Here is a 72,089-nt window from a genome sequence, read left to right as displayed (position 1 = left end):
TGAATATTTAATAATTAATAACGGGAGGAATCAATAAAGAATTGCTAACTTGGTGAGCCTTAAGTGTTGATCTTCCAATAGACAATGGCTCTTCCTCCAATGAGCGCTCCAAGTAAACAGATCTGAACCTCCAATGGTGCTACCAAGGTTCTTCAAGCCAATCTCAGGTGTTCTCAAATTCGTCAACACAGATCTAGGGTTTCTCAAACCCTAACTCTCAATTGCAGTAGAGAGAAACTAGAAGAAGAAGAAGGAGAGAGATCACAAGAGGGAGAGAGAGAAACCAAAACGCAGGAGAGAGGGGGCCAGGAAGAAAGCGTGGAGCACTGCCCCCCTCTGCGTTTTGGTCCCCTTATATAGAGCTAGGGTTTAATTAAAAATCCTGATAGGATTAGATTAATCCTTGTGATAGTCTGACTCTCTCGCTCTCTCTTTGTTTGGCAATTCTATTCAAACTCAAAGTGCTTATAAAAGGTGAAGAAGCAGAATCTAATAGGGAAAGTATTAATTAGTTACTTTATTTAATATTTATGGATAATTATAATTAGCACCATATCCATTAATTAAATAAAGAATCAATTAAATTAGCAAATTCTAAATAACTCCCTATATGATAACAAATTATCATATACAACCCCCCACTAATCAACACCATCATTATAGAGTCTAGGGCATGAACACATGTACTGCCAAACCCCAATCCATAGTACATGTCCATATAAGAGCGTTTGAGCATCAGATCGGGTCCCGTAAAACTCGATAAAACACTTTGTCCAAATAATCATATATAATCTATTATTTTATGTAAAATAGATTTTTGCAAAACCATTTTCAAAATGGTATTGGATCCAGATTCTGTTCCGACCATACATAGACAGTCTCAATCTTGGTGTTCCCCAATCGGGCAGTGGTGACCATGTTGAGTAACTCTTTCACTCACAAAGTGTTCACGCATTCCCAAAACATCGGCTTTGACTCGCTTGAGTCTCAGTCAATAATGAACCAAAGAATACGATCACACTTTGCAGCAACAGGGTTCCCTCAGGCAAAGGGTGTTGGTGACACATGTCTATCCCTTCCTACATCTGGCAGTAATACTTGAAGGAATCGACAACGTAGATTCTTTGCCAACACACACATCAAACATGTGGGCCCTCGCATTCGTACCCTGACATCACATGTCTAGTCATACCCAATGCGACGACCATATGATAAGGGTATGCAACCCAAACCCTAGTCGTGACTACCATTTTAAGTAAAACTTACAGACACATAATGCTCAAAAAGTTTATATCGCATGTGATAGTATTAAACTAAAATGTATAAAAGTTCAGTACAAAGAAGAACTGCATTGAATCAGACCGAACTGGGTTTGATGGACACACACAAGTCCAATAGTAAGGAGCAAGGGAGATGTGAGATATACCTTTCTTTCCTTATCATATGAATGTAAGGGTTTTCTTGTCAGTATAAAATAACACTTTCCTGTCTATCATACATCCCCCACATATCTTTATTATTACTGTGTGTTGTTAAGGCTTTTATTATGCGATACCTATTATCGATTAAATCAAGGTGAATCAGATCTGTCAGTGAACCTAGCAGAGCAAAAATTGTTCTAATACCATGTTGTCATAACCCGCTCCCTATGACAATCGCATAAACATCATAAAACCACATCTCATATTCATGTCTCAACGCAAATCCAATATCTATATTCACGATAATAGTTCAAGTATAATTGTAAATCCCTAGGCATCTAGCATTCAATATAATATACATCTTAAATCATCTACTCCTACCCTAGCATTCAAATGAAGTTACATACCCAATCCCATCATTCATAACGATCAATCATAATAGGCACGAACTATCACGCTTCTATCCCAATAAGGAATATAATAATAATAAAAGGGGGTAATTGGGACAACACACGTCATCCCACTAAGCTACTAGGTTCACAGATACAGTGTCTCAATCCACAGTCCTAAACTAACATCAATGTCACATTAATATCAGAGTGCAGAAAGAAAATAAATATTACATTTCCAAATGTCAAATGTAAGAGGAGGCATTTAAGAGAATAGTTACATTATGTTCAATAACTAGGTGATACAATAAGTCTAACACAGTGTGTTGTACTAACCATAACATAATTACACAAAAAGTAATATGATATAAAAAATGTTTTGTACAAGGCTCATAAGCCCAAAAAGAATCAAAAGGGAACAAGTCCCTAGTAATCAGTGTGCTTCGTAAGCATAATCATCACAAGGGCATCCATCGCCGTGCTCCTCAGTCATGGTGTAAGTACCGTGGTCCTCGCCCTGACGGGTCTTCGTAGCCTTATTGGCGACAGGTGGATTAACATGGGTAATATTGTCAATGTATAAGAATGATATTAGGGGATTGGGATCATGCACCAAAATTTACTAAAATAATGTGAAGTCGCCACCTAGGGTTAGGGCCTAGGACCCATTAGGTGTAGCCCTATCTGTTGTGAACAACATCGGGCTCTGACTAGAAGTTCGGGTAAGGGGTCAGGTTACGAGTGTGGGAAGGTGTTAGGCACCCACCTCGCCCGGCTGAAACCGGTCTCTCTGTGATAGATGCTACGGAATGATGAATATTTTCTCTCTTTTGTTATAGGGATGGGGGTACTATGTATACTACATTATGATATGATGAACTACATTGAATCTATGAAATATAGAATAAAACGATGAAACACGAAAGGACTACATAGAATTGATAAAAATGTAGTAATTATACCTGTACGAATGTATTCCCTTGGCTCAGGGGAGATGGACGAATGGACCGACGCCGATTCCTTTTGGGCAGAATAGCTGCTCTTTCAGGTAAATTGGCAGTGAGCAAATAGACAGAATGACGTCTGTAATAAGGGGTTTCAATTGTTATCCATACATTGACGGGATAACAATACCTAAGAGCAGAATCGCTCTATGCTCGGACGGGTAATCGAAGGATCAACCCATGCCAAAGAACCTTCGCTCACTCACACACTTACCAGAGAAAGATAGGAGGAAGGGGGTGAAAAGGGAGAACAGAGGGCTGGGATCACATATGGAGGGCCCCCAGCCCAAAAAACCATTGAAAATAAGGGAGGGGGACCCTCTCCCCTGGCCAGATAAGACTTCCACGGCACCGTGGGTGACATCAGCAGGCTGATGTCACACCCCTCCTTGGCATCATGAAAAATGTACATTGGTGCCGTGGTGGGCCCCCATGATGCCGTGGAAATGTCCACGGCGCCGTGGGAGTGCAATGCCACTTTTTTCCTTGGTTTTGGGCCTGAAATGGGCTCTTGCGGGTTCAGAATGGTTCTTGGGCTTATGGGCCAGGTGTTTTTGGGGTTTAGAAAGAGGGAGGTGCGTCGCCCATCGTTCGTGTCCCATTGTCATCATCGCCAGAGGGGGTGAAAAAATCAAGTGTCTACAGTTTGCCCCTCTTTGGCCGAGGCCTGTGCCAACAGTCGAAGGGTAGAGACAAAAGACCAACTGATTTTATTACCAAGAGCATGTACTGCTGACACTTTGCTCAAAGGTGTCAGAGTTGCTAAAATAGATGGCTAGTCACAATGAAATCTTTCGATAAGCCTCAAAAGAAAAACTCAAAAAAAACCAAATCTTTATTATGTGAGCACCACTCGATCGAGAATCAAGTTTTGAGGGTGATAAGGCACCACTCGACCGACAATCAAATTTTGAGGGTGATAAGGCACCACTCGATCAACAATCAAATTTTGAGGGTGATCAGGCACTACTCGACCAAAAATCAAGTTTTGAGGGTGATAAGGCACCACTCGACCAAAAATCAAGTTTTGAGGGTGATAAGACACCGCTCGATCGAGAATCAAGTTTTGAGGGTGATAAGGCACTACTCGACTGAGAATTAAGTTTTGAGGTTGATAGGGTACTGCTCAACCGAGAATCAAGTTTTGAGGGTGATAAGGCACCGCTCGATCGAGAATCAGTTTTGAGGGTGATAAGGCACCATTCGATCAAAAATCAAGTTTGATATGGTTTCGTCCGATTTGGAGACTACTGAGGCGCCACTCTTTGGTCGGTGATAGGGCGCGGAAGGTTACTTTTCAGTCAACAATGGTACGTGGGAAGACACCCTAAGACATGGACCTGGTGTACCTAGGGTCGACATACTTTAGTCAATCCAAGGGTAACGGTCGGGCAAAGCAATCCTATGCTTGTGCAGTCATGATGAAAATGGAAAAGCAATCCAACATGTCTATTATTAGACCTTGGAGGAGGTATTGGTACAATGCCCACGCCATAGGCCAAGCACCTGTGCAAGCCCAAGGCCAAAACAACAATGTTGCATTCTCTGGACGATGCACTAGGCGATTGGCCCAAAGGCCCAGAGAATCGCCCAGAGTGGCTGAAACTATTCATTTGGACTCTAGACATGTGGGGACCATCCATACAGACCATGAACACCCTCTAGGGGTAGATGGGAATTTTAGGAACCATTACCCATCCCTAGAACCTTGTGGACCCCAACACTGCAGTCAAAATGGCCTAGAATGCACTTAAAAATGCATTCTTGGGAAATGGACCCTAAGGCCAAACAGGCCTTAGTCAGCCCAGCTCTATAAATAGAAGGGACAACTTCCTATTTCGTCCATTACTGCTGTAGCTGAAATAGAAAGAGAGAAAGAGAAGGAGAAGGAAGAAGAAGAGAAGGAAAGAGAAGGGGAGAAGAAGGAGAGACCTATGCTGCATACTAAGCACTGATCCAGCTGCATACAACCTCCAGGTAATAATCACAATCTCTGTATGCTGCTATTCCTTATGATTGTTCTCTGATCTCTGCTCTGATGGTAGTAACTATGACCTGTAATGCCCAGAACACCATGGGAATGTCTTGGGAAGCATCAGATCTAACATGCAAAACCTTTGCTTGTAAGATCTGATCATGAAACATCAAGTTATGCTGCTACTTTTGTAGCTGAGACTGAAGTCAGTCTCTGCGCTTGCTTGATTGCACTACGCAGTTGCACCCTAAATAGGCAGTCTAGGCATGGATCCTTGCATGCAAGATGATCCTTGCATATCTTAGCATTGGAGTAGTGTCATGCCATGTAAATACATGTAAAAGAAGCCTTGCATGCAACCCAAACTAGATCCATGAGCCTGAGCTCAGCCTGGACAGCTATTCTCTGGGCTGTCCGAGCACCTTCTGGTTTCCAAATGAGAAAACCAAACCCAAAACCAATTGGACCAATGGATTTTACTTCAATTATGGTTCATGACCATCCCCTTTGCTTCCTAGATCGAAATCATGGCAGCCCCTATTGCAGAATCCAAGAAAAAGAGCCTAATCTCGTGTCAAACAGGCTCTGGGCGATGCATTGGGCGATTAGCCCAAACGCCCAGAGATATAAACTAAGCTCCGATTGTGATCTATCTTCTTGGACCCTCACCACTGGACCATGGGCAATATGATGGGGTGGTAAATGACCAAAATACCCTCTCCACTTGTCTTTGCTGTCACCCATACCTTGGGTACTCAAGTGGCCCCCACAGGGCCAGGTAACCATGCCCATTCAGTTGGGCTGCTGACCTTGGCATTGGTCTGGATTGTTGTTTGGGCCATGTATTGGTTGACTATGCTGTTAAGGCACCAAGTTAGATAAATTCTACATCTCTGGATGATGCACTGGGAGATAAACCCGAAAGCTAGTGCAAGACCCAAAGAAATCCCAAGTAACATCAGTGTGAATACAAAGTCAGTCCAGTAAGCCTAGACCAACCCTAGGACATTGATTTAATTTTAAATATTAATTAACATACTTTTATGATTCGATAAATTAGGTTTTGATCCCGTACTCGAGGTGCACAGTCAGACACTAACTAAAATTGAACCGACAGCTAAACCAGTAGGACCAGAACAAGGTGAGTGAAATTACACCATGTGTGTAAATGCAACATGGGTAATACGTCAAAACAAGATATAATAATACTGCTAAGAAAGGAATACTTGACTAGTGAATACTGTTAAGAAAGGAATACTTGACTAGTGAATACTGTGAATGGATAATCAATGCTGTATGTGAATTGCTAGACTAGATGCCGTAGCTGGCTTGGAAATGAGGCTTATGATAGCCCGTAGAATGGGATACAGTTGACACCACCCGACTCATACTATGCCATATAGATGCATGAGGCTAGAGTATCATCACCTGTGCTACGCACCCTTGCCAATAGGGGTTAAGGTGTTGGATGCCTGTAAGAGTGACCATATGAAAGAGAAAAAGAAAAGAAAAGAAAATAAATGAAAAGAGAAAAGAAAAGAGAAATGTTATGCACCGAAAAGATGGTTATGGGGATATAAGCCAGAGAAGGAAAATGTGATATGTGAAAAGAGGATGGATGTCTCATATGTTAATCCCAGAGGGCCGGTCAAGCTGACCTTGGGAAGGGATGCTGGAGCCGACTGGTCGTCTTCGACAACTCAATGGGTGTATCGCAGGAAGGGGTTAAAAGCCCGCACCAGGGATACATGTATTGGGGATTGTAGTAGCACTAACCCGCCTTAGTTGTGATGTTAGGTGGCTAATAAGTAAAACGAACTGCACCTCATATAGGACTCATATGATTGTGATTGCATGTACATGCATGGTGATATTTCATTCATAGGCTCGGTAGAGTTCACACTCTGTTATATATGTTTCTGTTAGATGATCTTGTAGGTGGATATTACAGTGGCGGGAAGGCTTATCTCTCGGAGGCGAGTTATGGTTGTTATGACAATATTGGTATGGACCTAGACGGAGGTCATACCTCTGGTACGAGTATTTTTGATGCTAGCTGATGAAGACCTGTGGGGGGTGCTGCTGACTCTGCTTGGCTGTGGGGCTCCTTTTGTTTTTGTTGGAGTTTCCCTCTTTTGTATAGTTTTGTTTTTGGGGCTTGGGTTGCCTTGCCCTATTTATATTCTGTTGTGTAAAGTTGTGTCAGATAGAGTTAGGAGCTATTCATGTTCTAGGAGTGAGAGTGAATGAACTAAAAACACTGTTGTTGTATATATTTTCCTTCCTTTATTTTTCTTTTTAAGTTTATTGTAAATACAGCTTTCCGCAACACTTTGTGTTTTACATTTTGTATTGTTGTGGATGTATGTGTCTGTAAATGGATTAACAGCTTCTAGATCCTTGGGGTTTGGTAGATTGCTGCAGTGCAATTTGGGTCACCTACCTAATCCTCCCAGGGGTGGTTTGGGGTGTGACATCTACATTTTGCAGTACCAAGGTCACCGACTTCACATAACCAATCAAATTAGAGTGTGTGTGCGAAAGCTATATAACATTTATAAATAGATACATTTTTCATGAAGAAACCTTTGACCAAATCAGAAGGGAAGGCCCTTGAAATTGGGTTAGAAGCTGGCTGTTATGTAATGATAGCAAACTAGAATCTAATTGATTCTGGTGATCTCACCTACTTTAAGGATGTTTAGGTAGGGGTTGAGAGGGGTTTTAATGGGGGTTGTCTACAATTATTAACATCTTCAAAACATACCAAATTAGGCAAACACAATCACTCGAATTTTGGGCACGGGCGTAACATTCTCCCCACCGTATAAGAATTTCATCCTTGAAATTTAGCTTACCCGATGGGATGAAGAATTGTGGGAACGTCGCCCATAATTTAACCTCAAACTCCCAAGATGCTTCCTTGTCGGAAAGACTATTCCAATGCACCTTCATCTAAGTAAGGGATGGTTGGAAAGGTGGAGTTTCTTTGGTCCAAGATCTTAGCTGGTTGCTTCTCATGAGTTAAGTTGGCAGCAAGTTAGGACTGCTCCTGAGTCAAGTCACGAGTTTGGTCCGGGAGATACTTCCACAACATCGATACGTGGAAGACATCGCAGACTCCTGCCAATGATGGGACAGTTGTCAAACTATGCCTAACTACTCGTTGCGCGTCAAAATCTCATATGACCTAAAGAATCTTGGGCTCAACTTTCCTTTCTTTCTAAACCTCATCACCCATTTGGTGGGTAATACTCAAAGAAAAGAAAACATGGTCACCAAGTACAGACTCTAGGTTCTTCCGTCTTCCATTGACGTAGCTCTTCTTCCGCGACTAAGCCGCCTTGACGTTGTCCCTCATCAAATCTACCTTCTCACAGGTAGCCTGATCATCTCAGGTCCCAATATACATCGCTTTCCAGCCTTATACCAATTTATTTCTTTAGGAGGATGGGTGACAGACTAACCCGTCCAAGGCACACCTGAGGAAGGTCCTCAAGTATTGACTCCAACTGACCCGGTCAGGTTTGATTTAGACTGAAGTTTAGTGTGATAAGGGCCCCTGAATATCAAACTCAAAATTTGTACCACCCAAAATTTCAAAAGATCCAAACCCTTCCATATACTTTATCTAAAACTTTTACTCCTTTAGCCTTGGGCCGCACCCGCCACAAGTATATACTGCATTTCGCTTACAAACCTCATCAATAGTAAGCTTCTCATCAACTTTAATCTCAAGATGTGCTATTCCTCTCAATCTACTTGGTATAATTCATACTTCCTCTTATCCGACCTGTATTGCCTTTTTAACTAACCAACGGTTGCGGGTACATAGCTGTAACGGGATTCAACTATGCCTAATAGCCTTTCACCAACCCCCAGAATTCTTGTACAAAATTGAGACTTTCTACATGATGCGGTCCATCGACTGGGTCCATTTACCAAGTCAATTCTAACATTTCTAGTAGGGTTACCCTCAAGCTTCAAGAATAGCTATCCCATGAGACATGTGGGGCCGTAGGCTCTCCCAAGGGTACTCAAGACTACTCTTAGCGCTTCTGGAATGGTTACTGTGAGTCCCAAGAATGGAACTCTTCAGAGACACGTGGGGCCATAGGCTCACCCAAGGATACTCGAGACCACTCCCAGTACTACAAGCAAGGTTACGAGAAAAATATGAAGGAATTCTTACTCAAAATAAAACTATGCGACGAAACCTTCGGAGAGTTTCTCTTCGACGATAAGATAATGAAGAACAAAGTTCATACTAATGGCAATGGGCAAGAAAATTGAGTGAAAGCTTAAGGGGTGAAAATGTATGCGTGGGTGTTAGGTGTATACACAAGATGTTAGATACACAAGGAATTAAATTGATGCCATGCTAGCTATGTAGGGAAGCGAGGCATGCATAAGCATTAGCGAGGTGTGTAAGGTACCTGTCACTATGCTCAAAGATGGAGAAAATGCCCCTAAGAGGTTCAATGTCCGACTGTGGCTGATGAGCACATTTATGTGTGAAATCTTAGGGCATAAAACATACATTTTACCACATTGGACAGAGTTACTCGGTGCTTTCTTGTGCTTTTCAGGTTTTAGGTGAATTCTTGTGAAAATGGAGGAGATGATGCTAAGAAAATATTTTAAAGTTATTTAGATGTGTTAATGGCTTGGATGCGTAGCCCATTGAGTCAGCTTCGCAACGGTTCAAATGGCACATGATTTCGAATTGAAACGAAGAAGTTACGGCCGTTTCCATAACGAAGCACGAAAATGGTCTGTAGGAGTTTATTTGTAATTATTGACAGTCAGCTGGAGACAAAGTGAAGCGAAAGTTCGGATTCCAGGGGTCTTAACGCAATAACCAGAAGTTATATTTCTTGTACCCAAAAGATTCCATCTGGACAGTCCAACTTCAACTTGAGATATCTTGGGCTGCCGAACTCCAAATTGGACGAAATTTGGGTCTATTTTGGGTGATTTTTCACAAGGAACACAATGGTGAGGCCTATATAAACACCCCATGCTCTACGTTTTCTGAAAGACAGAATGGGTATTTTATATATTCTTGAAGGAATCCTAGTCATCACCCTTACTCTCTCTCTCCTCCAACTTCTCAAGGGAACTTCTGAAATTCTACTTGGGATAGATTTATTTTGAAAGATATTCTCTCACCTATGAAAAGTTGAAAAATCAAAGATGCTTTGATTTTATTGCTTGGAGAAGATATCTGCAAAGAAAAGGAAGCACTTGTTAGAATTGGAAGTTTACTTTTTTAGAAATAGAAGATCTATGTAAACAATCTTCTCTTCTTCTTCTTTCTATTTTTTTCTTTTGTTTTTTTCTTAGGATTCAAGGCATTGTAAAAGAGGAAGGAGAAGAGCATATTCTCTTTTCTTAGGGAATATTTCTCCTACACTTCCCTCTTCTCTCTTCTCCTTTCTTCCCCCTATAAATACCCCTTGCCCTTTGGGTTGTAAGAAGTTAGTTCTAGTTCAGTTTTTAATTTAGTTTTAGTTTAGTTTTAATTCAGTTTTTAATTCATTCAATTAGTGAAATTTTCTCTTCTTTTCCTATTTTTGGCTTTAGTTCTTAGTTTGATTTAATAAGATTAACTCTTTCAAGTTCTTAATTTTGCTTTCATAAGAGTAGTTAATGGTTGTAGTAGGATTAGTTTATGCTTTAATGTCTTCAATATGGTTGTAATAGTTTTAGTTTAAAACTTCCTAGTCTAAGCTCCTATGTTGATGACAAGACTTGGAGATTTAGAAGAGGAGGCCTTGGTAAGTTTATGCAAGTATTCATTCAAGCTTCTTCAATTAATCCGGTTCAAGCACACCTAGGTTTACATTCTCTAAACTCTCAATCTCGTTCTCTTCTTCTCCTTCTTCTTCTTCTCCCTCTATTTCTTTTATTTTTCTTATGGGTTACTTTGTTTATGTGGTTATTTTGTTTATGTAGATGTGGATGTGTGGTTGCATTTTTATTACTTCCAACTTGATAGTATAGGATTTTATTTTTAATTACTCCCAATTTGCATTAGTTTGATAGGTTAGATGTTCATGTGTTAAGACACCAACTTAATCCCGTAGATGCGTAATTTGTTAGATGCTTGTGAGTTAGGATCCGTTAGTTTAATTATCATTAATTTAGTAATTTGAGTAATTTGGTTCACTTTGCATTACTTTTAAGATTAGTTAAATAGAGTGGCATATATCTCCTCGTGTTCAACCCATAGCTATGATTGACTCCACTTGCGATTTTATTTTAACTCAAACAAGTTTTTGGTGCCATTGCCGGGGTGATTATTGTCCACTTTATCTTCTCCTCTTTTTCTAAAAAATAATAAAATAAAAAAATAATTTTTGAAAACCTCTTCTTGTTTCTCTTCTGTTTCAAATAGTATGCGCCCAATCTAAAGTCCTTCATATGCCCAAACCCAGCCAATCTTGGTGCCCCTTAATTCGTTGGGTGGTTTGGATTGGCATGTGACTTATCTTTGGAGGTGACTACTCTTGATAACAAGAAAGCGACATAGTGAGAGCATTGGAAACATAAACGTATAGTAGTCCTCCACCCTACATCAGAATCCATTTGGAGTTGCCCGTAGGTGGCTCGTGAAGACTATACGGGTTCCCTTGCTGTCAACCTATATGACAACCTTACAGCTTTGGAACCATTGTTTTGATTTCTGAGGGATAGATGCACTATCTACCTTGGGCTCCCTCTTGTTTTTAGTATTTTTTTCTAGTCTTTTATTTTCTTTAACTTTTTTTTATGGGAGACCTCAATTTGGGATAGGTGGTTAATTTAGAATAATGGGAGATACACTTCCATATAAGACTTTGGGGAAAAGATGGACCTATGCTAAGGCAACCATGATTTTGGAGAAAATATTTAAACAGGTTAGGGAAGCCAAAAGTAGCGAGATAGAGAACAATTTTGCACCACCCTAGTACAATTTTGCTCCCCAACCCAACTACGGGCTTTCGGGAAATTTTGATTGGTCACATCCCCAGACTATCCATGTTATGGAAGGATGCCCTAATCTTTATGGGGGTAGCACTGGTGATGAGAAGGTGAGTCCTCAGTTTCAATACAATTCTTTTGGCACTTACAATCACGGGTGGAGTGATCATCCCTATTTCTCGTGGGATCAATGGAATAACCAAGCTGGACCACCCAATTTCCAATATCATGGTCAGTTTGGTCCTCCAATGCCCAACCCTCCATTGAATCTCAATGGGTCACCTCTCCTTGAACCATACCACCAACCCCCTGAATTTCAGAACATGGGTGAGGAGGCCAGACTGAGTGAGCTTGAGAGGAACATAGCCCTTCTCACAACAAACCACAATACCATGGAGAAGCAACTCTCTCAACTGATCACCATGTTACAGGAGGAGGAAATGGGTACATTACCTAGTCAGCCTGAACCTAGTCTATGTTACCAGATTCCTATTCAGAATGAATCACCCCATCCCCAATTTAATGATATTGAAAGTCCACCACCCCAGTTTGAGGTTAATGAGAGTCATTCCCAACAAGCTGTTTTTCATGATGATTTATTTATTGAGATTGACTCTCCTCAGGATATTAGTGAAGTGAGATTTGATGAGCTACCTGGGGAAGTCCAACTTTTTCCTGAAATTTTTGATTTTAGTGAGCCTAGTATTTTTATTGATTTAGAATCAGATTTTCATGATAACATAGAAACCCAGAAAATTCAATCTCCCCCTCTCTCTTTGGAAAACTTAGATAATTGTCAATTTGAGGATTCCATTGTCTCACATTTTGATTTGTCCAAACCTCTTAGGTTTGACGATTTTATTGAGGAGGACAATGCTAGTCATGATGCTTTTCAAGCAAATTTCTATGATCCATATTTAACAAACCAAGTTATGCAAAGAGCGGATAGTTGTATTGTTAGGATTGATTTGAGTAAACCTCCAATTTTTTATGATTATTTAGATGAGATTATTCATAATCCTTTTTATGCTTATTGTGATCCATTTTTGGTTGGTTTTTCAAAGAATAATAGGTGTTCTACATTGCAAATGGGAGAGAAGGGAAGGATTTATGGTCTGAGTTTTATTGCCTTCATTTTTCACTATCCCATAAGGATAGATTTTTCTATTCAATATTTCTCAGTTGTACTTAAATTCCGTATTATTTCTCGCTTTACTAAAATTCATGGTCGAGTGTTTTCTGGTTCTGAAGCTATTTCTCCATTTACTGGCCATGGATTGAGATTTCTATTGCTGCCCCTAGCACTTTTTGTAAAGCTCATGACTCTTCATGATCCTCTTTGTTGATTATATCTGGTAAGCCCATTCATCTCCTCCCTTGTCCTTATATTTTTTTCTTTTATGCATGCATTGAGGACACTGCATGAATTAAGTGTGGGGGGGATGTTGGGCTTAATTGGTGAATTTTGATTGTGGCAATAGTTTGATTTTGTGCATATGTCTCTTTGATTGCAAAATGAGAGAGAGAGGGAATTAGGTGTCCTAGCATGCGAAATAATAAAAAATCCCTTTTCAAGGACGGTGGTTGGTTTGTATCCGGTGAGAGTGATTGAATTGGAAAATATGGGCATTATTTCATTTGATGGTTAGATTTCTCAATGTATTTTATGGACCCTTTGATCTTTTGGCTAGTAGTTGAGACCAATTTGATGGTTAGATTTCTTTATGTATTTTATGGACCCTTTGATCTTTTGGCTAGTAGTTGAGACTAATTTGTTTGTGGCAAGACAAGGCATAAAAGTGAATGAAAGAAAAAAAAAAAAAAAAAAAAAAAAAAAAAAAGAAAAGAAAGGAATGTGGAATTCCTTGGGACTAGACAGGGCACTGTGCCTCATGAAGCAGGGTGACTTGATCAAAATTCCTTGGAAGGAAACTCAAAAAACTCTTGCATCAATGTCTCAATGTCTTATGGATATATGCAAAAAGTGAAGCTACCAAGTATTTGGGTGTCTGGTGTATGCTCCACCATGTCATTCAGAGAACAGTAGTGGAGTAGAAATAAAGTTTGTGGTTGAGAACGAAAGAAAACTTTTGCCTTAATGCCTGAAAAAAAAAAGTATGGTCAATAATACTCAAAGCCTAAGTCTTTGGTTCCATCAATGCTATGAGTGGTTTACTTGAAGGTGAGTAGTGTTCAAAAAATATGAGGAGATCCCTTGACCTTGATGCATGTTTGTTTCTTGAATTGATGTGGGGTGATAAAATTCAAGTGTGGGGGAACCTTTGGCTCCTTGATCTTTAGTTGAACACTTTTTGGGATTATGTGCACTGTCCTACTTATGCCATGATTAAAATTTACAGCATTTATTTACAATTGAATTTTGGGTATACATTCACTGCAAACACCCATAAGACAAAACTCGTTCACTAGGGGTAACCTAGGGGTTTAAAGGCTTGTTGCACATGCTAAGTGCAACCGTGATTCTTACGAAAGTGAGTTAGGATTTTTTGCATTCTAGGTTAGTTTTTCTTTTGTTTACTTGAGGACAAGTAATGTTCAACTGTGGGGGAATCTGATGAGCACATTTATGTATGAAATCTTAGGGCATAAAACATACATTTTACCACATTGGATAGAGTTACTCGGTGCTTTCTTGTGCTTTTCAGGTTTTAGGTGAATTCTTATGAAAATGGAGGAGATGATGCTAAGGAAATGTTTTTAAGCTGTTTAGAGGTGTTAATGGCTTGGACGCGTAGCCCATCGAATCAGCTTCGCAATGGTTCAAAAGGCACATGATTCCGAGTTGAAACGAAGAAGTTACGGCCGTTTTCGTAACAAAGCACGAAAATGGTTTGTAGGGGTTTATTTGAAATTATTGACAGTCGCTGGAGACAAAGTGAAGTAAAAGTTCGGATTCCAGGGGCTTTAATATAATAACTAGAAGTTATATTTCTTGTACCCAAAAGATTCCATCTGGACAATCCAACTTCAACTTGAGATATCTTGGGCTCCCGAACTCCAAATTGGACGAAATTTGGGTCTATTTTGGGTGATTTTTCACAAGGAACACAATGGCGAGGCCTATATAAACACCCCATGCTCCACGTTTTTTGAAAGACAGAATGGGTATTTTATATATTCTTGAAGGAATCCTAGTCATCACCCTTACTCTCTCTCTCCTCCAACTTCTCAAGGGAACTTCTGAAATTCTACTTGGGATAGATTTATTTTGAAAGATATTCTCTCACCTATGAAAAGTTGAAAAATCAAAAATGCTTTGATTTTATTGCTTGGAGAAGATATCTGCAAAGAAAAGGAAGCACTTGTTAGAATTGGAAGTTTACTTTTTTAGAAATAGAAGATCTATGTAAACAATCTTCTCTTCTTCTTCTTTCTATTTTTTTCTTTTGTTTTTTTCTTAGGATTTAAGGCATTGTAAAAGAAGGAGGAGAAGAGAATATTCTCTTTTCTTAGAGAATATTTCTCCTACACTTCCCTCTTCTCTCTTCTCCTCTCTTCCCCCTATAAATGCCCCTTGCCCTTAGGGTTGTAAGTAGTTAGTTCTAGTTCAGTTTTTAAGTTAGTTTTAGTTTAGTTTTAATTCAGTTTTTAATTCATTCAATTAGTGAAATTTTCTCTTCTGTTCCTATTTTTGGCTTTAGTTCTTAGTTTGATTTAATAAGATTAGCTCTTTCAAGTTCTTAATTTTTCTTTCATAAGATTAGTTAATGGTTGTAATAGGATTAGTTTATGCTTTAATGTCTTCAATATGGTTGTAATAGTTTTAGTTTAAAGCTTCCTAGTCTAAGCTCCTATGTTGATGATAAGACTTGGAGATTTTGAAGAGCAGGCCATGGTAAGTTCATGCAAGTATTCATTCAAGCTTCTTCAATTACTCCGGTTCAAGCACACCTAGGTTTGCATTCTCTAAACTCTCAATCTCATTCTCTTCTTCTCCTTCGTCTTCTTCTCCCTCTATTTCTTTTATTTTTCTTATGGGTTTCTTTGTTTATGTGGTTATTTTGTTTATGTAGATGTGGATGAGTGGCTGCATTTTTATTACTTTCAACTTGGTAGTATAGGATTTTATTTTTAATTACTCCTAATTTGTGTTAGTTTGATAGGTTAGATGTTCATGTGTTAGGATGCCAACTTAATGCCGTAGATGCGTAATTTGTTAGATGCTTGTGAGTTAGGATCCGTTAGTTTAATTACCATTAAGTTAGTAATTTGAGTAATTTGGTTCACTTTGCATTACTTTTAAGATTAGTTAAATAGAGTGGCGTATATCTCCTCGTGTTCGACCCGTAGCTACGATTGACCCGTATTGCGGTTTAATTTTAACTCAAACAAGTGGCTGCATGGGAACGATGGCCTATAGATACAGTATGTACATGGGCCCACACCTACGATACGTGCAATCTATGGACTTATGCCTCCTTTTGTTACAATTATAGCATCAAATTTCATAGTTTGGGGTGTCGATCGCAGGTGATGCAGCAGACATTGAAGGATTCATCGGCACGACTTGTGCCCGATTTGTAAATTGGAACCGAGCATTCACATCAGCCATGAACTGCAACTGTTATTGCTGTATTGAAGTGATTGCATTGTCCAGGAATAGATTTTGTTGTTCTTGGAAGCCTCACATCATGCTCACCATGATAGCAGTAATGTCCTATGTTGTAAGTGCGGGTAGCGTGATAGGAATAGCGGAATCAGATGTCCCAATTACTTCCTGACTTGGGGAGGTTGGGTTCCCAGTGGCTTGCTTGCGAGCTCGAACCATGCTTGATTCTTAGGAGGAGGAACCAAATCAAACTCACTTAAACTCCATCATGCAATTTTTTCATTAAGGCACTAAAAAGTCTACATGAATGGGGTAGGATCATTTTTAGGTGAGTCACAATAATTAAATACATGCACGCATATCAAAATGCAAAGGATTCCACCTTTATACTAAAAATACACACTGCATACGATCATTGTGGATCATGCCTACATCGTTCGCATGCATAAAAACCTATTTTTAGAACAATGCACAGCTATGTTTGGGCATTTCCTTCTTGCCCTAGCCGCGATACGAGAGCTTCTACACCCAAGACAACTCAATTGTAAGCTTCTTCATCCATTACTCACCATCAATGCCTCATCAAGGGTAAGTTTCTTCAAAGTTCTACAACTCAGCTTCATGCTTGTGATTTTTTTCTTGAAATGCTTGCATTCTTCTGCTTGATGCGTTGATTATTTCATGAATGCATGATTTAGATAAGCTTTTAGAACAAGTGTGATACTCCATCGATGTTCTATCACCATTTTCATAATTTCAAACTTAGGAAATTAAGGATTTTCACCCAAATTCGAATGTATGATGTGCTTAGGGCAAAAAGATTTGAGGTAATGATTGTTTGTGTGCTTTAGCACCAAATTCATGTTGGTACCTCGACAATCCATGCAAAACTAGAAACCCCTAACTTCATTGCTTGAATTTTGGGTTTTCTCCAATTGATAATTAGGTCTTTCATTTGTTTTGCCCCAAATTGATCATTCTTCGCAATGTAGTTGGATTGTAGCGTCTAAACGGGTTGTGGTAGGTTGTTCCACCACAAATCCACAAGTTCACTTCGAATTTGGGACTTTACATTTGACCAAAAGTTGAATTTCCTTCAAATCTCCTAGTTTGCTGTATTTTTTTCCTTGAATGCTTGATATCCATGCAAAACACTCCACACACGACACAATGGTGGTTGCTTCGTGTATGGTTTCTTAACCCATGCCTTGCTTGATCTTTTACATTTGTGTGGGTCAACAATGGTCCCAAGGAAAGGTGCAAGAGATCGACCTCCCACTCGGGTCTATGATGTCTACTAGTTTTGATCCGCGGGACACGAGGATTTGTGGGATAACTTAAAGGATGCCAAGGTCATATCGGAAAGGCGGGTAATTACAGATGACTTCAATTCCTTCCAAGTGGCACAAGGATCAGGTAGACTGCTAACCTTCAAGTTTCAATGTATTGATTCTTTACTTTGATTAGTACTTAAATACATAATTCCTAATGTTCGATTATTTTATAGGTGTTGAACATTCAATGTTACTATTCCTACTATCTTTACACCCGGTGCATCTTATGTCTCCCAATATTATAATCCAGACTATGGTGTTTCGGGTGGATCACCCTGAGGAGGGAAATCTACCCTATGCCAAACTTAGCACAAAGTTGCTGCTCACTTCCAAGTGACCTTAGTAGATGAATGGAGAGGACCACGCGATACCCTCTTCGATATGACAATACTAAGAGAATAAAAATGACCAGGCGAGAGGGTAGTCTAGAGCCGCCATCTAACGGAATACAAGTAGCGAGAGGGGCTGAGTAAGAGGCGAGGGAACAACCTGAAGATGGTGGTGGCCATGATGGTGATTGTGGAGGGGATGAAGGTTCGGATGAAGGTGATGACCATGAGAATGGGGAAGATGGTATAATTTTTGTCCCACCAACAATTACTACTACTACTACTATTGCTACTACTGCCACACCTGCTCCACCACCTCGAGAGGATCTTCAATCGGGTCCACCCGGATGAGGTTATATGATGCAATGCTCCTCTACCATAGAAAAGAGAATGCGAAAGAACAAGAAAAGGAGAAACAAAAGAAACAAGAGTAGGTCTAGGAAAGCTAGTTTAGTTTCCTATCTTTTATTTTCTTTGTAATCATTATGTTTGTTTCTAGTTGTAGGGTAGCAAGTGTAGGTTAAACTACGGTCCAGGGACAAAAACATGGTTCCCTAGGAAAACCAATTATAAACCAATTAGGGTATTGCACGCCCTGGGTTAGCCTAGTGTCCTATGGGTGCCCCATTTTTTTTTTAGGGTTTCCCATGGTTGCCCATGGGTATCCTAGTGCATCCCTATTAGGGTTTTTCCTTCCCTCATGTGTCCCATGCAACTATGGAACGTAAAAGGGATGGAGAAAATCATCTCTAATCCATCACATGGCAAGACAGATCCATCTCGTATCCGAATGCGCAGCAAAAATAAATCGATTCGAGTCTATTTCGAATCCCATGAATATTTAATAATTAAAAATGGGAGGAATCAATAAAGAATTGCTAACCTAGTGAGCCTCAAGTGTTGCTCCTCCAATAGACAATGGTTCTTCCTCCAATGAGTGCTCCAAGTAAACAGATTTGAACCTCCAATGGTGCTACCAAGGTTCTTCAAGCCAATCCCATATGCTCTCAAATTCTTCAACACAGATCTAGGGTTTCTCAAACCCTAACTCTCAATTGCAGTAGAGAGAAACTAGAAGAAGGAGAGAGATCACAAGAGGGAGAGAGAGAGACCAAAACGCAGGAGAGAGGGGGCCAAGAAGAAAACGTGGAGCACTGGCCCCCCTCTGCATTTTGGTCCCTTTATATAGAGCTTGGGTTTAATTAAAAACCCTGATAGGATTAGATTAATCCCTGTGAGAGTCTGACTCTCTCTCTCTCTGTTTGATAGTTCTGTTTAAACTCAAAGTGCTTCTAAAAGGTGAAGAAGCAGAATCTAATAGGGAAACTATTAATTTGTTACTTTATTTAATATTTATGGATAATTACAATTAGCACCATATCCAATAATTAAATAAAGAACCAATTAAATTAGAAAATTCTAAATAACTCCCTATATGATAACAAATTATCATATACAACTCCCCCACTAATCAACACCATCATTATAGAATCTAGGGCATGTACACATGTACTGCCAAACCCCAATCCATAGTACATGTCCATATAAGAGTGTTTGTGCATCTGATCGGGTCCCACAAAACTCGATAAAACACTTTGTTCAAATAATCATGTATAATCTATTATTTTATGTAAAATAGATTTTTGCAAAACCATTTCCAAAATGGTACTGGATCCAGATTCCGATCCGACCATACGCAGATTCTCAATCTTGGTGTTCCCCAATTGGGCAGTGGTGACCATGTTGAGTAACTCTTTCACTCACAAAGTGTTCATGCATTGAACCAAAGAATGCGATCACACTTTGCAGCGACAGGGTTCCCTCAGGCAAAGGGTGTCGGTGACACATGTCTATCCCTTCCTACATCTAGCAGTAATACATGAGGGAATCGACAAAGTAGATTCTTCGCCAATACACACATCAAACATGTGAGCACTCGCTTTTGTACCCCGACATCACATGTCTAGGCATACCCAATGCGACGACCATATGATAAGGGTGCCCAGCCCAAACCCTAGTCGTGACTATCATTATAAGTAAAACTTACAGACACGTAATGCTCAAAAAGTTTATATTGCATGTGATAGTATTAAACTAAAATGAAGAAAAGTTCAATACAAAGAAGAACCGGGTTGAATCGGATCGAACCGGGTTTGATGGACACACACAAGTCCAACAATCTCCCACTTGTACATCAAAGTCAATTCCCCATACATTTTAAACCCATGCCCTCCATGTGTTTCTCAAACACTCCTAGAGACAAACCCTTTGTCGTGGCATCAGACACATTTTTTATTGTGTCCACTTTAAAGATACTCACGTCGCCCTGCTGGATAATCTCTCTGATAAGGTGATACTTCCACTGCACGTGCTTGTTCCTCTGATGAACCCTAAGCTCCTTAGCTTGTACAATGGCCCCTCGATTGTCACATCAGGGGAATGGGGCCCTTGACAAGGTCAAGGACAACCTCCAAATCTGATAGGAATTTCCTCAGCCAAACACCTTCTTTTCCTGCATCGCAAGCTGTAAGGTATTCTGCTTCGGTAGTGGAATCGGCTGTAGACTTCTGTTTCACACTCCACCACACAATGGCACCTCCACCCATTAGATATACCATCCTAAATGTGGACTTTCTGTCATCCTTGTCAGTTTGGAAATCCGAGTCTGTGTATCCCAAAACTGACAACTGATCAAATCCAAAAACCAAGAAATATTCCTCAGTCCTTCTCAAGTACTTAAGGATATTCTTGACAGCATAGCAAATGTCTGACCTCGTACACAACATAGTGTACATAAGACTCCCTACTGCTGAAGCATAGGGAATCCTCTTCATCTCTTTAATGTCCATCTGAGATAGAGGACATTGAGATCTGGAAAGGCTGACTCCATGTCGAAAGGGAACACTTCCCTGTTTGGAGTTCTCCATGCTAAATCTGGCCAAGACTTTGTCTATATAGGTAGCCTGTGACAAGCCTAGCATCCTTTTCTGGCGTTCTCTCACGAGTTTGATCCCAAGGATATAGCTAGCTTCACCAAGGTCTTTCATAAAAAATGTTGTGGATAACCACTGTTTTACTGATGAAAGAAATCCTACATCGTTACCAATCAGTAATATGTCATCTACGTATAAAACAAGAAAATATATTGCCCTCCCACTGATCTTCTTATAAACACATGTTTCATCCATGTTTTGATCAAAATCAAACGATTTGATTGATTGATCAAGCCTGATGTTCCAGCTCCTAGAAGCCTGCTTCAGTCCATAAATGGACCTCTGCAATTTGCACACTTTTTTTTCTTCCTCCAAGGAAGAGAACCCCTCTGACTGTTCCATGTAGATTTCCTCTTGAAGGAACCCATTCAGAAATGCAGTCTGCACATCCATCTGCCAGATCTCATAATCAAAGTGTGCAGCGATAGCCAATAAAATCCTGATTGATAGTGAAAAGGTTTCCTCATAGTCTATACCCTCTTTTTGGGTATAGCCCTTTGCCACCAGTCTCACTTTGAATCTTTCAACCTTTCCATCTGCGCCCTTCTTCCTCTTGAAGATCCATTTGCATCCAATTGGCTTAACTCTAAGTGGTGGATCGACTAGAGTCCAGACCTTGTTGGAATGCATTGAATCAATTTCAGAGCGCATTGCTTCCAGCCACCTAGTGGCATCAACATCCTTAAGAGCCTCAGAGTATGTAATCGGATCATCATCCGATTCAACCGATACCATGTGGAACTCTTCCACTATTTCCTCTTCAGTTAGAAGAGTAAGCCTGGTGGGTGGTCTAATAGTCCTCCTACTGCGTAGAGGTTCTTCAGGTGTTGGTATTTCAGCGGGTATGTCAACTGGTCTCACTTCTGAAAGTGAAGTTTCTGAGCCATACGATAGCTCTTTAATGACTACTGGTTCGGACCTCTGGGTCATCATTTCTTCCTCCAGAAATGTGACGTGTTTACTTACAATGACCTTTTGGTCAACCGGGTTATAGAAATAATAGCCTATCATGCCTTTGGGGTAGCCTAAGAAATAGCATCTTGAAGTCTTGGATTCCAGCTTGTCTGTCTGTTGCTTTCGCACATATGCTATGCATCCCCATACCCTAAGATGTTGAAGACTGGGCTTGCGCCCTTTCCACAACTCAAAGGGTGTCTTGGCTACAGACTTGGATGGAACCCTATTCAAGATATAAATCATTGTTTCTAAAGCGTACCCCCAGAAAGAGAGAGGCAGCTCACTATAAGTGAGCATCGTCCTGACCATATCCAATAGGGTCCGATTGCGTCGTTCGGATACACCATTTTGTTGTGGTGTGCCTAGATTAGTTAGTTGACTAACTATCCCTTGTGATATGAGATATTCTTTAAATTCATCTGATAGATACTCCCCTCCATGATCTGATCGTAAGGACTTGACGCATTTATCGAGCTTTTTTTCGACCTCGGCTTGAAATTCTGTGAATTTATTAAAGGCTTCCGATTTCCTATGCATCAAGTATATGTAGCCATATCTAGAGTAATCATCGGTGGATGTTATAAAGTACTCATACCCATACCTTGCTTGTATGTTTATGGGTCCACACACGTCAGTGCGTATCAACTCCAATAGATCTATAGCTCTAGCACCTTTATTGCTAAAAGGGTTTCTTGGTCATTTTGCCCTGAAGTCATGACTCATAGGTGGGGAATGGTTCCATCCTCAGACTCTCTAAGGGCCCATCCCTCACCAATCTGCTGATTTGGTCCAAATTAATGTGACCTAATCTTAGATGCCACAGGTATGTTGAGTTCACTGGAGCTACTTTCCGTTTCAAATCAACATTTGAAACAACATTCATTCTAATAGGGCAATCTAGAAAGTACAAACCACTTTGCATATATCTGGATGCCACAAAGGAATTATTAAAACGAATTATCAATTTAGTATTAAAGGAGAAACTATACCCGTCCAAAACAAGTTTTGAAACTGAAATAATCTTCCTCTTAAAAGAGGGTACATAATAGCAATCCTTTATAACTAAACAAGCAGAATTAAAATTCAAAGTAAAAATTCCTACAGCCATCACCATGGTCTCAACTCCAGTGCCCATCCGAAGATGCACATCATTTCTTTCTAGGTTCCTTGTCTCCTTGAACCCCTGCAAATCATTGCAAATGTGAACAGTGGAACTACTATCCACCAACCAAGAATTGGTCTGTTTAAAAGACAAATTGCACTCATAAAGAACATGAACATCACATGTACCTTCTTTAGCAGCCTCTGTTTCATCGGGCTTCTTGTCTTTCAAAGTCGCCAGGTAAGCATGACAGTTCCTTTTCCAGTGACCCTCCTTCTTGCAATAGAAGCACTTGCCTTTGCCTTTATTGCCAGACTTCCCACCCTTGGGTTTCAGGGTCTTACGGTTCCCTTTTTCTTCTTCTTCCCATTTGAAGAAACCTTCACATCAGTTGCATTGACCTCAGCCTTGTCCTTTTTCAAGGAAGCTTCCACCTCTACCAATGCATTAGCAAGCTCGGTGAGCTCTATCTCTTTATCTGACATCTTGTAGGACATCATAAAGGGTGCATAGGAAGAAGTGAGTGATGCTAAGATCACATTGGTCTTGTATCGCAGGTTGAAACCAGTCCCCATGGATTCCAATTTTTCAAACAGATTGATCATCTTAATTACATGATCCATCACTGGAGTCCCTTGGGACATCTTGGAGTTGTGGATTTGACTCACCACATCAGAATGGGCATGTGTCAACTGCCTGTTAACCAAATTCAGCAAGCTTATCCATTTTATCGCCAATTATGCGTATATCCTTGATCGAGTCCAGAATTGACTTTTCCAATGATCTTAGGATATAAAGCAATGCCTTGGAATCCCTCATGAGGAAATCCTGCATCTCTTCATTTGCCTCAAAATCATTTGGGTCGGATTGAGGAGGAACTTATTCATCTAGAACCGTGTACAGTCCTTTAGCAGTCAGGAGCAACTTAATGCTCCGGTACCAATCGACATAGTTTGTACCATTAAGTTTGTATTCGCTAATGATAGGTTGGAATTAATGGCACCCATTGTAAAGTAGTTTATACATGTACAAGTAAAAAACACATGCATATTAACAACCATTGAAATAAAAATTGAACATACACACATCAATGGTCTTTCATGATTTGGGTCTCCCTTATGATCCAAAAGATGAATTGGATACCTACAACCCTTGCATGCATAACTTACCTTGTCGGGAGTCATTATACACACCGTGGTAGTGTGGACTAAGTTGTCCGCCTCATGGGCTTCCAATATTTTCGATCACCTGGGTGTCATGTCCAGATCCTGTTGGCTGACATACACCCAAGTCATGTACTTACCTATTGTATTAGTTAGAATCATGGAATTATGAAAGATGGCCCACTGTCGCAGTGCCCTCTCACTATCCATACCCTAACGTATCTAGCTAGAGGTAAATACAAATAACCATGTGACAGAGGTCCTGGCTATGTCCTATCGGCTTATGCGGCGTCATGTCACATAATTTCTATATTTATCTTCAATAGGAGGCCATGGATATGTCTACTGATTTAGACTAATCCATATCATACATGTCTTATGATCAAAGAGGGATTAATCAACTCTCACATATCATGGATAGATTTAAATAGCATAATTAATCAACATTAATTAAAAGTCATTATGAGATGGCGGCATTTTTATTAGAAGCAATTAAAGAACCCTCCCAATAAAAATAAAACTAATAACTTGGGTGGATCAATCATGCCATGGATGCCACGCCTCGATCATCTCCTCCGCCCGATCATGTCTTCAAAGTAGGTGACTTGCATCTCCATAAGCTTTGAGTACCACATGTGGATCACCATCAACATGCTCTGGGAGTCCTAGCTCCTCCAAAATTATAATGGAAACCTAGAAAAAATTCTATACACTTTCCTTTCCATAATAAAGAAACCCTGCATGGAGAAACCAACCCACCATTTGGGCTGCCCATAGGGTGGAGTACATTTGTTTATAAAAAAAATAGGGGGAGAGAGATAAAGAGAGAGAAGCATCACATCCACCCATAACTCCATGTTTCACATACATCAATAATCCATCCATTTTATTAGAATGCCATTCCCATAATCACATTATAACATAATCTCATGCATAAGCATCATTAAAGCAAGTAAACCAAAAAGAACATGGATTTCTTCAATTATTGAACCACCACATCACATGTGATAACATGTATCCAAGCCCATAAAATTAAAATCATATTTTAATCGCAAGTGGGTGGAGGGAGGGATCCCTACACCCATCAACTTCCTCCAATAACAAAATAAATATTCAAAATTCTGTTTTGAAAAATAACCCATTTTTTTTTAATTACAAAACTGGAGGGGAATCAAGGGGAGTGTATGCAACCCACATGTGCAGGCCACAAGCACTCCCTACGCAGCCCACAGGCCCAAGCCCACGGATAGCAACCTACAGGCAGCAGCCCGTAAGCTTGCTGCCCACAGGCAGCATCCCACATTGGGGTTGAGAACAAAAGGCAGGGAAAGGGGGAGTGCGTGCGTAGAGGCTTGGCAACGTGCGCTCCCCTCCACATATAACCATGATTAAAAATTTTTTTAAAAAAATATTTATCATTCCCTACTTGGATACCATGCTTCAATAATTGGCATAAATCAATTAAAACCAAATCCATCATCACATGGGCAAGTTGTTACACTATCAACCTTGTAACTACCCATGTGCACATGAGAAGATTGTTACAAAAACCATAATATAACCACCCATGTGCAAACTTGCATCCCACTCATGATAATTATATTAACCATTAGTTTTTTTATTTTTTTTTATCTGGGACCCGGGCTGGCCCCTAGAATTTTATTAGAAAATCAAATCAGAAGTACATGGTGGGGGGACATAGCCCGCCTTACCCCAAACCCAAAAGGACATTACCTCTCACTAGACCACTCCTGCACAAAAAGAAAAACAAAACCATTTACCCTTACAGCTGAAACCAAGAGAGCTGAAGCTCCCTAAAACCGAAACACTGGAAGACCTACCTTGTCCTCTCTAACAATGCTGGAAAGCCCAGGCAGAAGCTCCCCCTGCGACATGAAAACACTATTAACTTGGGTGCCACAGGCCCAATTAGCCAAGAAATCCGTCCCACGATTGCTCTCCCTAAAAGAGAAATTCACATTAGCCTCTAACACCTCTACCAAATGTATGACCTCCTCAAACCAGTACCAACATTTCCAAATCTCACACCTTTTCGCAGAAATGTACTGCACAATAGTCTTCGAATCCGAGTTCACATGGCAGCCCCCAAGACCTAGTCTTTCTCAATGGCGCAAGCCATCTAACAACGCCCTCAATTCAGCTTCAGTGTTAGAGCAATGGCCATAGAAACTAGAAAACACCATGATCAAGTTACCCTCTGGGTTACGTATAATCCCACCCCCTCCGCTAAGGCCTGGGTGCCTTTACTAGCACCATCCACATTCATTTTTATGCCATTGAAGGGGGGTCACCAGTACACTGGGCGTGGCAGTCTAGGCCTCAGGGCAGGGGGATTAATCTTCAACACTTGGATCGCCAACTCCTCCCTCAAGCTCGTGACCGCTAATGGAAATGTAGGTAGAGGAACCTCCTGCATCCACTTGATTATCCTTGCAATAATCATGTTCGCAGACCGCCCCTCATTTCCATGTCTCCTATTATTTCTTTCCTTCCACAATTCCCAAATAATAAAAGAAGGGATCACACCAATCACATACCCGAAAGCATTACGAAAAGAGCCGTTAGACTACCAAAAGCACACTCTAGCCCTTACATCTTGAGCGTGAATGATATGTACATCGAGCAGCTTAGCAAAATACAGCCACACCTTGGCTGCCACCGTCCCACACACAAGCACATGGGACGCCGTTTCCTACTTGGGGCACTGGCAACATACGCATTTCAACGCCAACGGAATTCCTACCCGCATCACTAAGTCATCCATTGAGATACTACCACAGAGAACCTGCCATGAGAAAAACCCGATCTTGGTAGGGACCATCCCATTCCAGATCTAGCGAGCGAACTGCACACTTGTGCTCCTCTTTTGAACTGAATGCCAAGCCGATTTAAGAGAGAAACGCTCATCATTTCCCAAGGACCACACCAACCGATCGTCCCTTGGAGAGAGCTGGACATTGCTGTTGGATACTCTCTCTTGAACCCCTGGGTTGTCAATTCTTTGTATGATCTCCACTTCCCATCTTCCCATCTCCTGTAAGGTGTCCTTAACACGCAGCTCAGTGTCAATGTGAATCGCACCATCCATAAAATCAATCAATGGGCCCTCACCACTCCAGTTATCTAACCAGAATAACACATTGCCTTATCCAATAAGCCAAATAGAATTTTCCATCAAAAAATCCCTTAGAGCCAAAGCCACCTTCCATGTTTTGGTGCCCATTGGTGGCTTGTGAACTAAAGCGATGTGCTCCCCCTTCATGAATTTTGCCCTAAAAAATTTGCTCCACAGAGACGACTCTGACAGTACTCTCCAAAGGCCTTTAAGTCTCATTGCCACATTTACCTCATTAAGAGGCCTAATTCCAAGACCCCCCTCTTGCACAGGTCTACACACTTTTTCCCAGCTGACCCAATGCCTTTTGCTCCCAAATTTCGATTCTCCCCACAGAAAATTGGCACATAAATTATTAAATCTCTACATAATGGATCGAAGGATATCCAAGCACGCAAGAATATGGATAGGGAGTGAGAAGAGAACATACTTTAGTAGAGTCACATGCCCCCCAGTTGAGAGTAGTTTGCCCTTCCACCCGGTAATTTTCTTTCTAACCTTGGCCAGAAAATCTTCAAAATACGCCACTCTGACCCTTCCTGTAAAAAGGGGTGCCCCCAAATAGGTAAGCGGCAACAACTTTTGTTCAAAGCCAGCAATATCATTCATTCTCTTACAAAGCCTAGGGCTTCTGCGGCCTACAATAAAACAACTCTTATTGCGGTTCACTAGTTGGCCCGAGCACGTTTCATACTTCGAGATACAGTTCATGATCTGCCTGATTGATGACCTATTCCCTTTAGAAAAAATTAAAATGCCGTCAGCAAATACACTATGAGTAACACCTGGGCTCCCTCGGGGGAGGTGGAAGAAACCCGCCCTGCCCACCACAAACAAATTTGTAAGGCCTCTACTGAGGACCTCTTCTGCCAGAACAAATAAGAGAGGTGAGAGGGGGTCCCCCTGCCTTAGCCCTCTAGTGGATTTGAAATACTCAGTAAGCCCTGTATCTAGCAGAACAGAGAACCAGCAATTCTTCAAGGTCTTTTCAATAAGGCGGATCCATTAATTATCTAATATTCGTGGGTGGGAAAGGTGGCTCTGACACCACACTATAAGTTAAACTACGGTCCAAGGACAAAAACATGGTTCCCTAAGGAAACCAATTATAAACCAATTAGGGTATTGCACGCCTTGGGTTAGCCCATGGTGTTCCATGGGCACCTCATTTTTATTTTAGGGTTTCCCATGGTTGCCCATGGGTACCCTAGTGCATCCCTATTAGGGTTTTCCCTTCCCTCATGTGTCCCATGCAATTATGGAACGCAAAAGGGACAGAGAAAATCATCTGTAATTCATCGCATGGCAAGAGGGATCCATCCCATACCCAAATGCGTAGCGGAAATAAATCGATTTGGGTCTATTTTGTATCCCATGAATATTTAATAATTAATAACGGAAGGAATCAATAAAGAATTGCTAACTTGGTGAGCCTCAAGTGTTGCTCCTCCAATAGACAATGGTTCTTCCTCCAATGAGCGCTCCAAGTAAACAAATCTGAACCTCCAATGGTGCTACCAAGGTTCTTCAAGGAATTCCCAGATGCTCTCAAATTCTTTAACATAGATCTAGGGTTTCTCAAACCCTAACTCTCAATTGCAGTAGAGAGAAACTAGAAGAAGAAGAAGGAGAGAGATCACAAGAGGGAGAGAGAGAAACCAAAACGCAGGAGAGAGGGGGCTAGGCAGAAAACGTGGAGCACTGCCCCCCTCTGCGTTTTGTTCCCCTTATATAGAGCTAGGGTTTAATTAAAAACCCTGATAGGATTAGATTAATCCCTGTGAGAGTCTGACTCTCTCTCTCTCTTTGTTTGGCAATTCTATTCAAACTCAAAGTGCTTATAAAAGGTAAAGAAGCAGAATCTAATAGGGAAAGTATTAATTAGTTACTTTATTTAATCTTTATGGATAATTATAATTAGCACCATATCCATTAATTAAATAAAGAACCAATTAAATTAGCAAATTCCAAATAACTCCCTATATGATAACAAATTATCATATACAACCCCCCACTAATCAACACCATCATTATAGAGTCTAGGGCATGTACACATGTACTGCCAAACCCCAATCCATAGTACATGTCCATATAAGAGCGTTTGAGCATCTGATCGGGTCCCGTAAAACTCGATAAAACACTTTGTCCAAATAATCATATATAATCTATTATTTTATATAAAATAGATTTTTGCAAAACCATTTTCAAAATGGTATTGGATCCAGATTCCATTCCGACCATACATAGACAGTCTCAATCTTGGTGTTCCCCAATCGGGCAGTGGTGACCATGTTGAATAACTCCTTCACTCACAAAGTGTTCACACATTCCCAAAAAATTGGCTTTGACTCGCTTGAGTCTCAGTCATTAATGAACCAAAGAATGCGATCACACTTTGCATCGACAGGGTTCCCTCAGGCAAAGGGTGTTGGTGACACATGTCTATCCCTTCCTACATCTGGCAGTAATACTTGAGGAAATCGACAAAGTAGATTCTTCGCCAATACACACATCAAACATGTGAGCACTCGCATTCATACCCTGACATCACATGTCTAGTCATACCCAATGCGACGACCATATGATAAGGGTGCGCAGCCCAAACCCTAGTCGTGACTACCATTTTAAGTAAAACTTACGGACACATAATGCTCAAAAAGTTTATATCGCATGTCATAGTATTAAACTAAAATGTATAAAAGTTCCATACAAAGAAGAACTACGTTGAATCGGACCAAACTGGGTTTGATGGACACACACAAGTCCAACAGTAAGGAGCAAGGGAGATGTGAGATATACCTTTCTTTCCTTATCATATGAATGTAAGGGTTTTCTTGTCAGTATAAAATAACACTTTCTTGTCTATCATACATCCCCACATATCTTTATTATTACTGTGTGTTGTTAAGGCTTTTATTACGCGATACCTATTATCGATTAAATCAAGGTGAATCAGATCCGTCAGTGAACCTGGCAAAGCAAAAATTGTTCTAATACCATGTTGTCATATCCTGCTCCCTATGACAATCGCATAAACATCATAAAACCACATCTCATAGTCATGTCTCAACGCAAATCCAATATCTATATTCATGATAATAGTTCAAGTATAATTGTAAATCCCTATGCATCTAGCATTCAATATAATATACATCTTAAATCATCTACTCCTACCCTAGCATTCAAATGAAGTTACATACCCAATCCCATCATTCATAACGATCAATCATAATAGGCACGAACTATCATGCTTCTATCCCAATAAGGAATATAATAATAATAAAAGGGGGTAATTGGGACAACACACATCATCCCACTAAGCTACTAGGTTCACAGATACAGTGTCTCAATCCACAGTCCAAAACTAACATCAATATCACATTAATATCATAGTGCAGAAAGAAAATAAATATTACATTTCCAAATGTCAAATGTAAGAGGAGGCATTTAAGAGAATAGTTACATTATGTTCAATAACTAAGTGATACAATAAGTCTAACACAGTGTGTTGTACTAACTATAACATAACTACACAAAAAGTAATATGATATAAAAAATGTTTTGTACAAGGCTCACAAGCCCAAAAAGAATCAAAGGGAACAAGTCCCTAGTAATCAGTGTTCTTCGTAAGCACAATCATTGCAAGGGCATCCATCGCTATGCTCCTCAGTCACAGTGTAAGTACCATGGTCCTCGCCCTGACGGGTCTCCGTAGCCTTATTGGCGACAGGTGGATTAACATGGGTAATATTGTCAATGTATAAGAATGATATTAGGGGATTGGGATCATGCACCAAAATTTACTAAAATAATGTGAAGTCGCAACCTAGGGTTAGGGCCTAGGACCCATTAGGTGTAGCCCTATCTGTTGTGAACAGCATCGGGCTCTGACCAGAGGTTCGGGTAAGGGGTCAGATTACGAGTGTGTGAAGGTGTTAGGCACCCACCTCACCCGGCCGAAACTGGTCTCTCCGTGATAGATGCTACGGAATGACGAATATTCTCTCTCTTTTGTTACAGGGATGGGGGTACTATGTATACTACATTATGATATGATGAACTACATTGAATCTATGAAATATACAATAAAATGATGAAACACGAAAGGACTACATTGAATCGATAAAAATGCAGTAATTATACTTGTACAAATGTATTCCCTTGGCTCAGGGGAGATGGACGAATGGATCGACGCCGAGTCCTTTTGGGCAGAATAACGGCTCTTTCAAGTAACTTGGCAGTGAGCAAATGGACAGAATGACATCTGTAATAAGGGGTTTCGATTGTTATTTGTACATTGACGGGATAACAATACCTAAGAGCAGAATCGCTCTATGCTTGGACGGGTAATCGAAGGATCTACCCATGCCAAAGAACCTCCGCTCACTCACACACTTACCAGAGAAAGAGAGGAGGAAGGGGGTGAAAAGGGAGAAATCGAGGGCTGGGATCACAAATGGAGGGTCCCCAGCCCAAAAAACCATTGAAAATAAGGGAGGGGGACCCCCTCCCCTGGCCAGATAAGACTTCCACGGTGCCGTGGGTGACGTCAGCAGACTGATGTCACACCCCTCCGTGGCATTGTGAAAAATGTACATTGGTGCCGTGGTGGGCCCCCATGATGCCGTGGAAATGTCCATGGCACTGTGGGAGCGCAATGCCACTTTTTTCCTTGATTTTGGGCCTGAAATGGGCTTTTTTAGGTTCAGAATGGTTCTTGGGCTTATGGGCTAGGTGTTTTTGGGGTTTAGAAAGAGGGAGGTGTGTCGCCCATCGTCCGTGTCCCGTTGCCATCATCGCCAGTGGGGGTGACAAAATCCAGTGTCTACAGTTTGCCCCTCTTTGGCCGAGGCCTGTGCCAACGGTCGAAGGGTAGAGATAAAAGACCAACTGATTTTATTACCAAGAGAATGTTCTGCTGACACTTTGCTCAAAGGAGTCAGAGTTGCTAAAACAGACGGCTAGTCACGATGAAATCTTTCGATAAGCCTCAAAAGAAAAACTCAAAAAAAACCAAATCTTTATTATGTGAGCACCACTCGACCGAGAATCAAGTTTTGAGGGTGATAAGGCACCACTCGATTGACAATCAAATTTTGAGGGTGATAAGGCACCACTCGACTGACAATCAAATTTTGAGGGTGATAAGGCACTACTCGATCGAGAATTAAGTTTTGAGGGTGATAGGGCACTGCTCAACAAAGAATCAAGTTTTGAGGGTGATAAGGCACTGCTCGACTGAGAATTAGTTTTGAGGGTGATAAGGCATCGCTCGATCGAAAATCAAGTTTTGAGGGTGATAAGGCACCACTCGACCTAGAATTAAGTTTTGAGGGTGATAAGGGACCACTTGACCGAAAATCAAGTTTTGAGGGTGATAAGGGACCGCTCGACCGAGAATCAATTTTGAGGGTGATAAGGCACCACTCGATCGAAAATCAAGTTTGTTATGGTTTCGACCGATTTGGAGACTATTGAGGCGCCACTCTTCGGTCGGTGATGGGGCGTGGAAGGTTACTTTTCAGTCAACAATGGTACGTGGGAAGACACCCTAAGACATGGACCCAGTGTACCTAGGGTCAACATACTCTAGTCATTCCAAGGGCAACGGTCGGGCAAAGCAATCCTATGCTTGTGCAGTCATGATGAAAATGGAAAAGCAATCCAACATGTATATTATTAGGCATAAATAATGCATGGCCACTAAGATGATGAAGATCAGATGGTGCATGAGTGTTGTCATAATCAGAGCACTAGAGTTCATAGAGGAAAATGCAACTTTGTGCGTGTGGATCCATAAGAGAAGTGCCATTGAAACTTAGGTAATTCTCAAAACTATTATTATTATTATTAATTTTTTTATTATTTATTTATTTATTTTTGTTTTGTTCTTTTCCTCTTTTTTTTTTATTTTTTTATTTTGTTTATGGATATTCATTTATCTATATTTATTTCATTTATTCTTTTTTTTTCTTTTTTCTTTTATTATTTATTATAATTTTTTTTTATGTTTTGTTTCCTAATTTACATATTTTATTTTTTTATTATTTTATTTTATTTTGGTCCACGGCGCCGTGTGGGGGTCCGTACGGCACCTTGTATGGGCAGCACCGATCTCACACGGCTCAGTGCGCACGACGTCGTGCCAAAGTATATGACTCCGTGTGAATATATGCATGGCGCCGTGGATGCGGCAGTGCCATTCTATAAATAGGGGGAGAGTTCTCATTTGTTTCCCATCCCATTTTTGTTCCCAGACTCTGCCAAAATTTTTTTCTTGCCCTATTTCTTTACTTTTTTGACCACCTCATGGAGTTCTGTAAACGTGCCCGCCAGCCTTCACACGGTCCGCTCCTTGGTACGGATACCAGGGATTCTCGTGCCGCTTGGTACACTTCAGGAGTCACTCTCGCCGATACCGCCCGCCACGGCTGCTGCGCCATCTGGGGTCAGGTTAGTCATTTTATCCTCTTTATTTCAATTTCTTGTATTTTGTATTTAAACGTCTTTGGCACACACTTGACATCCACCCCATCAAGAGCAGGCATTTTAGATCCATAAATCTAAGTGATACTTAGGCATCCATGCAAACCGTGGTGAGACCACTAGATACCATCCTAGGCACCTATTAACACGTAAACCAAGGCAAGACAATTAGACACTATCCTAAGTGTCTTTTGGCATGCAAATTGAGGCGATGCCCCTAGATACCATCTTAGGCACCCATGGGCATGCAAACCGAGGCGGGGCCATTAGACACTATCCTAAGTGTCTTTTGGCACACAAATCGAGGTAATGCCCCAAGATACCATCCTAGGCACCCATGGGCATGCAAACCGAGGCGATGCCCCTAGACACTACCCTAAGTGTCTTTTGTCATGCAAATCGAGGCAATGCCTATAGATACCATCCTAGGCACCTATTGGCATGCAAATCGAGGCGAAGCCATTAGACACTACCCTAAGTGTCTTTTGGCATGCAAATCAAGGTGATACTCCTAGATACCATCCTAGGCACCCATTGACATGTAAACCAAGGCAAGACCATCAGACACTACCATAAGTGTCATTTGGCATGCAAATCAAGGCAAGGCCATTAGATACCACCCTAGGCACCTATTGACATGCAAGCCAATGAGAGGCCATCAGACACTACCCTAAGTGTCTTTTGACATGCAAATTGAGGTGAGGCCATTAGATACCACCCTTAATGTCTTTTGGCACGTAAATTAAGGCAATGCCCTTAGATACCATTCTAGCCGCCTATTGACACCACCCCTCTCTTTCATTATTACTTTCATTGTTTAATTTTTATTGCTTATTGATTATTAACTATTTCTTTTGTCTTGATTTATTTTTTGCAGGGCAAAGACCTTCCTCCGCCCAAGAAGTATTGTGGGTTGGAGAAGGTGGCAGAGTGGTATAAGACACTCTGCCCGGAGGTGTAGGCTCTGGTGAGGAGGACCGGGTTGGGCCACATTGCTGCATCTTCCGCCCGAGAGTTAGACAGCCCGATAGCGAGGGCTCTGATAGAGAGGTGGTGGCCGAGCACCCATACATTTCATCTTCCTTTGGGTGAGGTGACGGTCACCCCTTTCAATTTCTACATGATTATCGGGCTTCCCTTTGGAGGGTTGCCCGTGACATTGACCTCTGAGGAGCGGGTCGTGGCCTCGACGGAGCCCATAGAGCGCCTTGATTACTACAGGCGGCTCTTGGGGTTTCAGGTTGCTGATAGAGAGATCCCTACAGTGGCCCTGAGGAGCTCCTGGGATGATAAGGTGGTGACGGATCATTCGCCTCCCGAGCAGCTCGACTAGATGGCACAGTGCTTCCTTCTTTTTTTGCTGGCAGAGGTCTTGTTTAGCGACATGACCAGGAGGGTGACCGCTGACGCCGCCTACGTCCGCCTTTTCAAGGATTTTGATCTGGCCGCGGGCTATGATTGGGGAGGTTCAGCGTATGCCCACTTCCTCTATATGATGGATTTCTTGGTTGTGGGGTCGTCGAACCTGATCGGCTGCTGCTACATCCTTTGGGTGAGTCATCCCTCTGCTCTCTTATTTTATTTTATAATTATTTGATCCTGTTTATTGACTCACTTCCATTTATTGTAGACGTGGAGCAACGAGATTCTCCAGTTTTGGGTCCCCACTTTTAGGATTGGGGATGACCCCGGGACCACATTCCCTAGGTCCACGCAATGGCGTAGGACCCATCTTCTCAGGAGTGGCCGCCATAGGGACCTTGAGACCATTTACGGCCTCCTGAACGAGCTACAGCTCGCTGAGGTACTTTCAAACTTATCCTCCTTCTTTCTTCTTCTTTTATTTTTTTTCTGTTGTTCAGACGCATTTACCTATTTTTTTTATTTGACAGACTTCTCTCCAACCATATTTGGTGGAGTTTATTTTGGAGCCGGACCTATTTGCTAGGGCCTCAGCTCTCTCCTCCTACCGGATTCTCTTTGAGGGTCCGTGGGGGTTCTTCTTCTACATTGGAGAGCGAGTGTCCCTGCAATGGTCCGATGATCGATTGGTCCCCTGCCCTCCTCCTGCTCGGGTTCATGATCCATCCTTGATGGATCGAGAGGAGATTGACCATTGGAGGGCTGGTGAGCCGGGGGTTGGTCTGGTGTTAGTCGACACCGATTACACCACCTTCCTCTATCGAGAGACGGTCTACGTCCCTCTTACTCGAGAGGGGCCTCGGGTATTATTCCGTACTCCCTTCTCTTTTTTGTTATATCTTTTCCTTTGGATTGTTGAACCTACCCTTGTTTTCCCTTCTTTTTTTTCTTTTTGCAGTATCCTGATCGCCCCTTGCGCCCGGGGGTCTTTGGTGGTGGGAGCTCATCCCACGCTTCTCAGGAGGTGGAGGCAGAGTCGGAGGCTGGGACTTCTGGCGGGGTCCTAGTTTTATGGATCGCGGGCCTTGATGATCATATCCCGGGGTATCGCCCGTGGTTCGTTCGCCATCCTGAGCCTGGGAGGGTTGAGGTCGTCCTGGAGCCTCCTCGTTCTGAGGATAAAGACCTAGGCCTTCCTTTACCTTATGATGGGGTGAGCAAATTCATTATTTTTTGTGTTTTATTTGTTATTTATTTCGATGATTTGTTAACCTTATTGATGTATTACGCACTTAGGTGGATGCAGGTCGATATGCCGATATGAGGCGTATGTTGGCGAGCCTCGACGAGGTCATCATGACTCGTGTAGAGGCGACGCACCAGTTGGTAAACCTCTTATCCCCCGGCCCTTTTTTTTTATTGTTTGTTGCATCTATCTCTCGATGTTTAACTCTTCGGTTTCTTTTGCAGAGGACCGAGCCTGATTTCTATCGAGGAGAGAGTGAGAGGCAGAGAGTTATGATTGAGGCTCTCTAGGCTAATTTGGCCCGCGCTCGTGTTGAGGCAGAGGCCCTGAGAGCTTCTCAGAGTGGGGATGACATGGGTTTGGACATCTCTGTAGAGGACTATGCAGAGTGATGACCCCTTTTTTTTATTTTTTTTTATTACCCTTGCTGTTACACTTTTTTTTTTTGTACAGGTGCTATTGACATTACCACTATTGTTTATTATTATTCATTTTTTTTTTGTTTTTTTTTTTTATTTGAAAGATGGCTCAAATATACTGATTGCATGTTTCCTTCCTTCTTCGTGTATGAACTCTAGTGTCAAATCACTCTTTCTTTTAGAAGCACAAGTTCCATTGATAGGAGATTTAATTACATGAAAAAGGTCGAAAGAAAAGAAACATTGGTATGATATCACTTATTTACAACATTTTTCCCACAATTGGGACAACAAAATCACCACTTTTTTAGTCAACATTTCTGGGGTTCTGAAATTCTTTAGCTTAGGTTGTTCCTGCTTTTGAGACACTAAGGAGGGAATATAGAAACTAGTGTGAGTCAAACCCATGAATCTCACATGATTGCCCCCGGGTGTTTCCAGATACTCCTTCTCGGCCTTCATCCAAGGGCAGTTCCATTGGATTTCTTGAACACTCCTTCCATCTAAAAATTTCTTACAAGCTTGGATCTTGTAAAATTTTGACTTTTCTCTTTTCATTTGATAATGTATGGGTCGAAGGTCAGGACATGGAATCGGCTCTACTAATTTCAATTTTTCCATCAACTACATTTGGAACACTATCGGAGATCCGTGAAAGAAATCTATTCCATATTTTCGATACTGACTCATGACATCAAACCCTTTGAAAGTCTCTACTAAAATGGTGGGGACAATGTCACATCCTTCCTCTATTTGTTTAACAACTTCTGCAATCATTGGAGACATGCCTCTTCCTGGAGCTGTTAGTAGGTACTTCCCAATCATGCAGAATAGGTATACTCGCTTCCTGCATCGGATCTGGCCTTCTTCGAATTTGTTGTTGTTGAAGATCTTTACAACTTTCAACGCATCCACTCTGTCATAATTGAGAATCTGCCTTATCTCTTTCTTATTCATAACGAAGAAATCTTCCAGATTTTTGAAGAGTTGCTCTTTCTACATGATTGGGAGGAACAATTTTCCTCGAGGGGGTGTTAACATACAAGCCCGGAATTCTTCAATAGTTGGAGTCAGCCTGACCTTTCCAAAATGAAAGACATGTAATTGAGGATCCCAGCATTTCGATGCTTCTCTAAGTAAGTCATGATGAAGCTTGAAGTAACTGATCCTGCCCAGTATCGTCAGATGGAGATCATCTAGAAGAGTAGGACCATCCATATTCATCCGGAGAGTCCACTACCGTAGCTGCTCGTCTAGCCCTTCTTTCTTTGGTCCCTGCATGCTACCTACATCAAGGATCATATTAGCACTTGGTGACATAGAATGAATAAGTCCTTTTGTTTGAGTTAAAATAAAACCGCAAGCGTACGGGTCAATTGTAGCTACGGGTCGAACACGAGGAGATATACGCCACTCTATTTAACTAACTTAAAAGTAATGCAAAATAAACCAAATTAAAGTGTTAAATTAAACTAACTAACGAAAATCAATGCATCCTAACTCATAAGCATCTAACAAAATTAAGGGATTAAATCGGCGTCCTAACACATGAGCATCTAACCTATCAAACTAAAGCGAATTGAAAGGAATAAAAATACAGCCACACATACTAACCACATAAAAAGAAATAAGGGAATAAAAATGCATCCATAAACCACAACCATATAAAATTAAAATAAAAGAAATAGAGGGGGAAGAAGAAGAAGATAGAGAGAGATAGAGGAGATGGAGAATGAGATTGAGAGTTTAGATAGTAAAACCTGGATGTGCTTGCATGAATGTAAATGAAAAGCTTGAATACTTGCATAAACTTACCATAGCCTCCTCTTCTAAATCTTCAAGTCTTGTCATCAACTTAAGAACTTAGACTAGAAGGCTTAAAACCTAAACTAGAATTAAGAAATTACAACCCAATTGAAGACTTAAATTGAAATTAAAGCATAAACTAAACCTATTATAAGCATTAACTAAAAATTATAAAAGCAAACTAGAACTTAGAAAAACCAAAAATCACAAATTAGAAGGAGAAGAAGAGAAGAAATTTCACTAAGTGAATGAGCAAATTTTTACAAGAGAGGTAGGGGGTATTTATAGGTGGAAGAGAGGAGAAGAGAGAAGATGGAAGTGTAGGAGAAATATTCCCTAAGAAAAGAGAATATTCTCTTCTCTTTCCTCTTTTACAATGCCTTGAATCCTAAGAAAAAAGAAAAAAAAATAGAAAGAAGAAGAAGAGAAGATTGTTTACATAGACCTTCTATTTCTAGAAAAATAAACTTCCAATTCTAACAAGTGCTTCATTTTCTTTGTAGATATCTTCTCCAAGCAATAAAATCAAAGCATCTTTGATTTTTCAACCTTCCATAGATGAGAAAATATAAATCTATCCCAAATAGAATTTCAGAAGTGCCCTTGAGAAGTTGGAGGAGAGAGAGAGTAAGGGTGATGACTAGGATTCCTTCAAGAATAAATAAAATACCCATTATGTCCTTCAGAAAACGTGGAGCATGGGGTGCTGATATAGGCCTCACCATTATGTTCCTTACGAAAAATCACCCAAAATAGACCCAAATTTTGTCCAATTTGGAGTTCGGGAGCCCAAGATATCTCAAGTTGAAGTTGGACTGTCCAGAGCCCTCCAAATGGAATCTTTTGGGTACAGGAAATATAACTTCTGGTTATTGCGTTAAGACCCCTAGAATCTGAACTTTCGCTTCACTTTGTCTCCGGCCGACTGTCAATAATTACAAATAAACCCCTACAGACCATTTTCGCGCTTCGTTACGGAAACGGCCGTAACTTCTTCGTTTCAACTCGGAATCAAGTGCCGTTTGAACCGTTGCGAAGCTGACTCGATGGGCTACACATCCAAGCCATTAACACCTTTAAACAGCTTAAAAACATTTCTTTAGCATCATCTCTTCTATTTTCTCAAGAATTCACCTAAAACCTGAAAAGCACAAGAAAGCACCAAGTAACTCTATCCAATGTGGTAAAATGTATGATTTATGCCCTAAGATTTCACACATAAATGTGCTAATCAGATTCCCCCACACTTGAACGTTACTTGTCCTCAAGTAAAGCAAAAACAAAAACTAACCTAGAATGCAGAAAATCCTAACTCACTTTCGTAGGAATCACGGTTGCACTTAGCATGTGCAACAAGCCTTTTAACCCCTAGGTTACCCCTAGTGGACGAGTTGTGTCTCGTGAGTGTTTGCAGTGAATATACACCCAAAATTCAATTGTAAATGAATGATGTAAATTTTAATCATGGCATAAGTAGGACAGTGCACATAATCCCAAAAAGTGCTCAACTAAAGATCAAGGAGCCCAAGGTTCCCCCACACTTGAATTTTATTACCCCACATCAATTCAAGTAACAAGCATGCATCAAGTTCAAGGGATCTCCTCATATTTTCTGAACACTACTCACCTTCAAGTAAACCCCCCATAGCATCGATGGAACCAAAGACTTAGGCATTGAGTAATGTTGACCATACTTTTTTTTTTTTCAGGCATTAAGGCAAAAGTTTTTTTTTTCTCAACCACAAACTCGATTTCTACTCCACTACTGTTCTCTGAATGACATGGTGGAGCATACACCAGACACCCAAATACTTGGTAGCTTCGCTTTTTGCATATATCCATAAGACATTGAGACATTGATGCAAGAGTTTTTTTTTTTTTTTTTTTTTGAGTTTCCTTCCAAGGAGTTTCGATCAAGTCACCCTGCTTCATGAGGCACAGTGCCCTGTCTAGTCCTAAGGAATTCCACTTTCTTTTCTGTTCCTTGTTTTTGTTCTTTTTCTTTTTTTCATTCACTTCCACTTTCATGCCTTGCCTTGCCACAAACAAATTGGTCTCAACTACTAGCCAAAAGATCAAAGGGTCCATAAAACACATAGAGGAATCTAACCATCACATGAAGTAGCACTCATATTTTCAAACTCAATCCCCATCACCGGATACAAACCAACTACCATCCTTGAAAAAGGATTTTTTTATTATTTCGCATGCTAGGAGGGCACCTAATTCCCTCTCACTCTTGCTTTGCAATTTGAAGAGACTTATGCACATACCCAAAAACTATCGCCACAATCAAAATTCATAAAATTCACAATTAAAGTCCAACACACCCCCCCACACTTAATTCATGCAGTGTCCTCAATGCATGCAGAAAAGAAAGAATAAGGACAAGGGAGGGGATACATACCAGGATATCAGGGGTCAAGGTAAAGAGGCTCATGGAGATGCATGACCTCTTCGTCAACTGGAGTAGGCATCTCTATGTACGGCTTCAATCTTTGGCCATTGACCTTGAAAGTAGCTCCTGTACTTGGATTGAGGACTTCAACAGCCCCATGAGGATAAACTTTTTGAACAATATAGGGCCCATCCCATCTAGAACGTAGCTTACCTGGAAAGATATGCAAACGAGAATTGTACAACAAAACATTCTGGCCTACCTCAAAAGATTTTCTCAAAATGTGCCTATCATGGAAAGCCTTGGTTTTTTCCTTGTAAATTCGGGCATTCTCATATGCCTCATTCCTAAGCTCTTCCAACTCGGATAGTTGGAGTTTCCTATGGGCACTGCGATCGTAGGTCAAAGTTAAGCTTCTTGATAGCCCAAAAGGCCTTGTGCTCAATCTCTACGAGTAAGTGACATGCCTTTCCATACACCGGCAGTGCGGAGATTGACCAAGATCGGTCTTGAAGGCTGTCCTATGGGCCCACAACGCATCTACCAATCGGTTAGACCAATCCTTGCGGTTCGGGTTGATGGTTTTCTCAAGAATTTGCTTGATCCGCCTATTTGAAACCTCAACCTGGCCACTGTCCGAGGATGGTAGGGTGTGGCCAACTTATGGACGACACCATACTTTTTCATGAGGGCCTCAAAAGGCCGATTACAAAAATGCTTGCCCGATCACTAATGAGAGCCGGAGTACCAAAACGGGAGAAGATGTTCTCCTTCGAAATTTCACAACCACCTTGTGGTCATTGGTCTTACAAGCAATCGCCTCAATCCATTTGGACACATAGTCCACAAAGTAATATGTACAGGTTACCAAAAGAGTTAGGAAAGGCCCCATGAAATCAATACCCCATACATCAAACACCTCAACCACCGGATGGGTTGAGGGGCATCATATTTCTCTTAGTAAGACGCCCTAAGGATTGGCATGAAGAACATGCCCGCAATAAGTAAAAGCGTCTTTAAACGGACTAGGCCAATAAAATCCACACTGTAAAACTTTGGCAGCAGTCTTATTAGGCCCAAAATGGCCTCCACAAGCCTGATCATGGCAAAAAGATAAGACAGATTGTTGCTCATGATCGGGGACACATCTTCGGATTACTTGATCCGGGCGGTCTTAAAAAGATAAGGATCATCCCAAAAGAAATACTTAACTTGTGAAAAGAAACGATTCTTATCTTGGGTGGACCAATGTGCGGTGTCACACCGTAACCGGATAATTAACAATGTCGACAAACCAAGGTTCACTAGACACCGCCATCGAGATACTCATCGGAAAATTCTCGTTGACTGGAGAATCAACATCAAGGAATTAGGCAGCCGGGATAGATGGTCCGCAACCAAATTTTCACACCCTTTCTTATCCCTAATTTCAAGATCAAATTCTTGTAACAAAAGGACCCACCTAATGAGGCGAGCCTTGGCATCTTTCTTACGCACAAGATATTTGATAGCTGCATGGTCGATATAAACAATCACATGTGATCCAACCAAGTAGGGCCTAAACTTCTCTAAAGCAAACACAACGACTAAAAATTCTTTCTCGGTGGTGGTATAATTAAGCTGTGCATCATTAAGAGTCCTACTTGCATAATTAATCACATGGGGCAATTTATTGATTCTTTGCCCAAGAACAACCCCTATAGCAAAATCAGAGGCATCACACATAAGTTCAAATGAAACTGTCCAAATTGGAGCTTGAATAATGGGGGCTGAAGTCAACGCTCTTTTCAATTGCTCAAAACTATCATGACACTCAGAAGAGAAATCAAATGGGCAGTCCTTTGCCAAAAGAGAGGTGAGAGGTCTAGCTATCTGGCTAAAGTCCTTGATGAATCTTCTATAAAAACCTGCATGGCCAAGAAAAGGTCGAATGTCCTTCACACTCTTGGGTGGTGGTAAATTGGCTATAAGGTCCACCTTAGATCTATCAACCTTAATCCCTTCTTTGGACACAATGTGACCAAGAACTATACCTTGCTTTACCATGAAGTGGCACTTCTCCCAATTCAGGACCAAGTTCTTTTCTATGCATCTTTTAAGAACCAAAGAGAGATGATGCAAGCAATTAGAAAAAGTAGAGCCGTGAATAGAAAAATCATCCATAAACACCTCTAGGAAGTGCTCTACCATATCAGAAAAGATACTCATCATGCACCTTTGGAATGTAGCAGGGGCATTGCAAAGCCCAAAAGGCATACGCCGGTAAGCAAAGGTTCCATAAGGGCATGTGAAAGTGGTCTTGTGTTGGTCCTCTAGAGCAATAGGAATTTGGTTATAGCCTGCATAACCATCAAGAAAACAATAATATTCATGGCCAGCTAGTCTCTCTAACATCTGATCAATAAAAGGTAAGGGGAAGTGGTCCTTCCAAGTTGCCGCATTCAATTTCCTATAGTCAATGCACACTCTCCATCCTGTTTGGATACGGGTTGGAATCAACTCATTATTAGCATTCTCAACTACAGTGAGTCCTCCTTTCTTAGGCACAACCTGCACAGGACTCACCCATTGGCTATCAGAAATAGGATAAATGATGCCATGATCCAAGCATTTTAGGATCTCTTTCTTGATTGCCTCTTTCATCACAGGATTAGCCCTCCTTTGGGGTTCCCTAGAAGGTGTGGAACTCTCCATCAGATGTATATGATGTTGAACAATGGAGGGGCTAATACCTTTGATGTCAGACATGGTCCAACCTATGGCTTCCTTATTGTCCTTTAGAAGCTTAATCAACTCTTCTTCCTGAATAGAAGTCAAATCAGAAGCAATAATAACAGGAAGAGTATGATCATGTCCTAAGAAGACATACTTGAGGTTGGAGGGCAATGCCTTCAACTCTAATGTGGGGGGCTCAATAATAGAGGATTTGGGAATGGAAGTGGATAGGGGTCCAAGGGGCTCCAAAGGTGGTTGGATGCTCCAGACCTCAGATAAGGGAGTATCATCAACACCCTCCAATCCTTGCATACATTCTTGAAATCCCGAATCAAAATCAATCTCAAAGAACATATCAATATCATCGGGAAATCCTTGAAGCATATGCGCATCTTCATCCATGTCAGGCTGTTTGCCCAACCTAAACACATTGAAGTCAACAGAAGTATTGCCAAAAGATAATTTCATGAGACCATTCCTGCAATTGATTAAAGCATTACTGGTAGCTAGGAATGGTCTACCCAATATGATTGGGATTTGGTCCTTGAAGTTGGCAGTGGGTTGGGTATCTAAAACAATAAAATCTATAGGAAAAATAAATTCCCCAACCTTCAACAGGACATCCTCAATCATTCCCTTAGGAACTTTAACCGACCGATCTGCAAGTTGAAGAGTAATTTTGGTCGGTTTCAGTTCTCCCAATCCCAGTTGTTGGTAGACATGAAAGGGTAAGAGGTTCACACTTGCACCAAGGTCCAATAAGGCATGATCAATAGTAGTATGGCCTATAGTGCAAGAGATGGTGGGGCTTCCCGGATCCTTATGCTTGGTCACTCGGCTATGAGATTAGAGAACTAATGTTAGCAGCCAAGAATGCCTTTTTGGGCACATTGGTGGTCCGCTTTTGGGTGCATAAGTCTTTGAGGACTTTAGCATAAGCGGGGATCTGGGCAATAGCATCCAACAAGGGGATATTCACCTGAACCTGTTTGAACACATCCAATATCTTCTCCATAGAAGGAGACTTCTTGCTAACCAACCTATTTGGGAAAGGGGCAAGTGGGGTATAAATTCTTTCAGGGTTGGTCTTTTTAACTTCCTCAACAGAATCCTCTTTGGTTTCCTCAACCAAATCATCTGGTATATCTTTAGGTTCATCAGACGAACCTGAAACTGTAGGCACTTCAATGGCCTCTTCAGAAGGGGGAGAGTCAACAGGAGTATGAGATGATAAAGACTGAGGTGCACTAGCCTGTTGATACTCACGGCCACTCCTTAAAGCATAAACAACATTTACCTGTCTAGAGGGCCCTTGGTGCTGTTGGCCTTGTGCAACATTGGTTGGAGGAGCTTGGGTACCTTGTTGAATATGAACCTGATGCCTAGGATTTGGGTCAGGCTGGCTAGGTAACTTCCCTGTTTCCCTCTCATGCAGGATTGTGACAAGCTGGGTGAGTTGTTTTTCCATGTTATTGTGGCTTGTCATGAGAAGAGCTATCTTGTTGTCCATCTCATTCAGTCTTGTTGCCTCTCCTATATTGGTATACCCTGGGGGTTGCTGATAAGGTGCAAGGAGAGGAGGCCTAGCAGAATTAATAGAAGGTCCTGGATGAGGACCAGGGGGAAAGGGGTTAGGAGACATTCCTTGGCTTTGTGGTGCATAGTTGGTCCTTTGGGCACCAACCTGGCCTTGATGGTTAAAGTTGGATGGGCCTGCTTGGTTCCCTTGATTCCATGAGAAATTGGGGTGATTTCTCCATCCTGGATTGTAAGTATTGCTATATGGGTTATTTTGGTAGAGAGCACTTACATTCTCAGTGCTGGAATTGCCCACCAAGGTGTTGGGGCATTCCTCAGAAAGGTGTCCAGGGGTTTGGCACCAACTGCATATCGACGCATGGTTGACCTGGTTGACCGGATTAACTGGTATAGACTCTTTAAGAACTATGGACTCCAACCATTTTATGAGGCTATCAAGTTTGGCCTCCTTGGTTGGCATACCCTCAATGAGATACCCCTTAGTGGTCCTTTCAGCCTCTTGGGAAGATTCCCATTCCCTAGTCTTATCACCAAGTTGGTTAAGAATGTCCATGCATCATTCTCCTCGAAAAAGAAGTAAAGCTGCTGGACATATAGACTCTACAAGTTGCTTGGTCTGATAATCAATACCCTCATAAATAATTTGGCATAGCTGCCACAAGTCAAAACCATGGTGAGGGCATTCTAAGAGGAGGTCCTTGAATCTTTCCATGAATTTAGAAAAGGACTCATGTGGTTTCTGCCTGAACTGGAGGATGTCACTTTTAAGCTTATTGGTCTTGTGAAGAGGGAAGAATTTTCTCAAAAAGACAATGGTGAACTCATCCCATGTATTAATGTAGTTTGTTGGCAGTCCATAGAGCCACTTCTTGGCCTGGTCTTTCAGGGCAAAGGGTATAAACCTAAGCCTAACTGCATCATCAGTCAAATTCTGGACCTTAATTAGAACACAGACCTCCTCAAATTCCCTAAGGAAGAGATATGCATCCTCATTAGCCATCCCATGGAAATGGGGTAGCATGCTGATGAAGTTGGTCTTGAGTTCATAGTTATTCCCTGTAACAACAGGCAGACTAATGCATGAAGGTTGTGCAGCCCTGGTGGGGTAAAACTTATCCTTAAGAGTCTTGGGTTGTTGGTCACCCATGGTCAAAGGTGGTAGAGGAGGTGGTCTTCTAATAAGACGATTACTTGAATCACGAGTCCACACCTTAGCCACCTAAATAGATATGAGGTCTCCTTTAGAAAAATTAAAGAAAAATAAAACACTTAAAAAAAAAAACTAGAAACAAGAGGGACCCCAAGGTAGATAGTGCATCTCTATCCCTCAAAAATCGAAACAATGGTTCAAAAGCTGTAAGGATGCCATATAGGTTGACAGCAAGGGAACCCGTATAGTCTTCTATAGCCACCTACGTGCGACTCCAATATGGATTCTGATGTAGAATGGAGGTCTACTATACGTTTATGTTTCCAACACTCTCACTATGTCGCTTTCCTGTTATCAAGAGTGGTCACCTCCAAAGATAAGTCACATGTCAATCCAGCTAACCAAGTCAAGATGTAGCGTCATAGGTAACTTAATCCTATGAGGGACACCAAAAGATGGAGGGTTGAAGCATATGAAGGACTTTAGATTGGGCGCACACTATTTAAAACAGAAGAGAAACAAGAAGAGGTTTTCAAAAACTGATTTTTTTTTTTTTTTTTCAAAAAAAAAAGAAGAGAAAATAATAAACTAAAACACTTCGAACTACTTAAAAATCAGATAAATAAAATGGACAATAATCTCCCCGGCAACGGCGCCAAAAACTTGTTTGAGTTAAAATAAAACCGCAAGCGTACGGGTCAATTGTAGCTACTGGTCGAACACGAGGAGATATACGCCACTCTATTTAACTAACTTAAAAGTAATGCAAAATGAACCAAATTAAAGTGTTAAATTAAACTAATTAAACTAACGAAAATCAATGCATCCTAACTCATAAGCATCTAACAAAATTAAGGGATTAAATCGGCGTCCTAACATATGAGCATCTAACCTATCAAACTAAAGCGAATTGAAAGGAATAAAAATACAGCCACACATACTAACCACATAAAAAAAAATAAAGGAATAAAAATGCATCCATAAACCACAACCATATAAAATTAAAATAAAAGAAATAGAGGGGGAAGAAGAAGAAGATAGAGAGAGATAGAGGAGATGGAGAATGAGATTGAGAGTTTAGATAGTAAAACCTGGATGTGCTTGCATGAATGTAAATGAAAAGCTTGAATACTTGCATAAACTTACCATAGCCTCCTCTTCTAAATCTTCAAGTCTTGTCATCAACTTAAGAACTTAGACTAGAAGGCTTAAAACCTAAACTAGAATTAAGAAATTACAACCCAATTGAAGACTTAAATTGAAATTAAAGCATAAACTAAACCTATTATAAGCATTAACTAAAAATTATAAAAGCAAACTAGAACTTAGAAAAGCCAAAAATCACAAATTAGAAGGAGAAGAAGAGAAGAAATTTCACTAAGTGAATGAGCAAATTTTTACAAGAGAGGTAGGGGGTATTTATAGGTGGAAGAGAGGAGAAGAGAGAAGATGGAAGTGTAGGAGAAATATTCCCTAAGAAAAGAGAATATTCTCTTCTCTTTCCTCTTTTACAATGCCTTGAATCCTAAGAAAAAGAAAAAAAAAATAGAAAGAAGAAGAAGAGAAGATTGTTTACATAGACCTTCTATTTCTAGAAAAATAAACTTCCAATTCTAACAAGTGCTTCCTTTTCTTTGTAGATATCTTCTCCAAGCAATAAAATCAAAGCATCTTTGATTTTTCAACCTTCCATAGATGAGAAAATATAAATCTATCCCAAATAGAATTTCAGAAGTGCCCTTGAGAAGTTGGAGGAGAGAGAGAGTAAGGGTGATGACTAGGATTCCTTCAAAAATAAATAAAATACCCATTCTGTCTTTCAGAAAACGTGGAGCATGGGGTGCTTATATAGGCCTCACCATTATGTTCCTTACGAAAAATCACCCAAAATAGACCCAAATTTCGTCCAATTTGGAGTTCGGGAGCCCAAGATATCTCAAGTTGAAGTTGGACTGTCCAGAGCCCTCCAAATGGAATCTTTCGGGTACAGGAAATATAACTTCTGGTTATTTCGTTAAGGCCCCTAGAATCTGAACTTTCGCTTCACTTTGTCTCCGGTCGACTGTCAATAATTACAAATAAACCCCTACAGACCATTTTCGCGCTTCGTTACGGAAACGGCCGTAACTTCTTCGTTTCAACTCGGAATCAAGTGCCGTTTGAACCGTTGCGAAGCTGACTCGATGGGCTACACATCCAAGCCATTAACACCTTTAAACAGCTTAAAAACATTTCTTTAGCATCATCTCTTCCATTTTCTCAAGAATTCACCTAAAACCTGAAAAGCACAAGAAAGCACCGAGTAACTCTGTCCAATGTGGTAAAATATATGATTTATGCCCTAAGATTTCACACATAAATGTGCTTATCACCTTTGTTAATAACCAGCTCTAAATGACCCTATACCTAGACTAAGTCCAAAAAATGGATTGAAGACCAAATGGCAAAATTTACCCTTATTTGCAGGGGATGCCAGGTGGCAGAATTACAGAAGGAAATCAACACAATGCCCTCTCTTTTTATTATTATTTTTATTTTTATTTTTATTGTTATTTTTTGAAACCGCACTCGAATGTACCAAGTTGCCTATGTATATCCCTTGGGAGCAATAAGGTCGAATGTGGTTCAAGTCACTTCAACCGACTCAGACGAAATACTTCTTTAATTGGTCCATGTTGACTAATCCCCGAAGATCTTCTCCATCAAAGTTAGAGAGTTGAACAGCCTGGCCTGGCAATATGGTCTTGACTTTGTAAGGTCCGCTCCAATTAGGCCAGAATTTCTCCCTTGGATCGTGAATAGGAGCTCGCTGCTCTCTTAGGACCAAATCTCCTTCTTCAATGCTTTGAGTGCGTACACCCTTATTGAATGCCCTAGCCATTCTTTGTTGGTATTTCTTGAGATTGTCCATGGCTTTCATCCTTTTCTCATCCAGGAGACTGAGCTCTTCATATCTGGCCCTTACCCATTCTCCTTCTGGCAATTGACTATCGAGTAAAACTAGAAGGGAAGGGACTTGAATTTCTATGGGTAATACGGCTTCCATTCCATACATAAGAGAGTATGGGGTTGCCCTAGTAGAGGTTCGGATGGATATCTGGTATGCCCATAAGGCCAATGGGAGTTTCTATGCCCAGTCATTGTGTGTATCTGCCATCTTTTGCAGTATGACCTTTATATTTTTGTTGGCTGCTTCTACTGCCCTATTAGTCTGTGGACAGTAAGTAGTAGACCTATGCCTCTTAATGCCAAATCGGTTATAGAGTTCCTCCACTTTTCCTCAAAATGCAAGCCTTGATATGAAATCAATTGCTGAGGTACACTGTATCTACAGATGATGTTCTCTTTTATGAACTTTGCCACCTTAGCGGAAGTAAAGATCGTGTAAGATTAAGCCTCCACCCATTTTGTGAAGTAGTCAATGATGACTAGCACGAATTGATGGCCATTAGAAGCTTTTGGGGTTATCTTGCCAACTACATCAATTCCCCAAGTAGAAAATGGCTAAGGGGCGTTTAATGAGTGCAACTCTGTTGGAGGAATTTGAATAACATTGGCAAATATCTAGCATTTATGGCATCGCCTCACGAAGACAGCACACTCAGCTTCCATTGTTGCCCAATAATATCCCATTCTGAGAATCTTCTTGGCCAGCATCTTTGCGTTCATGTGTGGCCCACATATTCCTTGATGGATTTCTTTCATAATGGTTTGAGCCTGATCCTCATCTACGCATAACAGCTGGATGTCATCATAAGACCTTTTGTACAGTAAGTTTCCTTGGAGGATGAATTGAGTAGCATATTTCCGCAAATGCCTCTTCTCTCTTTCTCAAAAATATTCAAGGTACCTCCTTTCCTTGATGTAGTCAATCACTGGAGCGTACCAAGGCCTTCCATCCTCAGTGAGCGCATTGACTGGCTCCCCATATGCTGGGCTGGTCCTTCTTTCTATCAGAAAAGGCCGGATCTTATCCTGTGCATCACATTCCACCATGGATGCCAGAGTGGCCAAGGCATCGGTCATCAAGCTTCCAACAATTCATTGGTTCTAGGGTTTACAAGGGAGAACCCCTCATTGATCAAATTTAGGGTTTAGGTTAAGTGGAAGCTATGTTCAACTACAACATTGCAATTGGCGCTCTTAGGGTTTGAAAGTAGGGAATAGACCCCATTAATGAAGTTCATTACCTAGCTAAGCTCATGCCTTGGGTTCCAAGTAGAACCCTAGGTCAAATCCATCCCTTAGAGAATTCCCCAAACCCAAAATAGAATAGAGGGAGATCAAGCTTACCTAAGGAAGTCCAATACCCAACTTCCAAATCAGCAAGCCTTAAATGCCTCCACCTTCCATGCTCTCCTTCTTTCTTCTCCTACTCCAATCGGTAGGTGCTTTGGTTATAATTGCCAATCAATAGCCAAGAGCCTTATTTAAGATAAGTGGCCCTAAGGCTCAGTTTGGATTGGCCCTCAAGTCATAAAACTAAATTTTTGTCTAAGTTAATCCTTATGGGCCCACTTACATGGCCCAACAATGCAAGGGGTAGGTAGGGGTGGGGTCCACCATTTCTGAGGGCATAGCCATGATGTCCGGGACACGGGTATATGGGTCCCACACAAGGAAACAAGCATAAAGCATACAACAACACGAACGGATCATCGAACGGACTCATAGAAGTGGTTCTGGTCGATGATCCGCCAGCTAACAGGGCTAGGCTGCCCGAGAAATTTCACCGGGCCTTAGCCCGCACTTCAAGGACTTCAAGTAGGGTTTGGTCACTCAAGAGTCAGAGTAAAATTATACCTATAGCGTAGACTCATCTCTCTTCGAGGTCTAACTCCTGAACCCTAAACAACAGTCTCTTCTCAATGCATACTGCATAGAGGCACCACTTGTTGATAAGAGCGAGCACCGGGTTTACCTTATGATCCTATTTGCTTTTGGGACTAGTGTTGGGAGGGTAATCTAGAAAGTCACCATCTGTGAACCTTCCCCAATCCTGGTTAAGGAATCTTTCTTCAACCGCAAGTCTGGTGTATTGATCGACGATCTTATGAGTTGGCTTAACGACCATCGCAAACAATTCACCAACTTATGCTGCTGTCTCGTCTACGTGGTAAAGAAAATGAAATTGTTTATTAGGGTCTTGGGCATGGGTATAACACGAACAATATAACACATGCATGAATGGTCTTCACAAGTCAAACACTCCATAAAATTCCAAATATCTAATCCACTCACAATCATCGAAATGTAGGTAATCTCGGGTTCCATATAGTGTATGCTCCCGCCATAGATGTAAGTGTGAGGAAAAAGAGCCATACGTCATGGCGGGGGGTCACCACGTGTCCTCCATCTCATCACCCTCTTCTGGGGGCTTTGAAGAGTGAGGGGGTGAAAAGAATGAATGTGATATGATGCATGTCATGAAGTCGCCACCTAGAGGAAGGTCTAGGACCCAAAAATTGTAATGTAATGACTTTCATGCAATGCCCTTTTGGGGATCAAATCGTCCATCGGTCTGGGTACAGGTCAAGTTACAATCCGGGGAAGGCATAGGCACCCCAGTCCGCCCGGACTTGCCGATCTTTCTATTGCTAGGCATAATGGAATGGATAACGTGCTTTCAATGATAAAGTAAAGTAAGAGAATGTAAGGAAATGTGAAATGGAAGGGGGAGTAAAGAGGCACATACCCGGAGGTTTGGCTGCAAGGCAAGTGTTATTATATAGGAATGTAAAATAAAGGACTCAAATCCTAGATAAACCTGCCCATGATTGACACTATGCTAACATGATGGAGCTATGGACGCATGAGTTTAAAGAAATATGCTAGCTTAGATGCATGGCATAGGAGATGAGAGATAAGTAAGAATGAATATGTGACAAAAATCAAGGGAATATGATGGACTTATACATGACATCTAAAATGCGAGATATTCATGATAGGAATACAAGCATGGGAATCTTAGGCTAACGAACATGGAATTCATACAAGTATGCATAAGTAAAAATAAAAAGAATCATGCGAGAAGATAAGTCAAGGAATATGTGTGATCACCATCTAGAGAGATGGGATCACGCACTTTCGGAGATGCAAAATGAAATAGGAGGGAAACTACGTAAATTGAATGAAGGGAAAATAATAAGGGGCCTACCTATTTGAAGAAGCCCAAAACAAAAGCGTGGAGGTTTCCCTTTTGTAACTCAGGAATTTTGTACATAGAGCAAGTATTGTCGCTTGAAAGGCTTCTCTTATCTCTTTGTAAGTGAACACTTTATCGTCAAGCCAAGATTACCAGATTGGTGTCTTTGGGCTTTGATCTTAAAGTCTTAAATGGATATAGTGCTCAAGAGATGAAGGGAGTGGTAGGCTTCAAAGCTCTTAAATATAGGTTAAGTATGGGTATGGGGAGCACTGCCTTTGAACAGGGCTTAGGCAAAGCTCATAAAAGGTACATATAACCCTTCTCAACGTGAGAGGGGTGTATTTATAGATGTAGAGAGGTGTGTGCACTCCCAAATTCATGTAGGTGTAGCTGGGTTGATCCGGATCGTCCAAGAGAGGTGTCTTTACATCGACGGTGGGTGTAAAGTCAAGGTAGGGACCAATGGGTAAGTGGCATTTGTTTAGTTGCCTTAGGAAAAGTTTCTTGGGGCCTAAGGGAGCCAAGATTGAGATCCAAGGTGCCAAAATTAGGCTGAGTCATGAAAGAAGTCACAATCGAAGCAAAATATAGCAAGTTTGGGCTTCCCAGATTTGTAGAGACTCGACAGTGAAATTGCTCGAGTAGACATCGAAGTGGAGTACAGTTGACATCAAGAGGCTGTTGATGAATAGGACTCGACATTGAGGGTTGGTGTCTAGCTTTCGAGAATTGAATTCTGAATGTCGAAGCAAGTTAGACAGTAGAAATGGTTTGTTTGACAATAGGAGGGCATGGCTCGATGTCGATGGAAGGTGGGTTCAATGTTGACTCGGGGCCTTTGAATGTCGATCTGGGTTTTAGTGTCGACAGGGAAGGTTTAGGCTACTTGGTCCAGGTTCTGTGCTGGGCCAGGCTGGTTCCAAGGGTTCTAGGTCAGGGCTAGCCTTTCCAGGGGTTCTTAGAGAGTTTGGAGGCTCTGATTTGGGCTCCAGTAAGGGGGATATATGATCGGTAAATGAATTCGGGCAGTGCACATTGAGGTTACATCCATAGATACAACGGCTCTAGGCCTTGGAGGGTACTCATCATCGTTACGAGAAACCTCCGGGGGAAAGATAAAATGAGGTGTCTACAGAATGCCCCTCTTTAACTGAGACTATGCAACAGTTGTAGTCAAAGAAGTGATTTTGCGGAACACTTTGCTTAATTAGATTGAGCGAAAACTCATCAGTGCCTTACTTAGGGGCATTGGAGTGCGGGGGATAGAGGTGTACCTACACAGGTGGCTCAATTGGTTGAATTGTAGTAATGCTTTGGCTGCTAATAGTAAGGGTTGTGTTGTCTGAGGTGACGAGACCTACCGATAATGCGGGCGCTTCCGTCAGGGTTGTGAATTTTTTGTTGACAGGGCAAGGTGCATGTGATGATTGCCAATAGTATGGGCACTATGGGCGAGAAATTTGTCATTTAAAGAGCGAGGTACTTTCTAAAGGATCGCCGATAGTATAGGTACTCCTGGGGATAAATTCACCATTGATAGGGCGTGATGTAGGGGTAGTTTGGTAATTTTACTGGTGTGAGGGTGTGTGGGGTACACTAATTGTGATCTCGAGTTGGTAATCATCGATTGTGCGGGTGTGATTGGAGATTGGGAATCTTACTTGATTATGGGCACGGGCCCTGTGTAAGGTGGACATTGGCCTGCTAGGGATGCCAAGTCACCATAGGGGGTGGGCCCATTTGCTCCAATTTTGAATTTGGCGGCAAAATATGTTGTTCGACATTAAAAAGGGCTACTTTTATAGTGAGATCTGTGTCGACATCGAAGTGCTTTGCTCGACAGTGCATCGATGTCGAGGGAAGGGTGGTTCGATGTCGATTCTCGGAGAAAATTATTGTTATGAATACGAAGAGTCACTCTTCTAATCCATTTCCTTTCTTGTTCTTTTTGGATTTTAGGGCTCCAAAAGGGGATTTTCCACCATTTTGGGTCGTGTGACCTTGTTTGTGGTTCAAATCTCATGTATTAGAGCTTGAATTGATCGTGCTTCCTTCCTCTCTAATTCTATTCGTGTGGAATTATGAGAAGACCCAAGTTTCCTTGGATTTCTTTGTTTTCTTATTTTTTCTTGCTTCTTTTTACCATGTCTTGGCGAGACAAGGGCAAGAGGCTGATGGGGTCTGATAGTACACCTCCTCCTCCTAAGAGGCTGAGGAGTTCGAGCATTGCGAAATAGGAAGGGGGTGATCCCGCTCGTCGTCTGAAGACTGATCTAGATGAGGATGTTCTCAGTGATTGTGAGGAGTCCTCGAAGGTTTAATGGTAAGAGGGCCAATTGCTCAAGGATACACCATCCCATATCTGTAGCAACGCTTGGAAGCCGCCCAAGGTAAACATTTAAATTCCTTGTTTTGAATTATGATTTGGAATGCCATGTTGCTTGCTTTGCATATTGTTAGCTAAACTGAGAATGAGAGAATGAGAGAGTTGTGACTCTCCTCAATCCCACTATTTAGATTTCATTAATAAGGATAGAATTAAAAGTATACCCTCCATAGCTGACTATGATAGCTAAGGACAGAAATAAAGAAACAAAATAACAAAGGAACTGCTCAAAGTACCCTTATCGGGTTACATAACTTAACACTCCCCCTCAAGTTGGTGCATATATATCATGCATGCCCAACTTGACTAAACTAGGATAAAACAACTTTGGGTAAATAACATGGCGACCCCTTGAGGTTTGCCCTAAATATAGTGCGACCCCTTGTGTATTCAAAATATATATCTGAGACCTTTAAGTGGACGGTGTTAAGTATAAAATTCAATGACAATTTTACCCTTCAATTAAAATAACCCTATTCTAATTTTTTTATTTTTCTAATATAAAAAAGTGGGACCCACAACTATTTCTTTATCTTCTTCTTTCTTCTTCTTCTTCTTCAACCACTACCCTACCACCGCTGCAACCTTCGTCCCACTCCTTATGATCAAAGCAGGAAAAGAATCATGCCTGCTTAAAAGATTTTGATGAGGACATCGGGTGTGTGATGCAAGCACCAACATTATGGTGTGCCACGTGCCCAAGCTGTGGATGAATAACCAAACCCAAAATTTTGAAGGTCTTCAGTCATGGAAACTTGCTGTGAGAAATTCACACTCCTCATATTTGAAAGAAGCGATAGAACAGCCATTCTGAAAGCCCTTGGGTCTGCAATTCCTTGGATTTGGACGTCATCACTTGGTGGTCTTCTTACACCAACATTCTCAATTCTAGTAGAATAGACACCCAAAAGGGACTGCAAATATCCTTATTCAATTATGACATCAGCAACTGAAGGCAGTAGTAGAACTTACTTCTCTATTTTTTAGCACCCCAAAACATGGGAAAGGCACTGGCGTTGGAAACTTATAAACAATGGTAATTGGCGTGACATACAGCCTCTTAGACTAAATGTCCTTCCGCATTACGTATCTTCAAACGGGTATGTATAGTAGCATGAACAACCCAATTCCCCAGGCCAAAATGAGTGGAAGAGAGTAAAGAATGAATCCATAGGGCTGTTTGGTACTTGATATTATTGTCCTCCAACTCCTGGAACGATGTCATGTATAGAACCTTTTCAACTCTGTGTTTGCTCTCAGTCTCATTAATTGAATCAGACAGAATCCGGCAACAAACGTCTCTCCAAGAAATTGATTTCCACAACAGCATCTCTGGATCCCATTGGTGACTTGATCGATGATGATCCTCTCGTATTTCACAGATTACCCCAATTAGTTCAAACTTCTTCTTTTAGTTATTGCCTTTTTGTTCTGCTCTTGAGTTTTAACCCAAATAAATTACGTTGGGATTTCCAGCCTTTGTCTCTTCGGAGAACAATTAAGGAATTCTGGAATAATTGGCATCTGAGAGTCAGAATTTTGAACTCACTCATCTCTTGTCAGAGGAGACAGAGAGAGAGAGTAAATTCCGTTGGCTACTCAAATGTCACCGGTCAATAGTGAGACCCCAGATCGCGACTGGTAGGTAGTTAGTGTGAGAATGTTGCCTTAGATTCTAGGGTTTCTAGTGCATTTCTGACAACCGCGATCGAGAAGACGAAGCCTTTAAGGAAACAAAGGATTAAGGCTTGTACAGAGGAAGAAACGAAGATCGAGTAGAAGGTGAGGAAGTATTCGAAGGAACACTAACTATGATAAAGCATTTAGCAAAGGAAGCCGCCATGGCCGAAGCTCTCTCAAACTTTGCAAATTTGAAAAGCTTAAACAGGGGTGTGAAGTTTGGGTTGCCCTATGGCCAAAATGGTAAGCTCACACCCCATTAAGGGTAAATTTGTCATTTTAAGGCATCAATGGCCAACATGTCAGCAACTGACGAGAATGCTCCAACAGAGTGGGGCTGAGTGTAAGAAATACCCTAAACTCAGGGGGTCGGAGTGTATATTTTGAAAACACAGGGGGTCACACTACATTTAGGGAAAACCTCAGGGGGTCACAGTGTAATTTTCCCAACAACTTTCCACTTAGCCCTTTGGGTAAGACATCTCAAGTTGATCTCTGACTTCACAAAGGGTATACAAATCTGCCCACTTTCTAATTTTTCCTTGATGAAGTGTCTGTCGATCTCCACATGCTTAGTACAATCATGTTGTAATGGATTGTGAGCAATGTTGATTGCTGCTTTGTTGTCACAGTACAACATCATTGGATGATGAACATAACCACCAATATCCTGGAGCAAACTCTGAAGCCATAATAGTTCACATATACCTTGGGCCATGACACGGAATTCTGCTTCAGCACTGGATCTAGCCACCATATTTTGCTTTTTACTTCGCCATGTGACAAGGTTACCTCTGACAAAAGTACAATAGCTTGAAGTGGACTTTCTGTCAGGGTTACCACACAATCAGCATCTGTCTAAGCCTCAATGCAGAGATGAACATATGGAGATAAGAGAATCCCTTTCCCTAAAGCTACCTTCAAGTAGTGGAGAATATGAAGAACAATAGCCATATGGGTGGAGTAGGGATCATGCATGAACTGACTGACCAAACTAACAGCAAATGCAATGTCTAGTCTCATGTGGGAGAGACAGATCAATTTTCCCACCAACCTTTGATAGGGCCCCTTATCAATTGGATCACCATCCTTCTCTTGTGGTCGAGTAGTAGCCTCCAAAGGGGTGTCACATGGGTGACATCCTAACAAACCAATCTCTGAAAGTAAGTCTAGAACATATTTCCTTTGGGAGAGGAAGGTGCCTTTGGGACTTGGGAGAATAGGCAACTTTAATCCCAAGAAAGTACTTGAGCTGTCCTAGGTCCTTGATTTCAAATTCTCGACCCAAGAATGTCTTTAGGTGAGAGACTTCCTCTGTATCATTTCCAGTCACCACTATGTCATCGACATAGACTATGAGAAGAGTAACCTTATCTCCATTTCTCTTGATGAACAAGGTGTGATTAACATTGCTCTATTTATATCCTACAGAGATCATTGCTTTGTGGAACCTACCAAACCAGCCTGAGGAGATTGTTTTAGCCCATATAATGCCCTCTTCAGTCTGCAAACCTTCCCATGAGTCTTGTCACAAGAAAAACCTGGAGGGACCACCATATAGACTTCCTCCTCTAGTTCTAATTTTTAGATAAGGCCTTCATCTCTTCCAACATGGTTGCCTTCCACTTTGGAAGTGCTATTCCATCCTATCATTTTGGAGGAATAAAAGAAGAGGAAAGAGAGGACACAAATGCATAATATGAAGGGAACAAAGCATCATAGGAAACAAAATTGGTGATAGGATGTTGGGTGCAAGATCTAACGCCCTTACGGGTAGCAATAGGTAAATCAAGAGAGGGATCCTTACCAAGCAACACAGCAGAATCAGAATCTGGATATGGATCAAGTTCTGATGGTTGGAGAAGTGGTATAGTAGTGGTGATCTCAACTTGTTTTTTGTGTTTTCGGCTGAAGACTTGACCACAAGAATTTGACTTACAAGTCTTCGTTTCCCCTGAATAGGAGGCACACTAGAGATTGGAGCTTCTGGAGAAGGAGGCTCCCTCTGAGTAGGAGCTTTTGGAGAAGAAGGAGGCTCCTGTGAGGATTTGTTCCCTCCCAGAACCGCACCGCATTCCAACACTTGGCTTGGATGGGGGGTTTTGGGGTTATACTCCTCGGTTGGAGAGAGAAGGAATGCGTCTTCTTGGAGGTTATGATTTATCAGGGGATAGGGGTCATATAATCAATTGAAATGGAGTCGCCACCTAGGATTAGGGCCTAGGACCCATTGGTGTAACCCTGTGAAGGGATACGGGACTTCGTTTAGTCTGGTCAGAGATTAGGGGTAAGTGGTCATGTTACGAGAGTGGGAAGGTGTTAGGCACCTACCTCGCTCGGGTAAATCGGTCTTTCTACTAAATGCTGGTTTTTGAATATTCTCCCTTTATAAATGTCCTATTTCCACATGTATAACTAAAATGATGCATAAGGTGCTTAATTAAATTAATCTAAATTAACTACTATACACTGCACAAGCATAATTTAAAAGTCTACATTGTTATGAAATTAAAGTGCGATTAAAGAATTAAACACATGTATGCTTTAAACCAATGTAATTATGTGGGACAGATAGCGTCCCCCAGCTCAGGTGGAGGCAAAAGATTGGCTTTGTCCTTCGTCGGACCAAGTAACGACATCAAAAAGTAATTGGTCGGATATCAGATAAAATAATGGTGTCAAAAAATCTTTGGAAAGTAATCACCTGGATGTTGGGCAGCGTAACGGCGCACAAGTGTTAGGCACTAGGACCTCAGATAGAGTAATGACGTCGAAAAGCTTTAGAAAGTAGACTATCGGCTGTTGGGCAGAATAACGGTGTCAGAAAGCTTCGAAAAGTAAGTTTTTTGGATGTCGGGCAAAGTAACGGTGCACGGGTTTCAGGTACTAGGGCCTCTGACAGAATAATGGTGTTGGAAAGCTTTAGAAACTAGGCATTAGGACATCGGACAGGGGTGACTAGGCCATGGGAGACTTCGTGGGTTTGGGTAGAAATGGGTTAGGGAAGGCGGATCCGGGGGACCCGAACTTTAGACAGAGGGACGAGGCTCAAAATTAGACTGGGGTAGGGCCCCGAAACTAGGGAAAAGAGGAAAAAAGGAAAACTGGAGCTCTGGGGGTCTCCCCCACTCCTCAACTTGGAACCTGTTGAAATGAGGGGTGGGGGTATTATAGGAAAAAATCCCATTTGGCAGTACCGCGGCAAAATCTGCGGCACCGCTGGGAAGAAAAAATTGGGTTTTGGTTCCCTCGCTGCGTTGTCGCGCGATGTTGCGTGGTAAAAATCGAGCAGGGCGTAGCTGGGTGCAACACTATAGCCAGGCACAGCGCTGTCGTGTGGCGCTAGCAGGCCGTGTCTTTGGGTGGGGGCGTCGTGTGGAGTCGTATCGAGGATGTAAGGGATCATGGGTAGAAATGAGGTGGAATAGGGGGTGTCCGGATTACTCCGAAGAAAAGATTTTAGAGGGCATTGCCAGTCTTTCGCGTCCGATTGTCGTCATCGCTAAGGGGTGACAAAATTCAGAGTTTACAGTTTGCCCCTCTTTGGCCGAGACCTGTTGCAATAGCCGAAGGGCAAGATAAAAGACCGCTCGATTCTATCACCAAGAGCATATACTGCCACCACTTTGCTCAAAGGTGGTGGAGTTGAACGATAAAACCATGTCTCGGTAAACCATTCGACAAATCTTTTATTTTGAATGATGCAACCTATCTCGACAAACCGTTCGATGAAAATCTTTTATTTTGAATGATAAAACCTATATCGGCAAACCGTCTAGTAGCAATGGGTGCTTAATTCGCCGATCTAGAGGACCGGATGTCAACGGGAGATCGAAGATCCAATGGCAACGGGCGATCCAAGGATCGGATGAAAATGGGTGATCAATAGATCAAATGGCAATGGGCGATCTAAGGATCGGATAATAACCGATCAAATGGCAACGGGAGATCCAAGGATCAGATAATAATCGGGTGATCAACAGATCAAATGGCAATGAGCGATCCAAGGATGGGATGACAAAGGTGATTAATGGATCCAAAAGGGTAATGGTTTTGATCGACACTCCGTTGGATTTTGATTTATGAGCGACGCTCGGTAGGAAATCTGACTTTGAGCAACGCTTGGTGGGAATTTTTGGTTTTGAGCAACGCTCGGCAAAGTTTTGAGTTTGAGCATTGCTTGACAAAGTTTTGAGTTTGAGCATTGCTAGATCGGAAATCTGATTTTGAGCAACATTGGACAGGAATTTTTGGTTTTGAGCAACGCTCAGCAAAATTTAGAGTTTGAGCATCGCTCGACAAAGCTTTGAGTTTGAGTATTGCTCGACCAGAAATCTGATTTTGAGCAATGCTCGACAGGAATTTTTGGTTTTGAGCAACACTCGACAAAGTTTTGAATTTGATCATCGCTTAATCAAAAATCTGATTTTGAGTAACACTTGATAGGAATTTTCGATTTTAAGAAATGCTCAACAAAGTTTAACTTTGAGCATCGCTTGATCGAAAAGGCATCGTGACCGAATTTCTCTTGGAGATGTGCGATGAGACGACATCGTGACTGAATTTTTAGAAAATGTACGACGAGATGGCTTTGTGACAAATTTTGGCAAATGTACAATGAGATGGCATTGGGACCAATTTTTAGAGAATGTACGATGAGGTGCATCGTGACCAATTTTTGGAAAATTCATGATGAGACGGCATTGCGACCAATTTTGGAAAACGTACGATGAGATGGCATCGTGACTAAATTTTGAAATAATGTACGATAAGATGGCATTGTGACCAATTTTGGACAATGTATGATGAGATGGCATCGTGACCAATTTTTGGAGAATGTATGATGAGGTGGCATCGTGACCAATTTTTGGAAAATGTACAATGAGACGGCATTCCGACCAATTTTGGAAAACGTACGATGAGATGGCATCGTGCCCAATTTTTGGAGAATGTATGATGAGATGGCATAGTGACCAATTTTCGAAAAACGTACAACGAGATGGCATCGTGACCAAATTTTGAAATAATGTACGATTAGATGGCATCACAACCAATTTTTGAAAAACATACGATGAGATGGCATCGTGACCAAATTTTGAAATAATGTATGATGAGATGGCATCGCGACCAACTTTTTGGAAAACATATGGTGAGATAGCATCGCGACCAATCTTGGAAAATGTATGACGAGGTGGCATCACGACTAAAAAAGAAAATGTTCCTTCCTTTTTTTTCTTTTTCTTGGTAGCGCTGCTGTGTGGGACCGCCGGTTCTGTGCGGCACTGCCGTGCTAGGGCATGGGCATGCGCGGCGGTACCACGCGGGGCGCAACACTTCCACACGGCATCGCCAGGCATGTGCCCACAGCTCTGCGGTGCCGCCAGCCTTACACTTTTATAAATAGAGGGGCCTCCTCATTTCACACCTCCCTCTCCTTCTTGGCTTGGGTTTCCCACTTAGGGGTCTACCCTCTCTCCTCTTTCTCTCTCCTCTTTGTTCTTTTCTCAATTTTTTTTTCAGTTTGGCCATTTGCCATGTCTTCATCAAAACGTGGTAGGCCATCGTCGTCTTCCTCTGAGGTGACTGGCGATCTAAAAGCAAAGTAGTATCCTAGCAGCATCCTGGTGGACACTGCCCTCCATGCAGTGCTTGTTTTGTTCAATACTTGATTTCTAGCAATTATTTTGTAGGCGCTTTACTCTCCCAGCTATAAGAAATACTGCCATACCAATGATGTCTTGTCATGGTATCAGTGACTCCGTCCTGCTGTGAGAGACAGGGTGGACCTGACATGCCTTGGTCGTACTGCTCAAGTAGTTTCACCAAAGCTTGATACACCTGTAGTTCATGCTCTTGCGGACCGTTGGTGGCCGTTGACCCACACCTTCCACTTGCCTGTTGGGGAGGTAACCATCACCCCTTTAAACTTCTTTATGATCACGAGGATCCCTTTCTCTAGGAGACCTGTTTCATTGACTCCCTCTATTAAGATGAAATCCATTGGGGAGATTAGTGACCTCCTGGGTTTCAAACTGACTTCTCGCATCATTCTCTTAACCACTCTGAAGAAAGAGTGGGACAACCGGGTAATTGATGATAGCTCCCTTGAGGAGTTATTCGATCAAGCTGCTAGGAGTTTTCTTCTCTATCTTGTCTCCAATGTCCTCTTCTGTGATGGACGAGGTTGCACAGATACTTTCCTTGCTTGTTTCTTTGAAAATTTTAAGGAGGCAGAGTCCTTTGACTGGGGCGGGTCTACTTACGCCCATTTCTTGAAGATGTTGGATCGCCTTGCTTTCGGCACGCCTAGCCTGATTGGCTATGCCTATGTTCTTTAGGTATGTTTCGCTCCCTTGGATTCCCTTTGGTCTTCAATCTTTCTATAGTTCTTGATATCGCTTCCTTCTCTTATTGACAGGTATGGTGTTACGAGATCCTGGGGATTCATACCCCTTGTCTTCCCAATGAAGCAACTCCTTACATCCCCTGAGCGACTCATTGGGGGAAGGCTGGGTGTTCTTTTATTGACGAGCTGCAAGTATGCCTTTAGCTTAATGACTTGACAGTCAATCGGGTAAGCATAAAAGAAACTTCTTTAGGCATTTCTGTATTTTTTGAATTGGTCCTCCTTTTGCATTGGCTTTGCTGAGTTGATTATGTTGGCAGATCCACTGGCAACCTTACGATGAGGAGCAGATTGATGATCCTAATGACCGGGAGGAGTATCAGTACGTCTTCGGGCTTATTCAGATGTGGATAGCTTATCTTGGGGAGAGGGTGATCCTTCAATGGTATTCTTCTCAGATGGTGCCTCGACCTCCCCCTTCTCATATGCATGCTCCTCTCTTATCTCTTGATATCGAGGTCTTGAGGGTTGGGATCCCAGCTTTGGAGATGATCATGGTAGATCAGAACTACCAGGACTTCCTCTATCAGGAGACAGTCTACATTCGCTTGACCCGGAAGGGTCCTGTGGTATTTTCTTGAACCTTATCTCCCTTTGTGATAGTTTCTTCTTTTCTTGAAATTGACAATCTTGTCTCTTCTTTTCTTTCTTTTTTTTTTTTTTTGCAATACCTAGGCCGCCATTTGATTCCTGGTGAGTACGGGTTACCTCCTTCACATGGTTACAGTGTAAATTCCCACCCTTCCCATGCTACTGGTGCTAATTTTCCTATTGTGCAAATGGGTGACCTCATCCCAGGGTATTGGGGATGGACCATTCCTTCCAGATTTGACACCGGTCTCCAAACTGTCCTTCTTGCCTGCCAGGTTTCTGATCATGATTTGGGACTCCAAATTCCTTTTGTCTGGGTATGTTACCTCTTCTTTTTCTCTCTTGCTTTATGATTGATTCTTTGGTCTTAGTGTTGACCTTTTCTTGGTATCATCATAATAGATTGGCGCTGAACGATACGTCGATATGCATCGGATGCAGGCGAGCATGGATGCCGAATTCCTGGAGCGGATATATGACATCCAACGGTTGGTGAGTACTTTCTCCTCTGTGTCTTTTGACGTTTCCTTTCCCTTCTTTAGAATCTTCTCTCTCTTGAAGTAATCTAGTTCCTTTTCCCCTTTTAGAGTGGTCAGCTCAATGAGATGAGGGAATCTCTGGACTACTTCGGGAATCGCTGTCAGTAGTACTCAGAAGAGAACAGGTGCCTTCAGAGGTAGTTAGCATTTGCAGGACTCTTCCCATCGCCATCCGTGGCATAGGGCGATGATGATGATGATGGTGATGGAGATGATGATGATGATGAAGGTGGCTATAATGATGAGTTTATTCCAGAGGCCGAGAGCTAGGATTCATCTTCTGGTGGGGAGAATTAGCCTTCTCCCCCTCCCCAATTATTACACATACCTTTTTTTCAGCCTTGTTGTATGGATTTTAGATGTTGTTTGTTTGTTTTCTTTGTTCCTAGGGGTAGCATAGCCTAGGATTAAGCTAATGCAATGGTTTTAGGGATTTCCAAATTGGGTTTACCAATTGGTTGATAGGTTGGGTTCAGACACCAAGTAATTCAAGCCAGCAAGGCGAATATTGAACATGCAGCCATTCAAACCTTATCTACACACACAACAGCAAGCATACATATGAATTTTAGCTAAGATCTTAGGTCCTAAAATGCAAAACACCCCATGCATGCAAGGATCCATGCACTTAGCTCACAATCTATGGTTTGCATGCATGATCAGACATGAAGTTAAGCTAGATGCATGGCTAGAACTTATGTTGCATGTAACAGTAAGCTAAAATAGTATAATTTCATATAAAACCCCTAAAACTAATCATGCATGTAAGATCTAAGCATCCCTAAAGCTCCAGGCAGTAATCCCATAGGAATTCCTATAGAGACAGCCATATGGCTCTGGTCTTGGGTTCAAAATTAGAGAACCAGATTAGAATCATGGTTAGGAGGGTGGTTCTAAGTTTGGTTGGGTCACCTTAGGGCTGTGGAAGATCTGGCCAAGCTCTAAAGGATCCAATCCTTCTTTTTTCCTTCTCCTTCCTCTTCCTCTCTTTCTCTCTTCTTTTCCTTCTCTCCAGGGTTTTGAACAATAGGAATAACTTGAAATGGGCTGGGTCCTTATTTATAATTTCTATAGAACTAAGGCATGTTTGGCTAGGCAGCCCTATAGTGAAAATACATTGTTAAAGTGATTTTTGCCTGGTTTAGCTATATAGGTGGCACCCACATGGATTTCAAGAGGGGGATTGGTTCCTAAAATTCCGAAGTACCTATTGGAGGTGTTTGAAGGCAGTAGTGCAGCTCCCACAATATTGGGATGGAAAAATGTAGGTTTTGGCATCACTGGACGATTCATTGGAGCTTTAGGCCAATCGTTCAATTTATCATCCAGAGAATACAACACTGCTATGTTTTGCCTGTGGCTTCTACAGAGGATTGTCTTTCCACATGGCACTTTCCCAACACCCCACCACACATACAAGGAACATATATTCAAGGGCATAACCCTCCCAATGCTCAAGAGAGAGAATTACCTGTGCTCTGTATTGTACAGCAGGTAATGGACTGAGCAGTTGCATGGTGTTGCAACCCATCTTCTCACAGGCATGGTGGATGTCATCAGTGGGGGCTCCCTATTGATTATAATCACTGGGGTGGTAGACCACAGGTCATTGGTGTGGGTGGCTGCTAATCCCTGTTCTGTAAGCAAAATCTAAGTCAGGTTTGGGGTAGGTTTGACAAGTTCTGCACCAAGTTTGGTATTCAAAGGTATCGGTCTACGACTTATAGATCACAAACTAATGGGGCAGTGGAAGTAGCCAATAAGAATGTCAAAGTCATATTACAAAAAATGGTTGATACCTAAAAGGATTGGGCAGAAAAGCTCTCATACGCATTATGGGCTTATCGAACCTCAATTCGAACCTCTACTGGGGCAACCCTTTTTTCCTTGGTCTATGGGATGGAGGCGGTATTACCTGTAGAAATCCAAGTGCCATCTCTTAGAGTATTGATGGAAAGCAAATTGCCTGAAGGAGAATGGATGCAAGCAAGACATGATGAGCTTAACCTCCTTGATGAAAAGAGGATGAAAGCTATGGATCACCTCAAGAAATACCAACTCAGGATGGCAAGGGCATTCAATAAAGGAGTTTGTCCACGCAACATCAAAGAAAGAGATTTGGTGCTTCGAGAACAAAGAGCACTAGTTCATGACCCAATGGGCAAGTTCAGACCAAATTGGAGCGGACCTTATTATGTGAAGGAAATCTTGGTTGGGTAAGCAGTTCGTCTCACTAACTTGGATGGAGAGGATCTAAAGGGCCTTGTCAACATGGACTAACTTAAAAAATATTTGGTGTAGCCATTTGGTCTACATAAACTACGTTTGAACTAATTCCTTCCCAAAGGATACATAGGCAACTTGGCATGCTCAAGTGCGGTCACAACAGCCAGCCCCCACCAGGGACATCCCTCTAATTCTGCCATCCGACATTTCTGTCATTCAAAAACCCTTTCTGCCTGTTCTGCCACCTAGCACTTCTGTTTGTTAAAAAAAAAAGATCTGCCATTTAGCACCCTCCCATGTGTTTCTGATAGGAGATGACTAATCCTTGAGTCTAAAAAAAAGAGAAAAAAAAGAGACCTGTTCCAGTTTATTAAGGAAGTTCTTCAATTGAGTGCTGGTAACATACGTCATCAATAGAAGGCAACCTCCCTCGACGAGATCTTGCAAAAATGGACCCTTAACATGAATTCTGATGATCCAACTCTTCTAGAAGATGTCTGATTGCCAGCCATAGGAAGGATCATGTGCATGAAGATTCATCACGACATGCTCCAACAAGTGCACCAATGTTGGGATCCAAACTGCATGTTTTCAGATTTGAAGAAGTAAGGACAATACCCAGAATTGAAGAATTTTGAGCTTGCATGTTCTCACCACCACCAGGGAGACTCTTCCCCCCCCCCCCCTTGCGCAACAACTACAAAGAAGTTTTACAAGATTTATTTAGATGGACTAAAAGGGAAGTCAAAGAAATCATGAATTACAGAAAGGTGGATATTTTGAAGGTAGCAGGGATTTTCTTCAGGCAAAAAGGAGCCAGAGGAACTCAACAAAAGAATAGAAGGAGAGCATATCTCTTTTGCTTGATTGGAAGATACTTGCTATGAACTTCAAAAAGGGGTGTTCCCCTTGTGGTTGTAGACCTCATTTGGCAGCTCTTAGATGGGTGCGACATAATCCCCACCATACTGGTAGAGAATGTCAAGGGTCTGGATGAAATGAGTCCTTCCCGAAGATATGGAATGGATTATTGTGCCGGATCACCCATGTTCTTACAGTTATGGTTGATGGAGAGACTACGGTTGGTCAAACCTATAGCCGATGTCAGATTTCAGCCGAAGTATTTCCAAATTCGAAGAGAGACGAAGGAATTCCGTGCAATCAAGGACTAGAAGAAGTATTTGGAAGAAAGAACAGACAAGCAGGTTCAATGGAACTACCATTGGAGAGACTGAAAATCCCAGTTCTCAAGATTCCATGCTACAATGTTGTGAGGTTAATAGGGTTGACTCATACTACTTTCTACTTTCCTCGACTAGTGCCAACATAGTACCAGTGAACGCTCAAGACGATTGAAGTGAAGATTCAACCACTAGAAGAATTGACACCAAAGATTCTGAATCTATTGGATAAATTATGGTGGACATATGTGATTACAAGGTGATATTGTTGGTCTATGTGTCAATTCCCCACTCTTTTTGGTTTTCCTTACCCCTCTACCATTTCCATACATGTAATGATCAAGGATTAAATAAAAGTATCTAGAATTGTGCATTGCAAAGGAAAAAGCAAGTGTCTCAAATAGATCAGCATATTGTTCCCATTCCATGAAGCACAATAAATATAAAAAAGGCATCGTCCAATCATTCCACCAACATCCCACATTTAAAAACATAAAATCTAAAGCAAACGTATGTAATATATAAGAGGGGAAGGAGGCGAGACTAGTTCTCATCATTGGAGGATAAGGTCTCATCATCCAGCACCACCTCATCCTCATCATCATCAGCATAATCGTCATCATCACCGCTCTCATCATCATGCGGCACGAATGGGGTAAGGGTGATACCCGCGAATCCCAACTGCCTCCTGAGATGTCTGTTCTCCTCAGCTTGATTATGGCTGTAGTTCTCATAGTAATCCCGAGATTCCCTCATATCACCAAGCTGACTACTCTGGATTGGTTTCATTTTGAAAAGATAAGGTCTCAAAGTAAAAAAGAGAATAGGAAAGAGAAAAGAGAGAAAGCACTCTCCAGTTGTTGAATAACATGTCCGCTCGGAAAGCATTGCATCCATGCTCGCCTGCATCCCGCGCATATGAGCATACCTCTTGGCGTTAATCTGTTATGACAAAAGAATAGAGTCAACATCAAGGGTGAAGAATCCAGTAAAAAAAAAAGAAGAAGAAGAAGGTGACTCACCCCATCGAAGAGAAGAGGAAGTCCCAGATCATGATCGAAAACTTTACAAGCAGGAAGAACAGTTTGAAGATTGGCATCGGAGAGAGAGAAGGTGGTCCATCCTTAGTACCCAGGGATAAGGTCGCTCATCCCAACAATGTGAACAACGGTGTTAGAGTTTTGAGAAGGGCAGGAATCCATGCTGCAACTGTATGAGGGAAGCATCCCATATGCACTAGGAACCAGGGGGCGACCTGGATACTGTGAAAAGAAGAAAGCAAGTTTATCAGAATAAAAAAAGAGAAGAACATAAAGTAAGGGTAAAATTCAGAAGAATACCATAGGACCCCATCGAGTCAGCAGAATGCATACTGTCTCTTGGAAGAGAAATTCTTGATAATTCCGGTCAGCAAAAGTCAATCCCAGGGTAGGGATTTCGATCCTCAAATCTCCAATGTCAGGAGATAGAAGAACAAAATGCATATGGGAAGGAGGAGGATGAGGTACCAGTACACAGAATGCCACTAAAGAGTGACCCTCTCTCTCAAATAAACTTCAGCCCCGGCCGGCCCTTCAAAAACTATCCTTCTAGGTGAGCGCAAGGACATAGTTGTAATCTTCCTGATTGCCCTCACCATCGATCTTCTCCTCGTCATAAGGATACCAATAGACCTGATAGATATGATCAGAAAAGTTAGTCATCATAATCAAAGTAATAACATGAGGAAAGTTTTTTGTGTTACCCGGTTGATTGTCAAGTCATTGAGTTGGAAGCGCACTTACAGCTCGTCAATGATGGTGCACCTCGATGCCCCCCAGCGTGTTGCTCAAGGGATGTAGGGGATAGTCTCAATAGGAGAAGGGGGAATATGAATCCCCAGAATTTCATAGCACCACACCTGTTAATAAAGGATGAACACCCCCAATTTTAAAAACTCGGTCGCGATGCCGTCTCATTGTTGCACTTCTCAAAAATTCGGTCGCGATGCTGTCTCATCGTTATAATTTCAAAATTTTTGGTCACGATATTGTCTCATCATTACAATTTCAAAATTTTTGGTCACAATGCCATCTCATCGTTACAATTTCAAAAATTCGGTCTCGATGCCGTCTCATCGTTACACCTTAAAAAATTCGATCGTGATGCCATCTCATCATTACAATTTAAAAAATTTGGTTGCAATGCCATCTCATCATTACACCTTAAAAAATTCGATCACAATGCCGTCTCATCGTTACAATTTCAAAATTCGGTTGCGACGCTGTCTCATCATTAAATTTTCAAAAATTTTGGTCACGATGCTGTCTCATTGTTACAATTTCAAAAATTCGGTCGCGATGTAGTCTCATCGTCACACCTTCAAAAATTTGATCGAGATACTGCCTCATCGTTACACTTTCAAAAATCCGATCACGATGCCGTCTCATCGTTACACTCCTAGAAATTTGGTCGCAATGCCTTCTCATCATTACAATTTCAAAATTTTTGGTCACGATGTAGTCTCATCGTTACAATTTCGAATTGGTCGCGATGCCATCTCATCATTACACTTAAAAATTCGGTTGCAATCCCGTCTCATCGTTACAAATTCAAAATTTTTGGTCACGATGCCGTCTCATCATTATAATTTCAAAAATTTAGTCACGATGCCATCACATCGTTACACCTTCAAAAATTTGGTCGCGATGTCGTCTCATCGTTACAATTTTAAAATTCGATCGCGATGCCGTCTCATCGTCACACTTTCAAAAATTTTCAGTCGCGATGCCGTCTCATCATTACAATTTCAATAATTCGATCGCGATGCCGTCTCATCGTTACACCTTCAAAAATTCAGTCATGATGCTGCCTCGTCGTTACACTTTCAAAATCTGATTACGATGCCATCTCATCGTTACTTTTTCAAAAGTTCGATCATGATGCCGTCTCATTGTTACTCTTTCAAAAATTCGGTCGCAATGCCATCTCATTGTTACACCTTCAAAAATTTGGTTGTGATGCCATCTCTTCGTTACACTTCCAGAAATTCAATTGTGATGCCATCTCATCATTACACATTCAAAAATTTGGTCGCGATGCCGTCTCATCGCTACAGTTTCAAAATTTTTAGTCGCGATGCCGTCTCACCATCGCAATACTATCACATCACCAGAAGCATAGATAAGCAATGTTCGAATGCCAGGAGGAAATCCTATTGAGTATGAGGATCCATTCCCAGAACCGCATGCATTCCCCAGCGCTTGGATCGGATGGGGTTGGGTTATGCTCCTCGGTTGGATAGAGAGAGGGAATATGTCTTCTCAAATGGTTATGATTAAATAAAATGGAGTCGCCACCTAGGATTAGGGCCTAGGACCCATTGGTGTAGCCCTGTGAAGGGCTATGGGACTTTGTTTGGTCTGGTCAAAGATTCTGGGTAAGCGGTCAAGTTACAAGAGTGGGAAGACATTAGGCACCCACCTTGCCCAGGTAAATCGGTCTTTCTACTAGATGCTGGTTTTCGAATGTTCTCCCATTATAAATGTCCTATTTCCAACATGCAAGGTTAAGATGATGCACGAACTGCTTAAATAAAAGTAAACTATATTATACTTACTACTATGTACACTAAATAAGAATACTTAAAGGACTACAGTGTGCTAAAATAAAAGGTTAATGGTAAAAACATGTACCTATACGCTTTAACCAATGCAATTACAAAAATACAATGTGAAAGACGTCCCCCGACTCAGGTGGAGATAAATGACTAACTTTATCCTTTATCAGACAGGGTAACGGCTTACGATGATTGAGTTGAACTCTGTCGAACAGAGTAACAGTATCGGGAAGATAGTCACCTGGATGTCAGGCAGAATAACGACGTCAGGAAGGTAGTCACCCGGATGTCAGGCAGAATAACGGCGTCAGAGTGTCGGACACTAGGATCTCGAATAGAGTAACGACGTTGGCTTTGGAAGCTAGGCAATAGGACGTCGGATAGGGTGAGTAGGCCATGGGAGACGTCGGGGGTTTAGACAAAAATGGGTGCTGGAAGGCGGATTCTAGAGACCTGGACTTCGGAAAGAGGGACAAGGCTTGAAGGCTTGAAGGCTTGAAAACCCGAAATTGGGTTGGGGAAGGACCCCAAAACAAGGAAACTAGGAAAAAGGAAAAAAATTGGCAGAGGTTTGGAGTCTAGGAGCTCCCCCCCTCTAGGAAACTTGGAATGTGGAAACGAGGGGTGGAGGGAGGTATTTTTAGGTAAAAAATCCGTCACCACGGCGCCGCCGGACCAAAAATTTTTTACTTTGTGTCCCCTGCTGTGCCGCAGGACCAGGGATTGGCTGGGTATGGCACCACGGTAGGGTGTGGCACTATCGCGCGGCCCCACAGTTGGGTGCAGCGCTGCCATAAGGCATTGTGGCCAGGTACAGTGTTACCTCACGGCACCACAGTCGGGTGCAGTGCTATCGCGTAGCACCGCAGCCAGC

At 41.6% G+C, this 72,089-nt stretch overlaps 1 long non-coding RNA gene across 1 annotated transcript; it reads right to left on the bottom strand.

The window, feature by feature from the left end:
* Window positions 1–56,700: 56,700 nt before the first annotated feature.
* On the bottom strand, window positions 56,701–71,686 carry LOC122672305. Its single transcript, XR_006334433.1, has 3 exons — window positions 71,675–71,686; window positions 62,498–62,502; window positions 56,701–56,873 (listed from the first exon to the last, which is right to left on the bottom strand). It is a non-coding gene; the product is annotated as an uncharacterized LOC122672305 (long non-coding RNA).
* Window positions 71,687–72,089: the final 403 nt, after the last annotated feature.

The sequence above is a fragment of the Telopea speciosissima genome, chromosome 8 (genome assembly GCF_018873765.1).
Source record: "Telopea speciosissima isolate NSW1024214 ecotype Mountain lineage chromosome 8, Tspe_v1, whole genome shotgun sequence".
In the NCBI taxonomy this organism is placed as follows: Eukaryota; Viridiplantae; Streptophyta; class Magnoliopsida; order Proteales; family Proteaceae; genus Telopea; species Telopea speciosissima.
The sequence above is the reverse complement of the archived record's forward strand: the minus strand, read 5'-3'. Positions and strand labels throughout refer to the sequence as shown.